Source organism: Capricornis sumatraensis, chromosome 1 (assembly GCF_032405125.1).
Source record: "Capricornis sumatraensis isolate serow.1 chromosome 1, serow.2, whole genome shotgun sequence".
NCBI classification, from domain to species: Eukaryota; Metazoa; Chordata; class Mammalia; order Artiodactyla; family Bovidae; genus Capricornis; species Capricornis sumatraensis.
The window spans coordinates 113,487,166-113,548,113 of NC_091069.1; the positions used below are offsets into that span (position 1 = coordinate 113,487,166).

At 40.0% G+C, this 60,948-nt stretch overlaps 2 protein-coding genes across 5 annotated transcripts; one reads left to right on the forward strand and one right to left on the reverse strand.

Annotated features, from left to right (window-relative positions):
- The first annotated feature begins 18,573 nt into the window (after nt 1-18,573).
- CCT8 (chaperonin containing TCP1 subunit 8) lies at nt 18,574-32,098 on the forward strand. Of its 2 annotated transcripts, XM_068963641.1 has the most exons (15): nt 18,574-18,696; nt 20,618-20,708; nt 21,383-21,462; nt 23,009-23,158; nt 23,624-23,804; nt 23,918-23,979; nt 24,887-25,024; nt 25,733-25,911; nt 26,866-26,932; nt 27,009-27,096; nt 27,188-27,303; nt 27,849-27,920; nt 28,001-28,165; nt 28,462-28,581; nt 31,904-32,098. In XM_068963641.1, the coding sequence occupies exons 1-15, from the start codon at nt 18,637-18,639 to the stop codon at nt 31,979-31,981; spliced, it is 1,647 nt and encodes a 548-aa protein (XP_068819742.1). In that variant the 5' UTR covers nt 18,574-18,636; the 3' UTR covers nt 31,982-32,098. The 2 variants fall into 2 exon arrangements, with proteins under 2 accessions (XP_068819742.1, XP_068819751.1); XM_068963650.1 differs by lacking the exons at nt 18,574-18,696; nt 21,383-21,462 and having other exon boundaries at nt 20,682-20,708.
- A 1,093-nt stretch (nt 32,099-33,191) lies between these two features.
- Nucleotides 33,192-60,610, reverse strand: USP16 (ubiquitin specific peptidase 16). 3 transcript variants are annotated; one of them, XM_068972551.1, is made up of 18 exons: nt 60,526-60,610; nt 57,382-57,483; nt 53,196-53,374; nt 50,165-50,268; nt 48,848-48,951; nt 47,494-47,678; nt 46,823-46,918; nt 46,131-46,261; nt 45,763-45,850; nt 44,357-44,435; nt 42,838-42,929; nt 42,444-42,500; nt 41,316-41,492; nt 38,309-38,972; nt 37,147-37,241; nt 34,056-34,142; nt 33,600-33,756; nt 33,192-33,488 (listed from the first exon to the last, which is right to left on the reverse strand). In XM_068972551.1, exons 2-18 carry the CDS (start codon nt 57,440-57,442, stop codon nt 33,364-33,366), a joined length of 2,481 nt encoding a protein of 826 aa, XP_068828652.1. In that variant the 5' UTR covers nt 57,443-57,483; nt 60,526-60,610; the 3' UTR covers nt 33,192-33,363. The 3 variants fall into 3 exon arrangements, with proteins under 3 accessions (XP_068828652.1, XP_068828646.1, XP_068828661.1); XM_068972545.1 differs by having other exon boundaries at nt 47,494-47,681; XM_068972560.1 differs by lacking the exon at nt 57,382-57,483 and having other exon boundaries at nt 47,494-47,681; nt 60,526-60,594.
- Nucleotides 60,611-60,948: the final 338 nt, after the last annotated feature.

Here is a 60,948-nt window from a genome sequence, read left to right on the forward strand (position 1 = left end):
AGGAAGCCTATTTACAGATGCTGGCATGAGCTATTACTTGGAAATAAAAGCTATCTGGGCATTATCATGAGCCTTAGGCAAGATGTCGGGGAGATTTGTACTCAAATCAGAGAAGGGAAGAAAAATAGCACGATTAACCAATCAAGAATAGTCTTTCTCCTCTAGACCACAGCCCCCCGACAGGAAAATGAAAGCGAATCAGAGGATGCTCAGAATACCAGAGAGCCTTCGACCTGCCGTGACCCAGGTCCCCACAGTATGAAGTGCTGAATGGCCGGCATCAGGCTCCCAGGGGGCAGGGTGCAGAAAGCCTGCAACACCCACAACTTCCAGAGAGAAGACGCAATCGTCCTGCAGAGGTGAGCTGGGGATTTCCACGGCACAGTAATAGACTTTGGCTTCTGAGGGAGCATCCCATCGCCAGCAGCCAGCTTGCTGACCTTTGGACGGTCCTCTGACATGGCCAAACTTGTCACTGAGCATAAAACTGAAGTGCTAAATAAAGACCAAGGCCAAATGAAAGTCACCATGAGACAAATGACCTCAAACAAACCTTCTGATGTCAGTTCTGTTTCATCCTGACAAGAATTTGAAACCTCTTGCCTCCTTTTGAGAGAGGATGGCTAATGGTCCTATAGACTAGGGTCTAACTCTAGAGATATTTTAATCTGAGGAAAGAGCATTGGGCTTGGAGTCAGAAAGCCTGGGTTCCAGACCTGAATAGTCAAAGGAGAAATGACTCAGTTTCCCTCAGCCTCAGGTTTGGGTTCTTGAGTATGTGTATATGTGTGTTTCCTATAAAACAGAAAACTGATTATAGGAACTCTAGGATTACTTCCATCTGTAGAATTCTACTCTTTATCAGCATCCTAATGTGTTAGTGACTCGGTCAAGTCTGGCTCTTTGCAACCCCATGGGCTATAGCCCGTCAGGCTCCTCTGTCCATGGAATTCTCCAGGCAAGAACACTGGAGTGAATTCTCCAGGCAAGAATACTGGAGCGGGTAGCCATTCCTTCCTCCAGAAGATCTTCCCAACCCAGGGATTGTACCCAGGTCTACCACACTGCGGGCAGATTCTTTACCGTTTGAGCCACATGGGAAGCCCTACCAACAACCTAAACTTGCAGTTAATATACTCACAACTCGGGAAATACCAAGCACAAAATTAAAGAAGCTGGGATCTGAAGGCCTGCAGATCCAGCATGAAATCCTTTCTCTGCTATGTCCTGGCTGGTCACATGGGATGACTCCCTAACCCTTCCTGTCCTTAGTCTCCTCATCTTTAAAATAGAAGTAATAATATTAATAATAGGAACTAACCCAAAGGGCTATTGTGACAATTACATGAACAATGGCACCCCACTCCAGTACTCTTGCCTGGAAAATCCCATGGATGGAGGAGCCTGGTAAGCTGCAGTCCATGGGGTCGTGAAGAGTCGGACCTGACCAAGTGACTTCACTTTCACTTTTCACTTTCATGCATTGGAGAAGGAAATGGCAACCCACTCCAGTGTTCTTGCCTGGAGAATCCCAGGGAGGGGGCAGTCTGGTGGGCTGCCGTCTATAGCGTCACACAGAGTTGGACACGACTGAAGCAACTTAGCCAGATAAATAATTTGCACCAAGTCCTTGGTATATGAGGGCCTCCCAGGTGACTCAGTGGTAAAGAATCCAATGCTGGAAAGGTGAGTTCGATCCCTGAGTCAGGAAGATCCCTGGGAGTAGAAAATGGCAACTCACTCCAGTATTTTTGCCTGGAAAATCCCATGGACAGAAGAGCCTGGTGGGCTACAATCCATGAGGTCACAAAGAGTCGGACACAACTGAGTGACTGAGCATGCACACTCTGGTTTATAGGTAGTATACAATAGATATGTGGTTATATATTTGAAAACAGACACTCAGGAAAATAAAACTGAAGAGTCTGAGTCAAATCTACACCTCCTATTGTGATAGAATTAGAGCCACTTAAAAAATGACAGGCTAGGAAATACTTACTTTCTATTTAAAGATCTCGGAATTCGTAAATGACAGTCACTCAAAGCAATGCAAGTCATTTGTCATGTTTCCTTCGTAGATAATTAGACATAAAGAGTCCCAGCAGACATAGCATCATTTTGTAATATACTGTTTCTACTAGTTTTGTTCAGTTCAGTTCAGTTGCTCAGTTGTGTCCGACTCTTTGCAACCCCATGAATCACAGCACGCCAGGCCTCCCTATCCATCACCAACTCCCGGAGTTCACTCAAACTCACATCCATCGAGTCAGTGATGCCATCCAGCCATCTCATCCTCTGTCCTCCCCTTCTCCTCTTGCCCTCAATCCCTCCCAGCATCAGGGTCTTTTCCAATGAGTCAACACTTCGCATGAGGTGGCCAATGTACTGGAGTTTCAGCTTTAGCATCATTCCTTCCAAAGAACACCCAGGACTGATCTCCTTTAGAATGAACTGGTTGGATCTCCTTGCAGTCCAAGGGACTCTCAAGAGTCTTCTCCAACACCACAGTTCAAAAGCATCAATTCTTCGGCGCTCAGCTTTGTTAGGGATAGGGAAATGATGAAAGAAACAGGGAAGGTATAGAGCTGGACTGTCCAATACTGTAACCATTGATCACATGTGACTATTGAGCAGTTGGAAGTGATAGGTCAAGTTGAATTGTGCCATAAGTGTAAAATACACACTGGATTTAAAAGACTCAGTACCAAAAAATAATAAAAAATGTCTTGTTAACGTTTTCATACTGTGGTTTAGTCGCTAAGTCACATCCAAGTCTTGCAACCCCGTGGACTGTAGCCTACCAGGCTCCTCCAACCATGGGATTTTCCAGGCAAGATTACTGGAGTGGGTTGCCATTTCCTTCTCCAGGGGATCTTCCCAACCCATGAACCAAACCCGGGTCTTCTGCATTCAAGGTGGATTCCTGCATTGCAGGAGGATTCTTTACTGACTGAACTACAAAGGAAGCCCCATTTTTTTAATAGCTACACATTAAAATGATAAAAACTGGATTTTTGTTGTTGTCTAGTTGCTAAGTCATGTTTGACTCTTTTGTGACCCCATGGTCATAAAGCTCTTTCTGTCCATGGGATTTCCCAGGCAAGAATACTGGAATAGGTTGCCATTTCCTTCTCCAGGGGATCAACCCAGGGATTGAACCCATCTCTGGAAAAGGAAATGGCAACCCATTCCAGTATTCTTGCCTGGAGAATCCCATGGACTGAGGAGCTTGGTGGGCTACAGTCCACGGGTTGCAAAGAGTCGGACACGACTGAGCGACTTTGCTTTTCACTTTCACTTGCATTGGCAGGCAGATTCTTTACCTCTAAGCCACCAGGGAAGACCTAAAACTGGATACAATGGAATAAACAAAATATACTTAAAAATTAACTTCACCTGTTTCATTTTACTTCTCTAATGTGACTATGGAAAACTTTTTAAATTATGCATGCAGATTATATTTTATCTCTATTGGACAGTAATGGTATAGGAAGGAGGGAAGAATACACACACACAGGTTGAGGAAACAGGAAGCTCCCAGGATGCAGCAAATTGAAAAATCATCTGTTTACAAGAGAGGAACAGGCTTGATAATCCTAGCTCCACTGAAGAACAGAAACCATCAAGATTAGATTTTTCTGTTAGCAAAAAAGCTAAAACAGACTGCACTTCCCATGCGTTTTTATATATCCCATCTTGTAACATTTGGAAGAGGAAAGAAAAGAGAGGTTGTAGGTCCTTCACCTCTTTTCACTAAAGGACAGTTTTTGGTCTTAAAAAGCAATACCTCACTTTTAGGTTAAGTCCTCCTTGGAAAAATTTAAATTAGGGAAAGAGCACCCTCTGCTGGCTACTTAGTAATGTTTTAAGAAAAACAGGCACAGAGGAGTCTAAAAATAACAATGAATGAATGAGTTACATTTCATATTATTGCACGTACAACTTGCACCATGGATTAAGTGAGGATGGAAATTAGGGTAAGGGAACAGGTTTAATAATATGAAAGCTATTTTTAGGTCATGTCAACTCTTTCTTTTCTTCCCTCCGGCATTTTCTTCCTTCCTTCCTTCCTTCCATCCTTCCCTCCATCTTTTTTTCTTTCACCCTTTCAATAGCTCAGAAACACCCTTTTTATAAATCTTATGTAAAGACAGCACAAGGTGAGATTCAACTTAGAGATCTATGCTGTTTGTTTCAGTACAATTTCTTTATGAGGTTCATGTGTCTAAGACCAACCTAGCAGATGAGGTCAAGAACTTTTAAGACTACAAATGTTCATCAGCTAGAAACTTAATGGTGTCAAGTTCAGAACGATAAGCAGCTGTTGACTTAGGAACGGGTTATCTTCCCAGAGGCAGTTGTATGTTGGTTGTTTAGAATTAGACATCTTTTCTCATTTGTTCCTGGACCGGCTTGCAACTATACAAATATGCATTAACCTAAAATGGATTTGAGATAGACTACTAACAATATAATTATTTCTACTCTATCAAAATAATATGTAATAGTATTTTTATAGGAAAAGGCCCGTAATACTTCCAACTTGGAATCTCAGCAGCCCACCTCATTTTCCCCAACAAGAATAAGCAGCCTTCCTCAACTTCTTCATTTAGGGAGAAGAGGTTCCTCTGGGATACCCAGGCCCAGTATTCCCAGCACCAGTATCTTATTAGTTCTCTCTGTTGCAAAAAAGAAAAAGAAACACGTAACTGACTCACTGGTACAATCAGTCACACCCCAAGATTCCAAACTAAAGAAAAAGGAAACAAAGGAAAGTTCACGTCATAATGAGATCAGAGAAAGCAGGATCACAAAAGGTGGACTGGCCCTGCCTTCTTCAACACACATACACACATGCACTTTCCCTTGGGCCCCCAAAACTCCTTTCCTAAATTGATCAACTGTAGCCTAAGATTGCCTGTAACGATAGTAGTAACTGGACTTCAGTAGCCTCAAGAAATATAGCATTAGTGTTATGGAATACATTTCCTATTAGCATTTTTATTATTTGCAGCATGATTTATCTTAAAACCAATTTCATTCCTTTTAGACTATCAAATAAAACTAATGTGCTTAAATTAAACTTTGCAGGATGTGAAATAACTTAAGGAGAGCTTATGAGAAGAGCTTACAAGAACCCAGAAATTATATTTATCCTTACACATAATTCAAAATATGATGAAAATATAATGCAAGCCTGCAAACTTGTGTGCTTTTTGTGAAAATGGATTACATATTTTAAAATAAACACTTGCAGGAGAGCATAACAAAAAGTGATAGTATTTATTTGATATTTTTGCTTATGCTTAACTTTCTTAATCAAGCATATTTAGAACAGCCTGAGTTGTTTGTCTATTTAAATTTCACTTTTCATAGTTAAACTGCTGAAAAAATAAAAGCATCTATCTTGATCAAAACTATTAGAACAAAATTGAAGTATTTTTCCCACTTTGCTCTCTCCTGAGTGCAGTCTTGAAATTCAGCACTTTTTGAGAAATATGGACACTATTTAATGCATAGTGGTTCAATAAAGTGGTTCAATAGAGTGGTTCAATAAGTTAACAAATTAACTTAGATAGTAGATTAAACACAACCGGAATCCCTCTCCTGGGCATCTCAGTTTAGTCTTCAGCTCTTACCTCTACATGAGTCCAGGTTTTCTGTAAAGAGATCTCTTAATCAGTGTCTTAAAGCGGGGTGGTTTTTAAAAAATTGGCTTTGGAATTAAGCCTGAATAGATACTGCACAAGACTTTAGGAGCTGTGTGGCATAAAACAGATAACTTAACCTCTTTGTGCTTCAGCTTCCTCATCCAAAATTTGGAGTTCATTCATTGATTGAATCCCTACCATGTGCTAAACACTGTTCTAAGATCTGGAAATATAATAATAAAGAACATGCTTGGTCCAAATCCTCAGGAAGATTACATTACATGATGTTGAAACTGAAGCTCCAGTACTTTGGCCACCTGATATGAAGAACTGACTCATTGGAAAAGACCCTGATTCTGGGAAAGATAGAGGGCAGGAGGAGAAGGGGATGACAGAAGATGAGGTGGTTGGATGGCATCACCAACTCAATGGACATGAGTTTGAGCAAGCTCCAGGAGTTGGTGATGGACAGGGAGGCCTGGCATGCTGCAGTCCATGGGGCTGCAAAGAGTCGGACACAACTGAGCAACTGAACAGCAACAATTCTCATATTACATTGTTGGAGAAAGTTTTAATTAATTAACACAAACATTTTCAGGGAATATTAGATGTCATGATAATAAAACAGTGTGATGTGAAAGAGGTATTGAGTAGATGCTTCAGATGGAGTTGTCAAAGAAACCTTTCCTGGGAGGTGAGATTTAATCCAGGACCTGAATGACAAGAGGAGCCACCCATGCTGACGTCTAGAAGAGCCGTCCAGGCAGAGGAAACAGCTAGTGGAAAGGTGAGAGTGAGCTTGCGTGTTCCAAGAACAAAACAGAGCCCTGTGTGACTGTGGCAGAGTGAGTGAAAAGGAAGCAGGACAGGGACTTCCCTGGTGGCCTGGTGGTTAAGACTCTGCACTGTCAAAGTAGGGGGTGTGTGTTTGATCCCTGGTTAGGGAACTAGGATCCCCCATGCTGCATGGGAGGCCGAAAATTTGAATGAATGAATAAATAAATGATACATTTAAAAAGCAGAGCAGGACAAGCAGTAGATAGGAACTAGATCATGCTGAGCCTTTGAGGCCCCGAAATAGAGCCTCGTTTTTATTTTAAGTCCAATGTGAAGGCATTAGAGGCTTTCCATTAGGCTGGCTATGACGATTAAATGAGATAAAAATGTGAAGGGCTCAGTACCAGGAAGACATGGCCCGGAGTAAACACTCAGCAAGAGGTGACAATGTCATCCTTAAACCCAGGTGTATAATATTGGGAGGTCCAAAATGTTCCTTCTTATAAGATTCAGGGTCAAGATTATTGTAGAAAGAACAAGGCCCAACCAGGGCACAAGGCTCAATTGTCAATCACCATAAAGCCAAATTCTCATCACCGTGGGGCATGATTTACTGTGATATCTTCCTTATTATCATTATCATCAACTAAAACTGAAATCAAATCTTAGGCCACCCCTATCCACCTTTCTTGATTTTTCCCATCTGCCTATGGCAAAGTGAATTTGAAAGGGCAATCCCAAGCTCCATGATCACAAATGACATAGACATTTCATACTTTCTCCCAGCGCATCTTTGGGAAAGTGGATTCCCTATTTCCCACACCTGCTGAGACTCTCTCCACCTACTTCCCAAAGCAGGTGGGCAGCAAACACTGAGGTAGGAACATGGAGAAATCCATTTAGGTTGGAACTCACATGGGTGCATCAAGGATTTTTTTTTCCTGGCCACACTCATCGTCTGTGCACTTCATTTCTGGGAGAACGCCGTATAAAGCAATCCTTACTCCGAGGATCATTTCGTTTACTAAATCATGGTTTATTTTTTCCTCTGGATATCACATGCTATTTTCGAGTCCATTTTCAAAAGGTCTTAAATGGCTTGGCTCAAAACTGGCTTTGTATTAAGGGATAGAACCAGTGTCCCAAAGTTTCAATCAGCACCTCGACAAATAGGCAACTGACCTGCCCCGGAGTGCTTGGAGGTTGCCAATGGCAATAGCTGGGGCAGAGATTTCCAAAGGTTCATTTCTCTCTACTGCTCTTCTACATTTTCCCTACCCTATTTTTGTTGAAATACAGGACCACAGTTGTAGGTCTTATGGGAAGAGGTTGGAGGAGGGCACGGTGTAATATCTGCCACCACATCCCATGTAACTACTGAAGGTTCAGTTATCTGCACTGTCTAGTCGCCTTGCGTTGAAAGAATTTAACTACTTTAGTTGTCTTTCACATAGAGTGATAAAGAGTTATGAGCCTGCATCACAGCTGTCACAACATTGCTTCAAGCAACACACTAACCGTGTCATTTGTTGTTGCTGTTATTCAGTATGGTAAGTTGTGTTCAACTCTTTGCAACCCCATGAACTGTAGCCTGCCATGCTCCTCTGTCCATGGGATTTCCCAGCCAAGAATACTAGAGTGGGTTGCCATTTCCTCCTCCAGGGGATCTTCCCAACCCAGGGATCTAACCTGTGTTTCCTGTGTCTCCTTCATTGGCAGGCGAATTCTTTACCTCTGAGCCACCAGGGAAGCCTGACCATGTCATTAGCATTTAATTAATGGATGGAGGAGCCTGGTGGGCTACAGTCCAGGGGGTCCTCAAAGGGTTAGGCACGACTGAGCTACTCAGCACACATACACACACATACAATGTTAAATATAATGGCCTTTCAGTCATATATAATATGAGAGGAATGAGGTTGTTTTTACAAATGAATTTTCCAGACATGTGAAGCTTCGCCATCAAGAACCAAAATCAGAAAATGTTTCAAAATTTGCCATTGTTTTTGACAAAACTTAAATGTATTTCATATATCAATGACCACTTAAAGAAATGCAAGAATCATTATTTTCTTTATTTATAGCCAATGATCACTTTAAAACACTGATATATGCAATGGCTTCACTAAATAGCATCAATTATGTTTCTCTAGTTTTTCAAATTTCCTTTAAGTATGTCGTGTCCTTGTCTGTCTGGCTATTATCTGTCACTTGGTCTGATTGTTCTTGGCTTGCGCTTGCCCACACCTGCTGGCATTTGATCTGTCTGAGAAACCACAAGATAAAGCTTCTAGGAATGAGCTGCATTATTTCACAATTCTCAGTCCAAAGGCCCCAAGCAAAGGCCTAAGAGTCATTCCAGATTTCAAGTAAGAAGAAAGTGCATAGGCTTGGAGACACATATTTTCCTTGCTATTTTTTTTTTCCTTTTTCCTTTGTAATTTTTGCGAAGTATGAGAATCATCTTGAGTGACTGCGTGTCTTTACATGCTCTAAACCTTGCCTTGAATGTTCTAACACATATTGCTTTCTAGGCTTTCTAAGTACATTTCCTTATTCATCTCAGGAAGTTAATTTCTAACTATTGTTAAACTGTTTTCTTAAGTTGTCAAAGATCCCTGAGATGATGTCGTAGGGGGACCAAAAAAAAATATATATATATATATACATATATATATGTATAGGAAGGGATTTTTGGTAACCTGTCTCCTTCTTCTTCATCAAGATACCTGAAGCAATTTAACTTCTGTCTTGGCAGTGCAGCTTGGAATAGATTCAGAAGAGTGAATGTCTGTTAAGGAAGAGAAAACAGCTCCGTCAGATAGCAATGAGAAAATGTAGCTGCTTTACCCAACCATTTCATAAATAGACACATAGATCCTTCTTAATTTTATTCCCCTGAGACTAATGACTGATCCTAATGAAAATCCCAGTAGAAATCATTGTAACAAAAATAGCCAAAACATCAAGAATAGGACCAGTGAGAATGATGATGGCCGACAAGCATCTGAAATATCAAGCAACCTTGCTAATCCAGCCACAGAAATAAGTACTAGTTCATGCGCTAAATAACTAAACAAAATTGGGAACTGTTTTACATGAATTAATGAATGTGTGTATCTTAAAAAAATTCTACAGTCATCCTTGATTCATTTTACTATTTTTTTTTTTTTGGCCGCGCCCCATGTCATGTGGGACCTTAATTCCCTGAACAGGGATGGAACCTGCACCTTCCTAAGTGGAAGCAAGAAGTTTTAACCACTGGACCACCAAGGAAGTCCCAGCCCCTCGTTGTTTTCAATGGAATTAATGTATGGTTATGTAAAAAGGTCTCAAGCTTGTTTTACACTTTGGTTTTGTGTTACTTATAGTGTGGTAGCGTTTCTAGCAAAACTGTCAATTTCTCTATTTAAATTAGTAAGAAAAGAAACGAAGGAAGAAAGAAAGGGAAAAGGTCATTCTGCGATAAAGCCTCTAACTCCTTTAAGCATCCCTAATGTATCTGTAAACCCATAAACTAACACTTAAAAAAATACTCAGCTCATACCATTAAGGATTTGCTGTGACTTATAAAAATAAATAACATTGATAAATATTTTTTTTTAAGTTGAGATGGTCTGGGCAAAAGAAGAAAGAAGAAGCAAGAAAACAATAAAACTAACTAGTGAATAGTCTACAGAAACGTCACACCATACAGTTGGTAGAGCTGTGCTACACACTGGCTCGGTTTCTAGTAATTTAACAGAGAAATGAGGAAGTTGTAAGACTCATTGGGATCATAAGATAAAAACAATGGTTGAATGATTAATTTTCCCCACAGGTCATATAAAAAGGGCTTCCCAGGTGACTCAGTAGTAAAGAATTCACCTGCCAGTGCAGGAGCTGTAGGAGCCATGGGTTCAATCCCTGGATTGGAAAGATCCCCTGGAGGAGGAAATGGCAATCCACTCTAGTATTCCTGCCTGGAAAATCCCATGGACAGAGAAGCCTGGTGGGCTACAGTCCATAGGGCCAAAAGAAGTCAGACACGACTAAACACGCAGGTATATGAAAAGGATATTGTGTAACGAAATGCTTGACATCCACAAAAAGCATGCCCAGAATAAAGTTAAGAGGCTGTTACAACTGGCTGTGCCTTTCCTATTCTTTATTCCTTTGCTACTCCATGATAACATTGTGGAAAGAAACCTAACGAAATTTTTGGCCAACTCATATAAGATAATGGTATGATACCAAAAATGCATTTTGTCAGACTCAGTCCTCCAAAGAACTAGAATGTTGATGCTCTGGCTTGATCCCAGGGCAAAACTTATTACCTAAATGGAATTTCCCTCAATGTTAATTTTTACAACTAGGCTTTTGATAAGAACTTGATAAAAGATGGTTAAAACTTATATTCTCAAACAAGAATCCGGGGTACAGATAGTCTGTGTAGTAAAGTAAAAGCTGAGAAAGTTGAGGAACTAACCAAGGCAACCATCTCAATATCTTCAGGAAGCACCAATATCATGCCTTCTTAAAAGTTCTGTATCTCTTTCAAAATATAAATAAAGGAAAAAGTAAGACTCAAACTACCACACAATTGCACTCATCTCACACGCTAGTAAAGTAATGCTCAAAATTCTCCAAGCCAGGCTTCAGCAGTACATGAACCGTTAACTTCCAGATGTTCAAGCTGGTTTTAGAAAAGGCAGAGGAACCAGAGATCAAATTGCCAACATCCGCTGGATCATCCAAAAAGCAAGAGAGTTCCGGAAAAACATCTATTTCTGCTTTATTGACTATGCCAAAGCCTTTGACTGTGTGGATCACAATAAACTATGGAAAATTCTTCAAGAGATGGGAATACCAGACCACCTGACCTGCCTCTTGAGAAACCTATATGCAGGTCAGGAAGCAACAGTTAGAACTGGACATAGAACAACAGACTGGTTCCAAATAGGAAAAGGAGTATGTCAAGGCTGTATATTGTCACCCTGCTTATTTAACTTATATGCAGAGTATATCATGAGAAACACTGGGCTGGAAGAAGCACAAGCTGGAATCAAGATTGCCAGGAGAAATATCAATAACCTCAGGTATGCAGATGACACCACCCTTATGGCAGAAAGTGAAGAGGAACTAAAAAGCCTCTTGATGAAAGTGAAAGAGGAGAGTGAAAAAGTTGGCTTAAAGCTCAACATTCAGAAAACGAAGATCATAGCATCTGGTCTCATCACTTCATGGGAAATAGATGGGGAAACAGTGGAAACAGTGTCAGACTTTAATTTTGGGGCTCCAAAATCACTGCAGATGGTGATTGCAGCCATAAAATTAAAAGACGCTTACTCCTTGGAAGGAGATAGCTTAATCAAAAGCAGAGACATTCCTTTGCCAACACAGATCCATCTAGTCGAGGCTATGGTTTTTCCTGTGGTCATGTATGGATGTGAGAGTTGGACTGTGAAGAAAGCTGAGGGCCCAAGAATTGATGCTTTTGAACTGTGGTGTTGGAGAAGACTCTTGAGAGTCCCTTGGACTGCAAGGAGATCCAACAAGTCCATTCTGAAGGAGATCAGCCCTGGGTGTTCTTTGGAAGGAATGATGCTAAAGCTGAAACTCCAGTACTTTGTCCACCTCATGTGAAGAGTTGACTCATTGGAAAAGACTCTGATGCTTGGAGGGATTAGGGGCAGGAGGAGAAGGGGACGACCGAGGATGAGATGGCTGGATGGCATCACTGACTCAATGGACATGAATTTGGGTAAACTTCAGGAGTTGGTGATGGGCAGGGAGGCCTGGCGTGCTGCAATTCATGGGGTCGCAGAGTCGGACACGACTGAGTGACTGAACTGAACTGAACTAAGACACCAAAGTTCTACAGTGCAAAGAACTACCATGCTAATTTTCAGCCTGAATCTTTTCAATATAGATGTTATCAGCCATTCACTGCGGCTCAAGGAAACAAAAAAATATCAGTCGTGCACTAAAAGAAAATTTTAATTTAAGCAATGCTACTTTCCAGTGAATCCTACACGGTAAATCGGTTCCTTTGGTATATTGACTGCACGCTTGTCCTCAGTTATCATGCTTCCTTCTGTCTACACCCTTTGAGGCTGCCCTCCTACACTGACCCTGGGCGTGGACCTACTTTGGCCAATGTGATAGCATCAGATTTGACATGGCACTTGCCCATTTCTGCTTGCTTTCTTGGAACTCTCATTTCCAAAAATATGAATCCAGATAGCCTCTTGGAGAATAATAATTGTCTCAGTTGAGGATTCCTAACCTATCAGCCATCAGCCCACCCACTATCACAAACACAGCAATTGCTTCCATCTGCATTCCATGTAGGAAACAGAAACCACTCTAGGTATCAGAGACAGAAAAGGTTTTCATACAAGGAATCAGATGCTTCAGAAGTCCACCATGGACGAATGGAGAAGCAAGTTTTCAGGTGGGCCTCCAGGAATAAGTCTTAGCTAGGTGTCTCAGAACTGACCCAACTTGGGAGCTTATATTTCCTGTATGATCAGAAAGGTTGGAATCAGGACTCACCACTGGACAGCCTGAGATCAAGAACACACCACTGCAGCTGTGATGCAAAGAGCAGGGAGCCAGGATAAGAAACCTTCGCCATCACCACAGCTGACACCGCACGCAGAGTAACTAGTGGACCAGTAATGCCAAAACAGCATCGTCTCATGACTCTACTTGTTGGAAGAACAAAGCAGCATGAAAATAGACTCTGTCTCCCCACCACCTTCCAGCCCTCACATAAGGTCTCTGACTGGTGGAGACTTATTTATATCCTGAAGCATAACTGCAAGTTGTTGTTGTTCAGTCACTCAGGCTTCCCTGTCCTTCACTATCTCCCAGAGTTCGCTCCAACTCATGTTCTTTGAGTCGGTGATGCCATCCAACCATCTCATCCTCTGGTGCCCCCTTCTCCACCTGCCCTCTATCTTTCCCAGCATCAGGGGCTTTTCTAGTGAGTCAGCTCTTCTTATCAGGTGGCCAAAGTACTGGAGCTTCAGCTTCAGCATCAGTCCTTCCAATGAATATTCAGAATTGATTTCATTTAGGATGGACTGGTTGGATCTCCTTGCAGTCCAAGGGACTCTCAAGAGTCTTCTCCAACACCACAGTTCAAAAGCATCAGTTCTTCAGTGCTCAGCCTTCTCTATGGTCCAGCTCTCACATCCGTATATAACTGCAAGGAAACCTGGACACACAGTTTCAGCTCTCTGGTCTGAGAACCACATCAGTGTGCCAATCTAGCAGAACTAAGGCAGTAACTTTTAATTTTACTAAGAGAGGGACTGATAAACATAGTTTTAGTTTATCAACAATCCATTCACAACAGCTGAAGGGGAACTTCTCTCTCAAGTAATCTAAGAGATTTCATCAATCTCTAGAGATCTAAGGCCCCAGAATAGAATTTAAATACATTGTTTCACTCCATTTCACCTTCCTCATCTCTGTAACTGAACCAGTTCAATTATAAAGTCATGGGACAGCTAAGCCACTGTTTACAGTTGAGGGGGAAACGATCACTTTCATCCAGTCCACGATCTCCATTCTCAGAATGGTAATAACCAAGAAGTGATCCACTGTGTGTTGTGCTGTGTGTGCTGTGTGTCCAACTCTTTGCAGTCCCATGGACTGTAACCCGCCAGGCTCCTCTGTCCATGGCATTTTCCAGGCAAGAATACTGCAGTGGGTTGCCATTTCCTCCTCCAGGGGATCTTCCCAACCCAGGGATTGAACCCTTGTCTCTTGACTCTTCTGGATTGGCAGGTGGATTCTTTACCACTAGCACCAGCTGGGAAGCCTACAATTAAATATACATTTCTTTTTACTTTGCCTGGATCCAGAAAGGCTTTAAGGGAGATGCTAACTACAGCCTAGTCTTGGACAGACTGACTGGACTACTGATGAAACTCTGAATGTCAGGCGCATGCAGAGCTCATTTTCACAGAAAACAGCTGCAAAGCTTTCTTTATACTAAAGTCACAGGTGATCCTAGTCCACTGGTCACCAGGGAGTCTTGTTTCAGCCTAGGCAGCCACAGAAGCTTGTAGTATCCTTGATGAGAATTCAGTCAAACCTGGGGTGGGGGCAGAGTTGTTAGATAGCAATATATTGAATGAAACAGACCCTTTTTTGGGGATGTTTAACAATGAAACACACAGAGACCCATCTGAAGGGGGTGGAAAACTAAAAGAAATAGAGAAAAGGATGCCAGCCAAAGCTAAGATGTAGAAAGAAGAAAAATCAGCTGAAAGAGATAAAGAGAATCAAATGCCAGCTTGATGGAATGCATAGAAACAGAGATAAACTAAGATATGAAATTGGTAACTCAGAGATACCCTATCTGTATACATGAAAAGTCATCTCGCTCTAAGATATTTGTGCGATTTCTTACATTTTTGTGATTCTTTATAACCAACCCCCCCAAGTAATCTCAGCATTTTGTTTCCTTGCAACCTCAGAGAGCCTAACTCATAGACCACTACTCTCAGAATGGAGGGAAGTGACTTCTCCAGGTTTACCCCACGTGAAAAAGCAGCCTCTAGATGCAAATCAAGTTGGTGACAAATTTACCATTCAGCGTGCCCCCATAAAAGTGGCTCCTGGTGACTTGAGGCTTAAGCAATGTCTTCATTTGTTCTTTAACAGACCAGATGTTTAAACAGTTATTCCTACTATAGGATCCACAGAATAAATGCCTCAAATGACAGAAAGGTGGTCCAACACCTAAGCTGACGGGGTAATCCGATAAGGACAATACATTCATCAAGGCAAATCTCATCTGATTTATCAGCTAAAGTAATCAGGACAAAAATGTTCCTATGAGCACAGAGAATGCTAGGGACTGAACTGTGTCTCCCTGGTCTTTGCAAGCTCCTGAGCAAACCCTCTTGATTGCTTTGTGTTGTTTTCTGGTTTCACAGCATGTAAAGAGACGACTAGAAACCTCACCTCCCAATTCTTTGGTCTTCTCTTCATAGAATGGAGCAGGACGTGGTGGGCCTTCCCTGTCCCACCCCCTGTGTCCTCAGCCTGCTTTTTGTTTGTGGAAAACTTTAGTCAAGGCATAAGTTTAATCAGAGAAATGAGAACATGTGAAAACAGGAAAACAGTCAAAGGAGAACAAATAATAATAATACACTCATTAAGCATAGTCAAGGACCTTTAGTTCTTTCTCGAGTGCTGTAGAGAACATTCTGAGCCATATCTTGCGAACTGTCTATTACAGATTCTGAAACCCCTACCAGGTGGAGAAGTTAATTACCTGATGACCAGACTGTAGCCATAACATGGGCTGCCACAATTCCGAGAATTGGCCTCAACACAGTGGAAACAAATCCGCCCTAGAACTGAATATTAATTGCACCTAAAACAACCAAGATGACCCAGGTCAGACCACTGCTGACCAGCTTGAAGATGACTGTCAGAGCTGACTGTGATGTTTCTGCACGTAGCCCTCTTCTCCTGTCTATAAAAGCTCTCGCCCCACTGGCTGCCAGCAGGGTGAGTCGGCCTTGGGATAGAGGTCCACCCTCCTGCCCAGCTGTCAGCATCCGAAATAAAGCAAACTTTCCTTTCCACCAACCTGGCCTGTTTATTGGCTTTTGAGCAGTGAGCAGCCAGACCCCACACCTTTCAGTAACACTCAGACGCCCATTTAGCCATCCGTTAAGTCTCTGCTTCATGCAACGTCCAGTGATATATGCTGGCAATACAGTGCCTGCCTACCAGTTGGGAAAGACTGCAACAAATTTTGTCATAACCAGGATAAGTGCTCTGAAGGAGAAGCACAGAAGCTGTGAGAAGGACTCACAGGGAATGTCTTGGGAGTCATCAAAGGCTTTCCAACGTCAGCGTTTGTTTACTGAAGTAGAACTAACTCAGCCAAAGGGGAGCAGATGAGGATTCTAGGTAGAGGAGAGCAGAGGCTGAGACCTTGAAGCAGCCGAGGTAAAGCAGACAGGATGAACTGTTCAGGCTTCTGTGGCCAGAAGACGGAGAGGAAGGCCAACAGGGCAAAGATACAGGTGCCGCAAGCAGGGACCAGGACCCGGGCCCCGAGCCATACTGAGTGTGTTTACTTTTTAGTCTGGGTGAGGAATATTTGGCCAACTATTTGGATCCAGTGGAAATTTTGCCCTTGAGCTTTTAATTCCACAATTATGAATACATCATCTACTCCAAGTAATACAAAATGAATTTTTATCTAAAAAGCATTCTTCTTAGCAATTAAATCAATTTAATTCTTGATCAATTACCATACAGATTTTAACTGATTTAATCCCCATTTCCTTTTTAATTTACTAAAATTAATATCAATTCTCCAACTGTTATTATTATGGTTACTTTTATTATTATTTTTGGCAGTTTTGCTAAGGAATGTAGGTTCTTAGTTCCCTAACAGGAATCAAACCCACGGCCCCTGCAGTCAAAGTGGAGTCTTAATCACTGGACTGACAGGGAAGTCCCCAGATCAATTTTTTATTAAAACTTTCCATGGAAATTTGATTCATCAATAGTTTTATCCTCAAATTATCGACCATGGTCTCTACCAAGACTTGATACCTTAATTATTATTAAAATTTTACCGTGTCATCTTTAATCTCTTTCAGTTTTGTTGTTGTTGCTGGTTATGTTTATAAGCAATGCTCTCTTTGAGTTAGATGATTTCTTGGCTTGGAGAAGGAAATGGCAACCCACTCCAGTACTCTTGCCTGGAGAATCCCATGGAGGGAGGAGCCTACTAGGCTACAGTCCATGGGATCACAAAGAGTCTGACATGACTGAGTGATTTCACTTTCACTTATTTCTTGGCTAAACCATAAGGAAACCTCCTGTTGTCCTTGGACCACCCTTTGAGGATCGCTGAATGTTTCCCAAAAGGTGGTTCACATACCAGTTGGTTTGAGATGACTCACAAAAATATTTTTTAATAATTATGCACTTAAGTGCTAATTAGAAAAAGTTATAGTACATGTAACACATTTGACTATTTCTTAAGACACACTAAATCTGTCCCGATTTAAGGAAAATAAATCATTTGCAAGTGTGTGACCAGAGAACAAAAGACAAGCCAAACGTTCTACTCAGTTGTCTACATTTTCTACTAGGAGAGTGGATTACTTTCACTGTGTGCAATTATTCTTTGAAGTATTCTGTCATCATTCAGTCTTTTGAAATCAGTCATGTGCTGATGTGGGATGACACAGAGGTCAGGTTTTAAAGGACTGTGGGAAAGTAAAAGGGGTTTATATTTCCAAGAAAAAGCAGGAAAGGGATTTTCCAGGTGTTCCAGTGGTTAAGATATCATGCTTCCACTGCAGGGGGGCGGGGTTTCACTCCTGGGGGGGGGGGGGGACTAAGATCTCACATGCCCTTGGGGCGGCCACAAAACAAGAAAAAAAAAGGAGGAAAGAGGAATACAGTTGCCTAACAACGTGCATTTTGCAATCTAATCTGGGTAGAAATCCTAGTTTTAACACTACTAGCGCTGTGATCTTGTACAAACTACCTTTTGTAAATTGCAAAAGTAATTAATACAAGATTGACCACTAGCTAAGATACCGCACACAAAGCAAATAACGGGGCCTGGCACATATGAGCACTCAGTACGTAGTTTTCCTTTCAGATTTTCATTTATCACCTTCAAGTCCCCAGAGCTGCTACAGGGCCCAAGTCTGAGCGCAAGTTCAACCACAGATTTGGAGGATGAAGGCAGATCCTCGGCCTCGGGAAAAAAGGGGTGCCCACCTGGCTGATATCGTGGGAAGCTCTGGAAGATTTACACGGAAGCTACTCTTGGAAGGAGTGGCAAAACTCAAGGACAAAACTGACAAAACTCAAAAGTCCCCAGTACAAAGCCTGAGAGTCTAAGCGAAGGGAACAACCTCCGGGAGCGAGCCACATCCGCCAGGCAGCCTACGCGTGCGTCGGCAAGAAGACAGAAGGCCCAGCCCGATCGAGCCGCCCCATCGATCGACCAGATCGAGAATCGTCAACTCAGTTCTGGCGGCGCGAACTGCTCCTTCTCGCGAGGCTTCACAGACTAGGCCGCCGGGGGAAAGGGCGGGCCCGGCTGAAGAGAGAGGAGGGGCGTGAGCCGGCTGCACGCTACGTTCCCAGGAAGCTGTGCGCGCCTCTCGCTTCTTCCAGGATCTTCTGAGAGGGCGCGTGAACGGCACCTTGCAGACTGGTCATGGCGCTCCACGTCCCCAAGGCCCCGGGCTTTGCCCAGATGCTCAAGGAGGGAGCGAAGGTAAGAAAAGGAAGAAGAGGGAGTGAGGTGGGAGAGCCGCGGCGGCCGCAGCCAAGAAGAAAGCCTACCAACGGGCCCGGCGTGCCCACCCGACATAGCGGTCGGAGGGAAAGAAGATTCCAGAAAGGGAGGTGTTCTTTGGAGAGCTTGGCCGCGGAGGGCCGCGGGCATTTCGAGTTTTCTTTTTTTATGAACCCAGGAGAGGGGGGCAAGCGGCCAGAAACGGCGAGTGGACGACGAGGCCGCAGGCGGCGCGTTTTTTGCTTTGTAGCCTTACAGGGTGTGAAGGCCGCTCTTTGCATTTTTCCTCCGTCAGTAAAACGGGAGTGAGGAGGCTCTCCTTTGAGGGGCGCGAAGTAGGTGAAATAACGTAGGTGAGGTTGCTTTGAGTACTGCGAAACGGCTCCAGGAGTGGGTGGTCCAGGGAGGAGAGGGACGAGGCAACTCTTGCAAATGAGAAACGGCGAGCTCCCCATTTAGTTCGCAGAAATAGTGCATTATAGGATAAATCTTAGTTAAAATCCCAATGGGCTCTGTTCTGAACTTAGCCAGCTTGAGGTAAAACTTAATCCTCTGGGTCTTACTTTCCTCATCTTTCAGTTGGGGAGATTGGACGGAAATAGTTGTAACCAACAGAGTAAAGCTTTTGTTTTATGGCGAGATCTTGAAAGTAATTTCAACAGCATGGTTTTTTGTTTGTTTGTTTTTAATGTCTTAGACACACTACTGTAAGTGTGTCTCTTATGTTCAAATAGTTGCTTTCCCTTACTGTCCCCCAGACTTGCTGTGCTTAAAGGAATGTAGATAGTGTGGTTCCATTTGTGGTAACAGTTTGAGGGTACTAGGTTTCTTGTTGGCGAGGATGCACTTTGGGGATAACGTGACTCTAGTAGGTAAGGAGGTTTACTGTAAGTATTGGTGAAAGAGCTTTGCTGAAAATGACATGAACTAATTTTTTTAAAAAGGTTGGGAAGTGGCCGTATTTTTTTTATTCTTCTGAGGCAGAAATAAGTGACCAAATAAGCAGAAGGATAATTTCAAATAATGATAAAGGAAATTGAAAGTGCGCCTCTAAAAAAAAATTATGAAGGAAAGTTTGGGGTAGAACAGTAAATGTTAAGGAAAGAACTCTCAGCTCTGTGCTTAGTGGCCAAGATTAAAGGCAGAAATGTTTCAGGCTAAGGGACCAGTAAGGGACCAAACTCACTGAGGATGAAGTGAGTTTGACTTGTTAAAACAGTAAGAAAAAAGATGTTCACATGAACAGTAGGCTCTTGAAATTTATCTGAGACTCACAAGTAAATCCCATGTCTAAAAGAAGTTCATTGTAAAACTTGAAAATTTGAGTACTGTGAGCAGTTCAGTTTTCAGTGTATACACGTTGGAATTAATGTGTACAAATGAGCAATTTGTTTCAGTTCAAACGAGAATTCAAAATCTGTATGCTTTAGTTCTAAAAATGTATAAGGCAAATATGTTAATTCCCTTTGAGCATAGACCTGTTGACTCTACAGTGCTCAGGTTTTATCACATTCATACCACTTTTCAGCTTTTAGAAAGAATTGGTAGACTTTGGAAAGGGATTTTTATAATCTGCAATGGTTCATATGGTTTCTCTAATCAGGCTTAGCACTCTTCTCTGCACTTTTCACTAAACTAAAAAAAATTAAGCTTTATGTTTTGATGTGTAAGTAGGTACTCATGGTCCCTAAAAATGTCATGCCTTATTCATTCAATTTGTGGACAAATCTGTGGATTAGGATGGTATCTGTGGTATCATAGGAACACCAAACACCATGCTTTACATACATAAATCTCATTTGATAGTATCAACAGTCTTTTGAGACAGGTACTATTATTTTACAGATGAAGAAATTATTGAGATTCATTGTCCTGCCTAATCAGAAATTTTCTTCTACAGCATTTTTCAGGATTAGAAGAGGCTGTGTACAGGAACATACAGGCTTGCAAGGAGCTGGCCCAAACAACTCGTACAGCATATGGACCAAATGGTAATTTCTAAATTCATGTTTTATAAAAAATACAGTACTATAATAGAATTTTGTGTAGTAGTTCTTTGAAACTTGTTTGAGGATATTATATGTAAATTGAGAGTTTTAGTCATAATACACTATGGCGTTGAAAATTTTTTCACAGTTCAGTAACTCCTGTACAGTTTTCCTAATCTTTAATCAGCTGTTCGGATCTTTTTAGAAAAGTTGTAATCAAAATGTTACTTTTTGTCCTATTGAGAGGATAGAAAAGTTATGGTGCTTTCACGTTTGAGGTAGTACCATGGTTACAGCTGTGGAACAGTTCTCTTACGTAAAATGACATAATTTAAGGGAGAAAAATTCTCTCTTGCTTCCCATCAACTGAATTAATTGATACAAATTTATGGAATAAGCAAAACAAACACACTTTCAAGTAAATAATTTTAGTCCTTGTACATGTCAATATAATTTAAGTTGATTGAAAAAATATGAAATTGGCAGGAAAGAAATACAGGTGTGCAGGCAGGGGAAGCCATTGAGCTGTGGCTTTAAGAATAGGTAGTATGTTTTGAGTTCTTACAAAGTTATTTCAAGGAATGGATAGCAAATTTTTGTTTCTTCACTGGATTTTCTTTGGTGTCTGGAGAAGGGTTTTGAGTGATGATGGATTTCTTTTTCTAACTATTTTTGAGGAATGAACAAAATGGTTATCAACCATCTGGAGAAGTTGTTTGTGACAAATGATGCAGCGACTATTTTAAGAGAGCTAGAAGTAAGTTATTTCTTTTAAAAACCCAAGAAATGTTTTGGTGATGTCAAAAATTCAGTGTATTCTAATATCAAATAACCTTTATTTCATTCACGTTGGATAATAAGGGGTTTTTTTAATTCCCAACTTGAGAATTCATGCTATAGATAATCCTAATTATTATAGAGAATCCTCTTTATGTTTCACATCTTTGCTCCTGTTAAAATCTCCTGTTATTTATGGAGAGGTTGGTTGTGATAAAATATACATATATATTTGCCGATAATATAAAATTGAATGTTGTCTTCTTTAGAGCGTGACACTAAAGTGAATTATTCTATAATGTAGAAACAGCTGATATTTAAAATGGGTTTGTTTTAATTGTGTTCGTGAAATTAAATCAGTTGGTGGAATTTTGTTCACCTACAGTTTTGATGGTATAGAGTCGGGTTTATGAGGACAGTCTGGCGCCTGATCACACATGGAAAACCACTCCTCAGCCAGCTGCTAATTGAAGGATATGTTCAGTCTCAGGGAATTTTTCTTAAAGCACCAGGATTAATTCTTTAGTCAGAACTCCATAGATAAGTTAACTTTTCTCCATCTTCTTAAGTAATGATATGAGAGTGTCACTTACTCAGTTGTATCCGACTCTTTGTGACCCCATGGACTATAGCCCACCAGGCTCCTCTGTCCATGGGATTCTTCAGGAGGGAATACTGGAGTGAGTTGCCGTGCCCTTCCCCAAGGGATCTTCCCAACCCAGAGATCGAACCTGGGTCTCCCACATGGCAGGCAGATTCTTTACCATCTGAGCCACAAGGGAAGCCCAAATAATGATATAGTGTTAAAGTAATAATATTGAACAGAACAGATCAACGAGATATTTGTGGAGGGACTTGTCATTATGAAGGTTAAACATTGTACTCTGTGATGTTCCCAGGAGTTATTTAAGTATGGTGGGGATATTGTCTTCGTAATAAACCAGTGTCGGCTATTTAGTTTTCTCAGTGCTGTCAGTTGTCACTCCTTGCTTATTTCTTTAAAAGCATCTTAAATTCTAGGGAAGGACCACTTCAAATTTTGATACACTTTAAGAAATATTTTATATTTTTGTTTTTTTAGACCATAATTGATAACCCCTTTCAATGAGGATATACATAAGTATTGAGACTTATCACTAAGCTAAATGACATCTACTTTAGCACCTCTGAAGCCTTTTTTTAAAAGTGCTTTAGGTTGGAATTACTTTGTTTTTTAATTTAGTGAACCTGTAATCGTGTTAGGAACCTTATGTATACAGTGTACATACTGAGTGACTGACCTCAGTCAGTTGAAAGAAAGTGCCCTGTGAAGTTACTGTCATTTATGGTGGTGCATTCGTGCTGATGGGTATAAGGGTACCTGGATTGTCTTCTTGTGACCACACTATAGGTGAGATCAGAAGAGTTACTTCACCCATAGGAGATTGGAGTCTGTTAATTTAAGAAGAAATGGAAAGGAAATTTTTCATACTGCTTTAAGGGTCAAATGTTTAACTTGCTATTTAAATTCAAACCCCTTCTACCAGGTACAGCATCCTGCTGCAAAAATGATTGTAATGGCCTCTCACATGCAAGAGCAAGAGGTTGGAGATGGCACAAACTTTGTTCTGGTTTTTGCTGGAGCTCTTCTGGAATTAGCTGAAGAGCTTCTCAGACTTGGCCTGTCAGTTTCAGAGGTGAGTGTCCATTTTATAACCTACCCCTGTTTAAAATTTGCTTATGTATGTATACCTATTGTTTCAAACTTAAGATAGTACTATAGTAATAGCTAGTACTGTGCACTTTTCTCTGTGTCAGGGTTTGTAGTACATGTGCTTCCCATGCAGTGTCTCATTCTGTCCTTACAAGAACCCTGTGAGTGGGGCCTATTAAAAGTAATCGCAATTTGTTTCAGATAAGGAAAGTGAGCCTTAAGTTAGAAAAACCTTGTTCGAGTAGCTAGTAATGGCAGTTGGGGTTCAAATGTGGGCTGTCAAAGCCTGTGCTCTTAAATAGTAGATTTTGCTGTGGATGTTACTCTGGGAGTGTGTTTTGTCTTTTTCTATTGAAAATACCATATCTGTTGGGTTACCAAAATGAGATACTTAAGACACGTCAAAATTATGTCCTTTGAGGAAGTATTTTTGCTCTTTACATTTAAGGTCATAGAAGGTTATGAAATAGCCTGCAAAAAAGCTCATGAGATTCTTCCTGACTTGGTATGTTGTTCTGCAAAAAATCTACGGGATGTTGATGAAGTGTCATCTCTACTTCATACCTCTGTAATGAGTAAACAATATGGTAATGAAGTGTTTTTGGCCAAGCTTATAGCTCAGGCATGTGGTGAGTATATACCAGTAAATGAAAAAATCCAAAATTAAAATGTCTTCATGTGGCTAAGATATTTTCTCTGTTTTCCCAATTTATCTTTTGATATGTCTTTGTTTTCTTAACAGTATCCATTTTTCCTGACTCTGGCCATTTCAATGTTGATAACATCAGAGTTTGTAAGATTCTGGTAAGTTTAGAAATGCATCAGTGTTATCTAGATAGGTCTTTTTTTCTCCCCCCACCACTCCCCCCAAAAATCTCTTAATCTAAATTTTACCTTATAAGTTTTAGACACTTAAGACTTCCTGCCTTCATTTAAGATTTTGATATTGCTAAATTGTAATACTTTTACTTTGAATTTAAAAAGATATCAACATATTCTTGTCATCACTTTTCCATAACAGTTGGAAGGTTTAGTACATAAACAAAATACTAATTATTTGCGTTCTTCATATATGCTGACTTATAATAATGAGCTTAGAAGGAAATTTTGAATGTGGTTCAAGTTTTTCTGTTGCTCTATAATAAAATTCATACTTTTAATATCTAAAGGGTATATACTTGATAGAAAATTGTGATTGGTACAGTAAAACCTGTAACTATTGGTTTTACACATAGACATGTGATCGTTAACGTAGTCAAATTTAACTTACATAAGTACGTGCGCTAGCTGTGTGTGTGATATACATGCCATGTGTTCTGACCATCCATATAGTGCCTCCCCTACTCCGTTACCTGGTTTGTGTGTGTGAAATCAGAAACTTGGCGTTGATCCCTGTTCTGTCCCTGTCGCTGACAGTCCAGTCTGGTACATTGGTGCTGAGTGAATGAATGGCTTAGAGCAGTTCTTTGATTTTTCCCCGAGTATACTGCAGTATCCCAGTCCGTAACTGTGGCTCATTGCCAAAGTGATCCCTGCAGTGAACAGACTGCTGTGCTTTACTGTCCGTCACTGTATCATCATCCCCAAGAGTCCCTGCCTTGCTGTAGTACATTATTTAGTAATGAATATTTTTGGTACATGTAGAAGCAGTCAATTAGCCCTGATGTTATTTTCATGAAATCATTGAAGATTTTGGTATCCAACTCCTCAGGGCTCTGGTGTGCATTCCTCCTCAGTACTGCATGGTATGGTTTTTAAGAAGGAAACTGAAGGCGATGTGACATCTGTCAAAGATGCAAAAATAGCAGTGTACTCTTGTCCGTTTGATGGCATGATAACAGAAACTAAGGTATGTAGATTTCAGAATCTTGAAGGTAAAAACTTGGGCTTCCTTTTCAGTAACATTTTGAGGTGGAGTTTGCTCTTAATCTAGTGAATATGGCATTCACCAGGTTAAATGTTCCATGAAAAAAATGAGTATTTGTGTGCTGTTCATTGCAATTTTTTAAATAACATTGAAGTTCTGTAGCATCCTGAAACAAAAATGGGCTGACATAGTTTGAAGTTAGTAACAGTTATAATTGGAAGTTTGTATTGAAAATACATAGTAAGTCTGAAGTTTATAAGTCACTGTTGATTTCATCCCTGGAATTCTTGAGATCTTGAGCGGTTGATATCTTTTAAAATTACACAGGTTTGGGGATGGATGGGCCTGGTCATTTAGTCCACATTTTAGAGGAAGTTTGAGAACCACAGTGTTATTTCAGTACACTAGTTGACATTAGAAGACAGATGTCAGGACATCTGCCTGACCTCTCATAGTATAGAGTTTCTCTAATTTTTCCACAAAAAGTGCCTGTCAAAGAGCAAATATATTAGTGCTGAGTGTGGCGGAGGGAGAGGTTGTTGGTCTAGGAGCAAGCTGCATTTCTGTTAGTTTCGTACAGATTTTGTATTCTGTTATATGTGCATGTTTAAATTGTTTAATGTTATTCTGTGACTTTGAACACCAAAGTGATTAAATGGTTTTAAAGAAAATCTTTGCTTATTTTGCTAGGGAACGGTGTTGATAAAGAGTGCTGAAGAATTGATGAATTTTAGTAAGGGAGAAGAAAATCTCATGGATGCGCAAGTCAAAGCTATTGCTGATACTGGTGCAAATGTTGTAGTAACAGGTGGCAGAGTGGCAGACATGGCTCTTCACTATGCAAACAAATACAATATCATGTTGGTGAGGTAAGAGAGGACTGCATTCTGTTACTCCAGATTGTAAATGACTTTGGGCGGTGAAACAGTGAACAAATAAATTCAGCACACCATGAAGACTGTTGAGCGTGTTAAAAGTGGGGAGTATGAGGTATTAGGGAGAAGGCGATGGCACCACACTCCAGTCCTCTTGCCTGGAAAATCCTATGGACGGAGGAGCCGGGTGGGCTGCAGTCCATGGGGTCGCTAAAGAGTCGGATACAACTGAGCAATTTCCCTTTCACTTTTCACTTTCTTGCATTGGAGAAGGAAATGGCAGCCTACTCCATGTTCTTGCCTGGAGAATCCCAGGGGTGGGGGAGCCTGGTGGGCTGCCGTCTATGGGGTCACACAGAGTCGGACACAACTGAAGTGACTTAGCAGCAGCAGCAGCATGAGGTATTAGACAGTGTAGCAAGTGGACTTCACTTGGTCTAGGGGAACAGGAAATATCTGAGAAAACCTACCTTTAGACTGAGAGCTGCAGGACCAGTTAACAGATGTTAATTGAAGAGAGAGAGGGAAGAGTGTTCCAGACCAGAGGAAGAGCTTAAGAGACCAGACACAAATCTGGTACACACTGTTAGCTAGAGTGTGGGGTTAGGAACATAACTTTGTTTATGGATTACGCTGGACAACTTAACCGTTCCCACCTTTCTTAATATAATGGGCAGAGGAAATCACTGTTCTCTTTCTCACGGAACATTCAGTTGCCCAGAGTAAAGCAAAAGTTTTCTATGTGCCAGGGCTTCCTTTGTGTTTTACAACTACAAACCCTTGACATCCTAAGGAGACTTGAAAATGTTAATTCTAGAATAATTCCATAAACATAAGTGGCTGAATTGCACAGTGCAGTCCAGACCTATTCTGAGCTTGAACCTTGAGGCCCTATGATATTTAATCTCATGTGTTTTACTGTTAAGGCGTTTGATTTGTTTTTTAAAGGCTGAACTCAAAATGGGATCTCAGAAGATTATGCAAAACAGTTGGTGCTACAGCTCTTCCTAGATTGGTATGTATTTTGGGCACTATTAAAAGATAGTTGAACCTATTCAGATTATTTTATTACAAGAATCGTTTTCTCACAGAATCCTCCTGTCCTTGAAGAAATGGGGCATTGTGACAGTGTTTACCTGTCAGAGGTGGGAGATACACAAGTGGTTGTGTTTAAGCATGGTGAGTAATCATGGTAAAATGTACATATTTGATGTGTAGGGAGTTCATTTTCTTTTACTAATCTCCTAATATATATTTAATTTATTGACAGAAAAGGAAGATGGTGCCATTTCTACCATAGTGCTTCGAGGCTCTACAGACAACCTGATGGATGATATAGAGAGGGCAGTAGATGATGGTGTTAATACTTTCAAAGTTCTCACAAGGGTCAGTATTAACATTCATCGTAACTTAGTAATTTTAAGTCCTCAAAAACACAGTTGGCAGACTCCTAAATATCCTGAGAACTTCAAAATGAAAAACACGAGTGGCTTTTGTAAAGCACAGCACCTTTTCCCGTAAGACTCCGTTTAAGTGTTTGTTGCTAATGAGTTTTCTAAAATGAAATATGAAAAGGAGCAGCTAATCAAGGCTTCCTTTTTTGACTGTCTTAAAGAGTTTATGGTGGTTTTTCTTCTGTTGCACTTCAGTTTATCCAGTAAATTCTTGTTGCTGGATTTGTGAAAAGTAAGTAACTGCACAGTGTTGTTCCCATTCTTCACTTTGATTCTTCTTTTTCATATACCAGACCTTATGGTGAGGTAAGATAGCTTGTCCAGATCACTCCATTTTTTAATTGGAATTCAAGTTTTACAAAATTTGTAACTGAATCAGATTTAACCCTCTAAGACTGGTGGAGTGCTGGAATCTGAAAAGATTTAGGAAACTGGACATTGCTTCTTGGTAACTTTTTTTTTAACGATACGTTATAGGATAAACGTCTTGTACCTGGAGGTGGAGCCACAGAAATTGAATTAGCCAAACAGATCACATCGTATGGAGAGGTACATGGCTTTCTGTGTATAAACTGACTTTCTTGTTTTTGTTTGAATAAAATTGAGTAATGAGCACGTTTTTGTTTTAGACGTGTCCTGGACTTGAACAGTATGCCATTAAGAAGTTTGCAGAGGCATTTGAAGCTATTCCCCGGGCACTGGCAGAAAACTCTGGAGTTAAGGCCAATGAAGTAATCTCTAAACTCTATGCAGTACATCAAGAAGGAAATAAAAACGTTGGATTAGATATTGAGGTATTTGGGAGGGAAAAAAAGTGAACTTTATTTTGTGAATGTACAATGTAAAAATAGACAGTAAAAGGAAAATCAGAAAATGTTCTGATTTGTGAGCACAGGATTTTCTTAATAGCTTTTTCATTTTGTCTGATAGAGAATTTAGTTATCCTTCTGCTTTATTGTGTATATAGGGTTGTACTTGGCCTAGCTACTTATTCTAGTTTTATTCAAGTAGCCATGTTTCTATTATTGAGTATAAATATTTTCACGTAAACCTTTAGAATGAAAGCATAAAAACAGTTCTCTGTTGACAGGCTGAAGTTCCTGCTGTAAAGGACATGTTGGAAGCTGGTGTTCTAGATACTTACCTGGGAAAATACTGGGCTATTAAACTGGCTACTAATGCTGCCGTCACTGTTCTCAGAGTGGATCAGGTGAGTGAGAAATGAAATATTGATCTTTAAAAATACTAATTTTTATGTAGTTCAAAGTACATTTTCATGGGACTAAAACACAGTTCTCTTTCTATTCAAAGTAAAGTACTCCTCCTCCCCCCCCCCCAAAAAGTTCTCTTTTTCTGTTATAGTTACACGTTGTGTTGAAAGTATCGATTCAACTAATTTAAAATTATTTTTCCAATGAAAGACTCCTTTGCCACTTGGGAACTGAAATGGGTAAAATAAATCTCATTTAGATTCATAGTTTTAAAAACCCTTCTTAAAGGAGGAAGTTCCATATGGAATATGGAAGGGTCATAAAACCCTGAAGCAGACATTACAGACTACAGTATTCTCTCCCTTGTTTGCAGTTTTGCTTTCTGTGGTTTCATTTTACCCACAATTCATCTATTATACCAGACTACTATATGGAAAATTCTCATATTTTTCAGATTGCACACTGTTATCAGTAGCATGATGAAATCTCATGCTGTCCTGCTCCAGGACATGAACTGTCCCTTCATCCAGCATATCCACGCTGTGTACATTGTCTCTTAGCCATTTCAGTGATCAGATCAACATATTTTACTTCTGGTCCCAAAGTTGGAGAAGGAAATGGCAACACACTCCAGTATTCTTGCCTGGAGAATCCCATGGACAGAAGAGCCTGGTGGACTACAGTCCATGGGGTCGCAGAGTCAGACATGACTGAAGTGATTTAGCACACAGTCCCAAAGTACAGGAGTTAGTGATGCTGCCAACTTGAATACACTCTTATTGTACCTGATTGATAGACTTGTACGGGTGAGAAAAAACAGTGTTGTTATATATAGAGAGTTCTTACTGTGCTGTTTCAGGCATCCACTCAGGTTCTTGGAAGGCATCTGAGGGGTAATGTTTGGACGACAATCTGTACCACCATCAAGGAAGTGTGGAGATGACAGGGCCGGCCTGGTGGTTAAGAGCATTCTTCTGTGACAGATCTTGTCTTGGGGGTTTTAAGGTCCTCAGGTGTTAAAATTATAGTATTTCTGCTAATATATTTGAGGAATTAGGCAAAAGTGGTGAAGACTATTTCAAATTGAGTTAAATCAGAAATCACAATTTTTCAAAAGTGTTTTCTAGTAAACTTAATGAAATCTATTTTCTTACAGAATTCTAGGAGTGATTATTAACCAATGAATAATTTTTAAATATTGAGTAGAAAATTTTAATTGCTAGAGCCATAGTGTAAATCCATTAAATGAAAATCATGCCAAATTAATCTTGGGAGAAGCAAATTTTAGGTAGAAATGGAAAAGAGATAAGAGTTTTACATAGAAATGGAAAGGAGATTGGACTTACTCTAAGCAAGGACCAGGTGGTTGTAATGACAGCAAAAACAGGTTTCACTTCGTTAAATAACTCTTTTCTATGTAAGATGCCCAGAAATGGAACTGGATATCCATGGACTGGATTTAGTAATTGTGCATTCTTATGTCAGTGCATCATACAGTTTTGAGAAAAAAATGGTTTTGGAGTTTGTAAGCAGAGATAATGGGGGCCCCAAGAAAAAGTAGAAGGGGACAGGAGCAGCTAAATAGACTGAAGCATGAGATAAGCAGAAAGTCTCACAGTAGAAGTTTCTAAGGAATATTTTGCATGCCAGTTAGCCAATAACAAGTGCCTTTCTCACACAGGTACTTCTTAACCTAGGAAGGCTTGTTATGTTTTACCCTAAGGGAGGATGTTCATTGTTTTTGCTGTTAGCACTGTGTACATACCTGTCTTGAACCCATCCAACTGTAACGAGCTTGTACTCTTCAGTATAGTGAAAGTGAAGTCGCTCAGTCATGTCCAACTCTTTGCAGCCCCATGGACTGTAGCCTACCAGGCTCCTCCCTTCATGGGATTCTCCAGGTAAGAATACTGGAGTGGGTTGCACCATTTCCTTCTCCAGGGGATCTTCCCGACCCTGGGATCAAACCTGGGTCTCCTGAATTCCAGGCAGACGCTTTAACCTGAGCAGTTGTACCTAATTTTGCATAGTATGGATTTTAGAAAAAGACTTGAAAAGTTTTCAGCATTGAACAGTGTAGTAGGGCCGGATTAGTGTTTGTTCAGGTGTTTAATTCACTAGTTCTCAAACTGTTCCCTAATCCATAGCATCCTCGTCATCTAACAACTTGTTAAAAATACAAATTCCCAGATCCACTGAATCAGAAACTCGAAAGAGGCCCATCAGTCTGCTTTCTTAATTGAAGTATACTTAGGTTCTACAGTTATACTTGCTGCTTTTAATACAATCTGAATTTATCCCTAGTTGGTACAAGGGCTTCCCTTGTAGCTAAGTTGGTAAAGAATCTGCCTGCAATGCAGAAGACCCAGGTTCGATCCCTGGGTTGGGAAGATCCCCTGGAGAAGAAAATGGCAACCCACTCCAGTATCCTTGCCTGGAAAATCTCATGGATAGAGGAGCCTGATGGGCTGCAGTCCATGGGGTCACAGAGTTGGACGTTACTGAGCAACTAACACTTAACTCACTGGTAAAATGTTATTGCAGGAATTTAAATTTCTTTATGAAAGCTTCTAAAAAGGGGTGGGGACTCCTTATTAGGGTTTATGTATAGGGTTTTAAGAGTTCTACTCTGTGGAAAGCCAACTAACTTTAACTTCTCCCAAATTCCTTTGACCCCAAAGCTGCAACCACGTTTTTCTGCCCAAACATAAATCCTTTAAAAATGCTAGATGGTTATACTTATAAAATGGTGGGTTAGTGCATTCTCAATAAATGAGGCTTCTGGCATGTAAGTTTCCAGGCAGCTAGGTGCTAGGACTTCTGTTTATAAACACAATTCTTGTACTTGAAGAACACTAGGAAATATCATTGTTGAACTTTAATATATTTTACCTATTGACCACTTTAGATTATAATGGCAAAACTGGCAGGTGGACCTAAAGCTCCTAAACCACAAGGAAATTGGGATAAAGATGGTTGGCAAGACGAATCTCATATATAAATAGCAAATCAGGTGCCAAACTGATTGATGGCAGTGGTGCATGCAGATGTTTCTCACATTCCGCACATTGTTGTTGAAATGCATGTCTTAGAAGGCCTCCCACTAATGAATGTGAATTTTGTTGATGTTAATGTCCAGAAAACGGAAAGCTCACCTGCTGGATGATAACCAACATCGCGCTGGTGTTCCATATGCAGTGTAATAACAGATTGCTCATTGGTGATGATTGTTTAATAACAAAGCAGGCTCAGAAAAATATTCTTTCTCTTCATTCTAAAGTTTGAGTTTGTAAGTGTACTCTTGTGAATTTTGTTTTGCAGATCATCATGGCAAAACCAGCGGGTGGGCCCAAGCCTCCAAGTGGGAAGAAAGACTGGGATGAAGACCAAAATGACTGAATGGTTTCATTTTTACTGTAGGTGAAGGTTGTATTTGTAGTAGTACTATAGGAATTGCCTGATATTTTCATGTTCTCCTTAAATTAAGAAGTGTTTTGTGTTTGTATCTTGTATCCTTGAATGGATGATGCAATAAACGTTATTATCAAAGCCTCTTTGAGGATCACTGTTCTTGGATCTTGATGACCTGCTTTGTCTCACCTTTGTTCATGAAAAACTGTGGCACTTAAGTGAAGTCACCCAAGTTATCAGGGGGTCTGTTTGCAGTATAAATCTGGCTTGCTGTTTGTACATAAGTTTTATTGGAACACAGATGTGATCAGGTATTTACATCCTGTCTGACTGCTTTCTACAAGGGAAAGGCAGAGTTGGAGACTTATGACAGAGACGAAGTGGCTTGCAAGGCCTCTGAGACATTTACTAATTATAGGAAGTGCTCTGTAGGAAGTCTGTCATTCCCTGGACTAGATTTTTAGTATTTTTTCACAGCTCTGAAAATCCCTGACAGGTGACTTGTTTCACTAGCACTGAATGATGTGTTGAATGGATGACTTTAAATACATATATTTTAGCAGCAGAGAACAAAAGATACTTACAATGCAACTGAAAAAATGCCTCAACGTATAAATTTTTATACCGTGGAGGTTTGAAAAAAGCAAAGAACACTAAAAAGTAAACTTACTTTACAGAACATATGCTACTATGTGTTGGTTATATGAGGTCACTGAATAACACTTTTATACGGTTTTTGGCATTTCAAAGGAATTCAGATGCAGTATGGCTGACTGGGCCTTATATAAACTCATCAAAAGAAATTCTAATAGAGAAGCTTACAGGAAGTTTAGACAGTTTTGGTATTCTTAAGGCCCTTAGAGTTGTATGTGCCTTGGAAACACTGGCTTGAGTTCAACCAACACCCCAGCGTATGCAGGCTGCTTGGCAGCAGCAGAACTACATGTATGTTACTGCCAAATCAAATACCCTATGGTTATAAAATTAATACTTTCATTTTAACTAACACTTCAAGTTTTGTTAGGCAGTCTGAAACTTTCTTTAATGTTTTCTGGTAGTGTATGTCAGTACAACTTACTGATAAAGCAAATTTTGGGGGTAATTAATTTTATTGATGTGTTGCAAACCACCACACCGACATATTATTGAGAACTTAATTCAGAATCCTTTCCAGAAATTGGAAGCAGGGATAACCACTGTGACAATACAAAACCACTGTAAATTTTTAGATATTTTCCCTTCAGTATTTCAGTAAACATGATTTCTTCTGGCATGTATTTAAGTGAACACTATTTACAGTTAGTCTTTACTTTTTTATTATAGCCATTATAAAAGCCATAAACGTTTCCAGAGAAAGCACTTTGAAATTGTTACAGTATTCTCTCATAAAATAGGAGGTAAGCCTGTGAATTTAGTACTTTAGTTATAGGCACAGCTTGCACGTGAGTGTCGCTGATGTGAAACCACTGTCCTTTGGTTGATTCCATTTCAAAATCTGTCAGAAAGAAAATGTAAAATTAAATAGGAATGGAAAAATTCAAGTTCAGCTTTTTTTGTTTTTGCCATAAATATCTGCTGAATACTAGAATTCTGTAAAACCTTTTACCTTGTGGAATATCACCGTGGAGAACAAGGTTAGAGAGATGAGTGTTCGCAGTTCTTGTCTTTGCGTAGGCAGTATAATGCCCTGACCTCATGGTACCACTGTGTTCAACGACTCCATATAAGGAATACAGTACCCGAGTATGTTCTTCAGCAACATTCTTTAAAGGTGAATAGAATTCAAAAAAGTTATTTCTAGGCAAGATAACTGTAAACTATGCCAAAGGTCTCTAACCTTTGAGAATGCAGAAATCATGAATCTGAACTGGAATTTTCTCCCTTTTCTATGTTGCAGATGATTGATCACAGATCTTGAAATTACAAAGGTACAAAGATCAAAAGACTTAGTGTACTCAGCAGCTCTTAATCAACGTCATACTTCTGTGAGTTGCTGTTGGAGCATTTGGTAATAAGCTGATTCCCTCTAAAAGATTTCCCCAAAAAGGCAAGTTTCACCTACCTTACACTTAAGGGTACAAAAAGGAGCCAAATCTAAGATTTCTGGAAATTTTATGTGTTTGTTAACTTTGCGTAGGTTAAAACCAGCCTGAAAAAGAAGGATAGTAGATTTAAGTTCTTTTCCTGAAAAAACTGCACATGGTAAGAGAACTGTTGACCCACCACAATGCCCAGAAGAACAATAACCCAGTCCCAGTTCAGTTGTCTCCGAAGACTCTGGGCTCCCTCACTGCTAACTTCCAGTTGATTGGTTTTTGCTAAGTGTACCTACACACAGTCCAGACCTACACACAGTCCAGACCCACACACAGTCCAGATTGAGTAAGCTGTTCCTATAAGAACATTCTCAATGTTTCTGCTTTAACCATCCAGAAAAGCCAAATTAGACAAGAGACTCTTGAGTGCTTAAAACTCAGCATTAGCAGAATTCTGTGAAGCACCCTCCTTGGCCTCACTCTAACCAAGCCTGGCAAACTTCGTAAAGATGCACCCAGGTAAGTCAAGCTCACACCAAGCACAGGAGAGAAAATGCTCTAAAAATACTTTCGGAATCTAGAACTGAATTTACAACTGGTACTGCTCATGCTAAAAGTCTTTCAGAAAAGATGGAATCACCAAAAAGATGAAAATCCAAGGTACTAATGCCTTATTATTAAGGGTCAGTAAAAATAAGATACTACACACACACTGAAAATGCTAAATTTGCCAAGTATAACTACTAAAATGGTCTTTTTTCATTAAATCTGAAATTAGGGTTAGAGTAAGATGCTAATATAATAAAGGACACAGACTGTATGGACCTAACAGAAGCAGAAGATACTAGCAAGAAGTGGCAAAACCACAAAAGAATGATACAAAAAAGATGCTTAATGACCCAGATAACCAGGATAGTGTGATATCCACCTAGAGCCAGACATCCTAGAATGCAAAGTCAAGTGGGTCTTAGGAAGCATCACTAGGAACAAAGCTAGTGGAGGTGATGGAATTCCAACTGAACTATTTCAAATCCTGAAAGATGCTGTGCAAGTGCTGCACTCAATATGCCAGCAAATTTGCAAAAGTCAGCAGTGGCCACAGGACTGGAAAAGGTCAGTTTTTATTCCAATCCCAAAGAAAGGCAATGCCAAAGAATGCTCAAACTACCATACAACTGCACTCATCTCACATACTAGTGGACTTCCCTGGTGGCTCAGACGGTAAAGTGTCTGCCTACAATGCGTGAGACCCAGGTTCAATCCCTGGGTCAGGAAGATCCCCTGGAGAAGGAAATGGCAACCGGCTCCAGTATTCTTGCCTGGAAAGTCCCATGGACGGAGGAGCCTGAGAGGCTACAGTCAGTCTGTGGGGTCACAAAGAATTGGACACAACTGAGCGACTTCACTTTACTTTCACACACTAGCAAAGTCATGCTCAAAATTATCCAAGCATGAACTGAGAACTTCCAGATGTTCAAGCAGGATTTAGAAAAAACCCAAGAAGAACCCGAAAGGAACCCAAAATCAAATTGCCAGCATCCGTTGGATCATAGCAAAAGCAAGGGAGTTCCAGAAAAACATCTACTTCTGCTTTATTGACTACAACAAAACCTTTATGTGGATGACAACAAACTGGAAAATTCTTCAAGAGATGGGAATACCAGACCACCTTACCTCTCTCCTGAGAAATCTGTATGCAGGTCAAGAAGCAAATGGACATGGAACAATGGACTGGTTCAAAACTGGGAAAGGAGTATATCAAGACTGTATACTGTCACCCTGCTTATTTAACATATATACAGAGTATGTCATGTGAAATGCCAGGCTAGATGAAGCACAAGCTGGAATCAAGATTGCTGGGAAAAATATCAATAACCTCAGGTAAGCAGATGACACCACCCTTATGGCAGAAAGTGAAGAACTAAACAGCCTCTTGATGAAAGTGAAAGGAGAGCGAAAAAGCTGGCTTAAAACTCAACATTCAGAAAACTAAGATCATGGCATCCGGTCCCATCACTTCATGGTAAACAGATGGGGAAACAGTGGAAACAGTGGCTGACTTTATTTTGGGGGCTCCAAAATCACTGCAGAGGGTGACTGGAGCCATGAAATTGAGACAGTTGCTCCTTGGAAGAAAAGCTATGACCAACCTAGACAGCATATTAAAAAGCAGACATTACTTTGCCAACAAAGGTCCATGTAGTCCAAGCTATGGTTTTTCCAGTAGTCATGTATGGATGTGAGAGTTTGACCATAAAGAAAGCTGAGCACTGAAGAACTGATGCTTTTGAACTGTGGTGTTGGAGAAGACTTGAAAGGCCCTTGGGCTGCAAGGAGATCCAACCAGTCCATCCTAAAGAGATGAGACCTGAGTGTTCATTGGAAGGAGTGATGCTGAAGAGGAAGCTCCAATACTTTGGCCACTTGATGCAAAGAACTGACTCAATGGAAAAGACCCTGATGCTGGGAAAGATTGAAGGCAGGAGAAGGGGCTGACAGGATAAGATGGTTGGATGGCATCACGGACTCAATGGGCATGAGTCTGAGCAAACTCCAGGAGCTGGTGATGGACAGGGAGGCCTGGTGTGCTGCAGTCCGTGGGGTCGCAAGGAGTCGGACACAACTGAGCGACTGAACTGATATCTAAAAAGAGCAACATATAGTAAGACTAAGGAGGGACTGTGCCTAAATTTCTCTTCCAACTTGACATTATCTTCATCAAACCCTTTTGTGTTACCCATATGTATACTGTTTTGACTTCCCAGGTGGCTCAGTGGTAAACAATCCACCTGCTAATGTAGGAGACTCAGGTTTAACCCCTGGGGTGGGAGGATGCCCTGGAGGAGGAAATGGCAACCTCCAGTATTCTTGCCAGAATAAGCCCATGGACAGAGGACCCTGATGGGCTACAGTCTATGGGGTCACAAAAAGTGAGACAAGACTGAGCAATTGAGCGCACACAGGTAAGTACTGTTTTACTTTCCTACCTCTATGAAGTCAGAACTAAGAAGTAACAGAAAACAAAAACCACACACACACTTAATGTGTAGAGACAGTAACAAATAAAGCAGGTGTTACATATCTGAAACAAAGTTTTGGTAAGAAAACAAGGGGTACCTGCTGAAATCTCTTGAAATGAAGAGTGAGAACTGGAGGAGCAAGAGAAATTAGCATCTGCTTCTTAGCATTGGTGTAAACATGCTTCCTTTCGCCTACAGAAAGAACCAAATGTTAGCAGTGTGAGCATCATTTTAGACTTCTTCAGCTTTCACACCTGCTATAAAATCATTTCAAAACATCTAAGTCAAAGATTAGTGAACTTTCTGGAATGAACCAAATAATAAATATTTTAGGTTTCTGGACCAAGAGGCAAAAATCAAGGCTATTTTATATGTATTAATACACGAGAGAAAATTTCCACAAATTTTTACTATTATAAAATAATTGAGTATAATTGCAGTTTACTGAAAAGAAGAATAGAATTGTTTGGAGAGGTAATTAATCGGGGTTCAAAGTTAATGTTTTCTATCATAAAATCATTTTCAAATGTTCATCTATAAAAAATATTTTTAGCTCAGAGATGACAATAAAAACAAGAGGTGGGCCAAGTTTAGAATACAAACCATAGTCCACTGACACCGGCACTAAAGCAAACAGAAATGCTATAAAATCAACATGATTCACTGTCTGTAAATAAATAAAACAGAAATAACAGAGAGAAAGACTTATCAAGTGTTTCAACAATTCAAGTGAGAATCCTTAGGGAATCTATGGTCCCTCCCTATCCAATTTAACCCAGTCTATAAAAATAAAAAGGTGGGGGCTAGGGGTAGGAGAGGAATTAGTAATATCTTTCTGTCTGTATCTGGAGAAGCCTGTAAGGAAGCACTGTGCTCCCAGGACCTTGCACTGGGATGTCACCACACTGAAGAGTTCAAGCGTGTTTTCCTGGATGCGGGGGGATGAGGGCCATCACAAGTGAGAGGAAACCAAGGACACACAGAAACAGCCTCTGTCTGTGAGGAGCCTGTGGAGACAACAGCTCAGCGGGACGACTTCCTCATGGGAGCGGTTGCTAGCAGAGCGCGAGCTGCCCCACCCAACTACTGGGACGCCAGTGAACTCTGCTTACCCACCCTTCTGTGAAAATGTTTACACAGAAAAGGACTTAGTGACTCCATCCAAATCCTGGCACAATTAAAACAGTTAACAGTCTATTTACGCAGTGCAAACTGTTCTACTGAACATTAACTTTACTTTCTGTGAAGCATCTAAATACCTTTCATATTTGCCTTTGGTCCACTGTATTGTCTGCGCGTGCACACTTCACAAAGCAGTTTATTAGCATCCCGAAGTTTCTCATTTCGAGTGAACTGATACAAACAGTGTTGGACTGAACACTCATCGGTGTTGAAAGCCTCCCTATTTGCGAGTGTACAGAAAGCAGTCTCTGGATCTTCGTTTACAACCTCATATACCTTCGTCCCGGGAGTAGGATCGTCATCCAGAATCTCTATATTTATTTCGTCAGGTTGCAGAGCAGCATTCAAGTTAAGGTTCTCAAAACCACTGGAAATGTCCACTTCTCCATTGCTCCCTTCCTTCAGGTAGCCACCGTTTAAATTCCTAGGACATTCAGTGGCAGATGATGCCAAAACCTCCAGATCATTATCCACACTGACATTTTTCATAGCTGCTTTCTCTGTGGATTTTTGATTGTCAGTTATACTTTCTATCATTTTTTCATGGCCGTTCAAATCTTTCTGATTAACACAATATTCTTTAGGTGCAACTTCCTCTTGTGAGATATGGTTGGATTTAATATCTGCTTCTCCCTGAAGTGACATTTCAACTTCACATTCATTATCTTCAGGATGATCAATGGCATAGACATCATTTAAATGAAGAACTTTCCCTTGAATTTTCTGTTGTCTTCGTTGGTTCTGTGTAAAAAGTACAAAATGTTAAAAAAGAGAGGGAGAGAAAAAGCATACATGTACCACATTAGATTTTCTTATTTATCAATCAAAAATAAATAAGGAAGAGTTCACTCCCAGAAAAGTTCCTTTACTGTCAAAGAGATTAAATAATTATAAAGAAAAGTTCTGTGAAAAGAGGGGTAAACCATCACGAATATTCAAACAACCGTCACACGGGGGCAAATACAAATGGGCACGATTTAGACAGAGCAGTCTAGATCTAGACAGGGCAGCGAGGCTGCTGAACCCAAGCAGCCATGTGTGAAGGCGGGGGACGAGCGATGACACATACATCAGGAAGGGATGTATCCATGTGAGTTATAACTACACGATCAAGGCTTCACTTAAGAGAGAAAAAAACAAACCGAAAACTCAAGGACAAGCAGAGGGATGGAGGATAAAATTCCAGGAAACAAACAGCCCCAAATCAGAGAAGCAGCAAGGAAGCCACATGTACAGAGGACACTTAAATCACTAGCCACTTAAACCACCTTCTTTGCTGTTTCCTGCCTCTGTCCCAGCATGGGGGTGTGGGGTTGGTGTGGGCAGGGTTTCACGGAGATTCCTGTTACTGGAATGGCTGAAGACTCAAAGGGTTAGCACTTGAGCTGTCATAAAAGGACAGCCCCATGAGGCTAATTTGTAATACCAGAAAGTTGAAGGGCCACATACAGGGTCCTGGACACAAATATTTTCTGAGACACTTCAGTTAAAAATAGTTACACATGAAAGAAAAATGAAGGAGATGAGCAAATACTTCAAAGGAAACACAAATGGCCCTTAAACATAAAAATATGCTTAACTTCACTTTCATATGTTGCTGATGGGAACATAAATTGGTATAGCTTTTGTGGGGGGCAATTATTTTAGCAAAACTACAAATACAATCCCTCTTCTCAAAATATACGCTACAGATGACATATGTATAGGGTTCTTCACAGAAGCACTGGCCATTACAGCAGAAGAGCATAGGTGTTTGTACATCTAAATCAATAAAGAAATGGTTAGATGAACTACAGCACATCTATATTTTGTAGAAGGCTGAGTGCTGAAGAACTGATGCTTTTGAACTGTGGTGTTGGAGAAGACTCTTGAGAGTCCCTTGGACAGCAAGGAGATCCAACCAGTCAATCCTAAAGGATATCAACCCTGAATATTCACTGGAAAGACTGATGCTGATGCTAAAGCTCTAGCACTTTGGCTACCTGATGCGAACAGCAATTCACTGGAAAAGACCCTATGCTGGAAAGATTGAGGGTGGGAGAAGGGGATGGCAGAGGATGAGATGGTTGGATGGCATCACTGATTCAATGGACTTTGAGTAAACTCCAGGAGATAGTGAAGGACAGGGAAGCCTTGCGTGCTGTAGTCCATGGGGTCGCAGAGTTGGACATGACTGAGTGACTGAACAACATTTACTACTAAAACAGAATTCTATGTAACTTTTTAAAAAGAAATTTTGGGGGTATAGTAGCTTTATAATGTTGGGTTAGTTTTAATTGTACCACAAATTGAATCAGCTTTTTTCTGGATTTCCTTCCTATTTAGGTCACCACAAAGCACCAAGTAGAGTTTCTTTACATGATTGTTAAAAAAAAGAATCTTTGCGTCCTGAAACATGAAGAAACGTAAAGATCTCCAAGAATCTAACTAAGTAGAAAAAAACAAGGACCAGAACAGTGTGCATAATTTTTAAAACCAGGAAAACACAAGACCACATATTTGTACTTGATTGTATTTTCCCAAAATATATCCAGCACAAATAAGACACTAATGAGAGTTAATATATCATACAAGGAGGAAGACTTTTATTGTACACCTTTTATATTTTTAAATGTTAATCTATTAGAAACTTAAAAAATTCTTGAAAATAAATTTTTAAAAAAATTCTTGACAAGTAATGCAGTTTTTTTTTTTAAAGAACAACATTTTCTTCACATATTCTCAAAGAAATTTCACTGCAGAGAATACCACATGAGCTAATTCTATAACTGCCAAATCGAGTAAAAGTGAAAGTCACGTTGTGTCTGACTGTTTGTGATCCCGTGGACTGCAGCCTGCCAGGCTCCTCTGTCCATGGGACTCTCCAGGCCAGAATACTGGAGTGGGTGGCCATGCCCTCCTCCAGAGGATCTTCCCAAACCAGGTTCCCGAATTGCAGGCAGATTCTGAGCCAACAAGGAAGCCTGTCAAATTAAAGTGCTGTATATAAAATAACAGACATGTCTACCAGTGTCATTCAGACTTCAAACTCAATAGTCTAAAAGTTAAAATTAGACAAGTACAGTTTTCCTCCTAATTACCCACCTTGGCTTGCTTCCTGGCTTGCCTCTTTGCTTTTTTCTGTAAGTGCTTACTTGTTCCTGAAGGAATATCGTTTCTCTCCTTTAGGTAACTGTCATTATCTTTTTCTTCCTCGCTATCTTTATCTTCATCTTCCATTGTCTTTTTCAGATTTTTATCATTTATACTTTTCTTGCCACTCTTAAAATATGGAGAGAATATGAACCAAAAATAAAACTTTATTACTGCTTGTAAAGAGATTTCATGTTACCTAAACAGTTTTCTATTCCTAATTTACACCAGATTTATTTTTCATACTGTTTGGAAACATATCCAGGACAAAATTAATTCATCTGAGACACTAGAAAACAATCTTCACATACTGAGAAAACAAGCAAACAAACAAAACAGTAAAAAAAAAAAAAGGCAATTTAACATGTGAGTGTAACAGAAAGGACTATAGTGAGTTGTAATAGATACATGCTGTACCATGCTGTAATTACATCTATTTCTAAATGCACTTTCTGTTGATAAGTGATTTACATGTCCAACTACAGGTATTCCTTTTTATTCTTTTCTTCTCATGCAAGCGACAGTTTTAAAGAAAAGAAAAAATAACAGTATGTTTGGTAAGACATAGTAACTTTGGTAATCACTTAGTGATTTAAAGGGACCCCCCCCCCAATTCATATTAAGTTGAATAATGATTTATCCAATACTCATAATGTTATTTTTTTTCCTAATATTACTTGATAAGAACTAAATTTATATGGCTTACTCTCTGTTAATATTTATGAACTTAAACTTTAGGGATTTCTGGTTAAATAACGAAAATAATAATGACTTATATGAAGTAAATACTTCCCTATATGTAAATTAACCAAGTTAGTCATCCATAACCAATTCAAAACATAGTCTTTAAAATGCATAGATATACACACACATAAAAATATATATATACACGAATACATATATTTAATCATTCTCTTTTCAAATCTTTAAAACTCTTCTATCTCACATATATTAAGAAAACTTTTTCCATGCAAGGCCTAGTAAAGTACAAACTTGGAAACGGTAACAAGCCCTCCCTCACAAAATTTAGCACAGGAAAGAAAACAATCTACTTACATAAAATAAACTCAATAATCTTACCTGATCATCTAAAACCGGTAGAGACAAATCAAGGAAAGATTCATGAACCAAGGAGACCTTAACCAACCAAAAAAGACGATGAGAAAAGGAGGAAAAGATTCACTTTAAACATCATATAGTAAAATCTTGGGGAGGGGGGCTAAATTTTAAAATAAAGGCTTAAGAATATGAAAAACTACACAGTGTTGAGGACTTTGGGTTAGGTATAAGAAATTAAAATATTATACTTCTTCCTGATATAAGGAATGTTCATAGTTCTAGCAAAACCTATGCATACTTAGTTCAAAAAGAGTATCTTACAAAACTAACCAGATGTTTCTGTTTCCAAAAGAAACAACTCATGAACTATCCTCTATTAATATGCATAAATCCAGTCTGCACTGCATCTACTTACAGTTCTGCATTCATCACACATGATTGTACTAGTCAGCTCACCACCAAATATTCGGTCCACAAAACTTGGTACTGATTTTTTCTTTTCATACTCTATAAGGGGAAAAAAGGCTATCGATTACCTGTACACAATTAATGAAGTAAGATGAAACTACTTACTTACCTATCTAACCCTGAAATTTTATTTTTAATTTCCTATTGACTTGTTTTTCTCTACTCATAATTACCATAATTTTATTTTTATACTACAGTCAGCAGAATGTACTCCAGCATTCTAAGCAGGATACAATTTAACACATCTTGCACACACACACACAAATTCTTATCTAGGGTCTAGTCAGTGCAAAATGAATTGTGCCAAGTCAGTGAGACTTTCTGTGCATCAATATTTTAACTATCAAAAGTAAAATGAGCAGACTGGGCTACGCAGGATGATAATTTAGCTCACTTCTAGCTCTAGTATTCAGACACCGGCAGCAAATTTGAGAGTAACTTGCTTTGTGAACTCCATTCAAAATCAAAACAAAAACAAAAAGCCCTTAGGAAAGTATTTCAGACAAAATCCTCCTTTTCTTTCTCTATGTCCCCAGAAACAACCTTGGTAAGCTTAGCATAAGGTGGTGGAATTTTACTACCTAGTCATGCAATTTTCTAACTACATGAAATGTGTAAGTCTTGTTCAAATGACACGTGTCATTTATACAGAAACACATTTTGTGACAGACAGTTGAGCAGGCTAGATTCTCTCCATTAATGGCCAGGCCAGCACCAAGGGCACTGAGGAGGCAAACAGTTGCTCTGTGTAGATTCCAAGCTGTGCTTCATAATTCAGTAGTTGCTAGTCACTGGAGCCATTTAAAATGGTTAAAATCATATGAAAATAAAAATTCAGCTCCTTTTGCACCAGTCACATTTCAAGGGCTCAATTGCCACATATGGCTGCTGTATCAGACAGCAGAAATACTGAAGTAATCCATCATCACAGACAGTTCTACTCAACATACCTTTCCTAAATCATTAAATGTTACACAACGATAAGAATAAAGTCAGCTCCATGATTAATAAACTAGCTGATAACTAGCAAAGACAAGTGTAAATCACTAACAATTTAAAGTCTAAGCTTTTGAGGCAATTCTCTGGCACTCCAGTGGTTAGGACTTGGACCTCTGGCTTTCACTGCTGAGGCCTGGGTTCAGTTCCTGGTTGGAGAACTAAGACCCCTTGAGCCACGTGGCAGGGCCAAATAAATAAAGTCTAAGCTTTTAAAAAATAAAATTGGGATGTCATCTTAGCTCTATGTTTATAAATTTTACCATAATACTACATAAAAAGAATACACCTAGGTTAAATTTTCCTAAAGTATTTACCCTTGGAGTACTGAATAATTTTTTTAAATCAACAGAGATAAAGAGAAATTATATACTAATAACTGTGGATTTAAAATACATGTGCCAGCAGTCCTGTTTTAATGTACATAGGATTTCAACTATACTGTTTTAGTTCAAGAAGTCAGACATTACCTTTAACTTTACTTTTCAGTTCTTCATCCACTTTTTCAGTAGAATTACCAAATGCTTTAAGAATTCCTTTACTCACTCTCTAAAAGTAATAAAATAAATATATATACTATTAAATATATAGTTGTCTTCCTTAGAAAATATGTAATCAAGTAAAGAAAATGATCAAATATTAGTACCTCAAAATTACCAAATAAAAATCAGTATTTTTAAAATCACATTTTCAAAATTAATTCCAGGAGCTAAAAAGAAATATACTTTAAAAAACAATAACTAACCCTTGAGCAAAGGCACTGTATTAGCATTTCAAGATTTTAACCTACTCGAACTAAAGTTTCTCAGAACATGCCCACCTCCTTTGAAAAAGACCACTGAAATATCATGTTCTAGAAGCAGAGTGCGCGTGTGCTCAGTTGCTAAGCCACGTCTGACTCTTTGTGAATCCAAGGATTACAGACTGCCAGACTCCTCTGTCCATGTCATTTCCCATGCTAGAATACTTGCAGAAAATTCCCATGCAAAATTTTGCCATTTCCTCCTCCAGGGGATCTTCCAGACCCAGGGATCAAACCTGCATCTCTTGCCTCTCCTGCATTGGCAGGCAGATTCCTGAGCCACCTGAAATCCCAGAAGCAGAGAACTATAGGGACAGACTCCAGTGCTCAAAGCCCAGCTCCATCACTACTGGGTGACCCTGAACCAGGCAATGAACTTCTGGATATCCTAGCTTCATTATCTATGGAGTGAGAAAAATGACAGTAGCATGTACCTCACAGAATGGTTGTAAGGACTGATAAGGTAATTCATAAAATACTGAGAACAGTGCTTGACAAAAAATAAAAGCAAAATAAGTATCGTTATCAGTGTGTTATTACTATTACTAATTATATCTACACACACCCTCCCCAAAATTACATCCTGGCAATTAACAAAAATTTTACAATGCAACAAATGCTCCCTGACTCTTGCAAAATAAAAATACTTCCCAGATTAAAAAGAGTGTTAAATCACACTCAGAGTAAGAGTAAGGCTGCACTGCAACTGGGAATCGTCTGGGGAGGAATATTTTCCATACCTCTATCTCTCCTGACATAGGCTACAATGTCAACCCTTAGCGAACAATAATGACGCAAACAGCGAGCAAAGTAAAGCATCCTGAAAAGAATCATTTTTAATTCCCTTCATTCATTTAATAATTAAAATATACTAGCCAAGAAAAAGAAAAGAAGAAAAATAAATATATAAAAAAGGAAAGAAAATACACTGGTTGAAAAGGCTGGTGAAGAAAAAAATTTTAATATAATGGCCTCAATAACTAGTTTTCATTGCTCTAATAACCCTTAATAACATCAAATGAGAAAAGTTAATGAAGATAAGATTATAAAATACACTGGTCAAAATATGCTAACCTGATGTTCTTCTGCTCTCATTCCATCCAATAAATAGCGAAGCAGCTCCTGACTGTCCTGTTGCTGGTAGCCTTTAAATCGCACTGCTCTACAGGGAAGAAAGAAAAACTATGGTGAGTCCACTAAAATGAAACTATTTTTTATAAAATCTTAGGATCATATCCCAAATTTTGCCATGTTCCAATTTCTCAAAATCTTTGTTTAGTCCAACAACACTCTTGGCAGATTTAATTTTCACACAAGGTATATGTGTTTTTAAACCATGCTTTAATATTATCTGCTGCATTAACTCTACTCCTATTAGTTTTTCATTGTGTTTCCCAGCATCTTATTGCAGCGCTGAAAGCACAGTCAATACGGATACTCACTTTTTACAGACCTGAGAAAAGAGCTCTCTGGGTGTCACGACTCCCTTTTTGGTCTCTTGCATCTCGTTGAGAAACTGGCTCATGGCTAGCGTAAGAGGGCCTGGTGGCTCAAGATTTATTTCTAAGGGTTCCTGAATATGGGAATAAAAATTACTTTCTTCAGTCAAATTTTAGAATTGTTTATCAAAATGCAACTCGTCAACCTATATTCCTATGTTCCTGATAGAGATGTTCCAATTAAAAGTTCAAAATGTACATCAAAAGATGGAGAAAGTTTTTAGTCCTAAACTATTTTGATAAAGAATTCAGTTTTATTGTTTCATCTTATCAGGAACTTACTGCCTAGGAACTGAAAGAGCTAAATCGAAATGTAGATAATAAAAATGGAGAAGGTAAAACTCATTTCGCTACACAGCATATCAGTCACTTTAAAAGAAGTTCAAACTGATAATGAGTGCTCAGAGCTTCATAAGCAGCATTCCCCAGAAGGAAGCCAAACACTCAGCACAGCAGAAGGGCTTTCAGGAGCAAACATACACAAAGGCCCCTCATAAATATCCATTAGCCTGAAAATTTAACTTGGTAGCTTAAAACAAATAAAAAAGGTGAAAATGAGCACCAGTTCTTAAAAATAATTTAAAATGCTGCTACTCAGAGAGGAAAAGAAAAGAAGAAAAATTTAAAGTACATACTGTTAGTGCCAAATCAGGTGGTTCAATTTTTACAATTGTTCCAGACATTTTTACTTCTTTTAGTAGTTCTCTAAGCACTGGTGTTTGTGACAAATTCTGGAATGCAGGATGGAAAAGAAAGGAAAAATTATTTACAGGCAAACCAATTCAGTCAAATACTTTAAGTGTCTATTCTTCCAAAACAGAAAAACACCATCAACACTGCAACTTTTATTGTGTCTGTTACACACCAAGTAACATCATGCTCTTCCCCCCACCCCAACTGGTTCATAAATACTTCCGTCCCGAGTTTAGTCATCACCTCAGGTCTTTCTCCCAACCACCTACTATGAAGTAGCTACCCTACCCCTACCACCACCACACCACCACCACCACACTCAGCCAGGAATTTATTTCTGTACTTGGTTCCCTTGTGCTTCTAACACCCAAGTGACAGTTCTGTGACGGCACAGGCCACGGTTGTTTTGAACCCTTTGGCATGCCAGTGCTTAGCACAGGGTTTTACTGTCATGTAAAGTAAACATTCCCTTGAATTTTCTTTGAAAACACAGGAAGAAACTACGTGTAAGGGAAAAGCTCAATATTATCCGTAGCAAATATGCAAAAACATCCTAGCATTATGAGGAAAATACTAAGATCTTTTTAAAGGGGGGAAATATTAACACTGGCACCTGCATAACTGCATTGAAGAAACATGTATTTCCCAAATTACTGAGTCCTTTCACAGTTATTTGGGAAGTAGAATTCATGGAAGGATTTTCTCTCGCCATGTTTTCCTTTTTTTCTCTCTCTTGCTCATTTTTACTCTCCTTTTCTAGCTTTTTATTTTCAAGTTCAATATTACCATTATCTTTTGCTGCTTAAAAAAAAAAAAGAAGAAAAAGAAATGATTTAGCAAAATGTGCAAGACATCCATACCAAATGCAAAGATATACTCGGGACCAGAATTTGTGAATTTTACCTAATAACATGATTTGCCACCTGTTTGATTATAAATGTTTCATTATAAATAAATTACCATCAAGAGAGAAAAACCAATAAACCAAAAATATTCAGAACTGACACAGGCAAACCAAACAGTATTCAGTATAAATCCCCTTTTAACTGAACAAATGTTTTTTACAAATGAGCAACCTTACCCTGTGAAATCAGAGTATAAAGCAATCAAACAAAGAACATGGACATGAAGTAAATTTTTAAATGAAGCCTGAGAGTGGAAAACTAACCCTGGAGACTTCCCTGGTGGTTTGTTGGTTAAGAGTCTGCACTCCCAATACAGGGGCCTGGGTTCAATCCCTGGTCAGGAAACTAGATCCCATATGCCGGAACTAAAAGTTCCAGCATAGTGCAACCAAGATCAAAGATGCCATATGCCACAACTAAGACCTGGTGCAGCCAATCACATTAACTAAAAAAAAAAAAAAAAAAAAAACTAATCTTGAAGTTAGGAACAAACAATTCTGGCTCCACAAAAGATACCTCTGGGACTGTAAAAATCTAAAAGAGTTTTTAAAGCAGATGATGAAAATCAACCCTATTAACTTAATAATGAATGAAAAATACCCGAGAAGTATCTGGCCTTTTGAAGGAATCATAGGCACTTTACTTTCACATCATCCAAACAGTGTTCAGTTCAGTTCAATCAGTCCAGTCCTACTCTTCACCACCCCATGGACTGCAGCATGCCAGGCCTCCCTGTCCATCACCAACTTTCACATCATCCAATCCATTATAAGGCAGGTCTGCCTTAAGCCCTGTGCCAGGCTATGGGAGTATGGAGTTACTGCTCATCGCTAACCCAGATTCTTCATCATACATGACTATATTATTTCTCAGATTCCCTTCTAACTCCTTATAATTATCTATGTTCTTACTGTTTTACATTCTTAACCAAAGATAGTTTCATAGTTTGAAATCATTAATAATGTTATTCAGCTATATGCAATGATACAGTATGTGAAACTAAATACCCACAGATAATATATATCAATGTTACAGTCTATATTAAGAAACAAATGATTTTACCTGATTTTGGAGTTGTATTACCAGCCTGCTTTCTAACATAATCAACCACCTGACCCAATCGGTTTGAATTACAATACTGGACTTCATCGTCACATAGGTAACACCTGTGTCCCAAAAGATCCCAGAGAAGAAAAGTCACAAACTGACAACCACAAAAGGAGACTAATTTTAATTCAGGGGACCCAAAGTGTGCAACCCTCAAACTATTCCAGTAAAGAAACTGAAAATAAAAATGCTATGTTTTCTTGAAAAAGACTATACCTATTAACTCTGCTGTACCGTTTAAGTTAGCCTGAATTACAGCTACATATAAATACTGTGAAAATGCTCCAAACATGTTACAGAAATGATTGTTTACAATGTGAAAGTTTTTTCTAATCATATGTTAAATTACAGACCTACATTATCAAAATTAACAAATTTTACAACTGACAAATGCTGTTCAGTGAATGGGCTTCCCAGGGGGCGCTAGTGGTAAAGAACCTGCCTGCCAATGCAGGAGACATGAGAGACGCTTGATCCCTGGATGGGGATGATCTCCTGGAGGAGGGCAAGGCAACCCAGGCCAGTATTCCTGCCTGGAGAATCCCATGGGCAGAAGAGCCTGGTGGGCTGCAGTCCACAGGGTCACAAAGAGGTGAACACAACTGAAGTGACAGCACACGTGCACGTTCAGTGAGCAGTGCTATGTGAATGGTTGTTACAGATACAAAATTTTAATGATGTTAAAAGACAAAAAATGCCAGCCTAACATTTTCATGCAGATTCATTGCCAAAATTTATTATCTGTTTATCTGGAATTTGTTCTGAGTGTCCCAACTCTACCATATGCTTTGTAATATCACGAGAGAAAAACGAAAGGTAAAAATTTCTATGTCTTCTACATGCTATAATTGTTGTGTTTGTACAATACTAAGCAAAAGCTTCTCATAACATTACACTCTCTAGCCTTCTGAAAGTGATGTGTGCGTGTAAGCTCAGTAGCTCAGTTGTGTCGCTCTTTGTGCTCCCGTGGACTGCAGCCTGCCAGGCTCCTCTGTCTGTGGGATTTTCCAGGCCAGCATGCTGGAATGGGTTGCCAACTCCTCCTCCAGGGGATTTTTCCCAACCCAAGGATCAAACCCAAGTCTCCTGCATCTCCTGGGTTGCAGGCAGATTCTTTACCACTAAGCCAATGGTTGGAAGCCTGAAAGTGACGGTATGTAAACAAATACTTAAAAAATTTAAACTTTCTTGCTCTTTAAAACGGTTCAAACACCTCCATTCTCCAACATTTCAAATAATTTCCAGCAAACGGGCACAGGAGTTGAAACTCACCATACGCTCCAGTTGTCCAAACTAAGAACCAGGCAATGAGGTTCAGATCTTGGTTTCATGTAGTGCTTCAAAGCATGTTGCTCCTGAGAATTTCTGCCACAGCCCTAGAGAACCATAATCATAAAACTCAAAGCCACAAAAACTCACCAGGAGAGAATTCACAATCTACAGTGAATAAGGAAGTGGATCAAGAAATCCTGACATTCTTACAATTTTAAAATTAAAACTTGAGACTCTAGCGGAGTCCAGATTTCGTTAGAACTTAAACACGAAGAGGCACCTGAGGACATTTAAGGAACAAGGTACTTAGAAAAGCACACACTAGAAGTACTCTTTTGCTCCAGCTCGCCCTTTCCAGTCCTAGCTAAACCATGCTAGTGCAATCATTCACGACTTCTAGTTTAGACTCCTTAACATCTTCCTCAGTATTTTCCTAACTTCAATCTTTCTTCACATACTTATTTTTTCAGTTTAACAGTCCTAAAAGCTCTGTTCATATACTCAATTCAAAAGTGATGAACTGCTCTCAGCAAACCTACTCAACAAACTTGATACCTTCGGACCCCAATCCACCTTTCCAGGGTTAGCGCCCATATTCTATTTGAGTATCACCTACTAGCTAAAACCACCTCACTTCCACAATACAGTTTCGTTCACATTATTTCATCTGTCTTGAAATTCTTTACCATTACTGCCATGGATCAAATCCCACTTGGTCTTCAGGATCTTGCTCAGAGGCCACTTCCTCTTAGAAGCCTATGCCCAGCTTCCCAGATGAGGAAACACTGTTCCTCCTATAGACAAACTCCCACAAAACATGGTGTACATTCCTGAGGGCATGCCTTATTTTCTACCTTACAGTAAAGCTGTTAATGTTGCTATCCTTTCTTCCCTTTCACACCCCTTCTGCAGGAGTGTAAATACTGAAGGCATGAAAAACAGAATTAATCTATTACCAAAGATTAGCAAAATGAGGGAGGTCAATAAGCATTAATTGAACAAGGTAAGCGGGAGACTTCCACCACCTACATCTGCATAGGCATATTCACAAGAGAACATGACCAGATTGTTCACCTCCAGCTGATCAGCCACAGCTAAGAAGCACATCTTCCCTGTGCGTCTATGTGAACCAGCCCTTCAACTCTCCGACGACACTACCATAAGTGGTCCTGTCTCTACTGCAGTTCTTAAAAAATATTACTTTGGGGGTGAAATATCCATCAATGGCTTCTAACCCTTTAACTATGATATCAAACCTACTGATTGAATTTATCCCATTCAACATTTAGTTCTAAAATAAATGAACTGCAGTTTGGTATTGATTTTGAAAATTCTAACACCAATTGAGGCTATTTGAAATAAACATGAGATACCTTAATAACTGAGAATCCTGTACTAACACTGTAAAACGTAACTACTGGGATGAAAGTGAACAGTTAATACTGATACTGTCTTACCCCAAGGAATTAAAAAACTAGCAAAATAAATAAACTTTATAATAGGAAATGCATTATGGAAAATTTGTAGTAGTAAAATATATTCATGCTCATCATATGTATCTAACAGGTTAAATGACAACTTTTCTAATACAAATAAATAAAAATGCTAACATAAAGTTTTGTAACTGTCTGGCCACAGTGAGATCTTACCTCTCAGAATGAAGTGACAGCACATGTGTACTGTGACAATACTAAATGCTGGCAAGGAGGGAGCGAGTGGATCACTCAAACACTACTGGGAGGAATATAAAAGGGGACAGCCATTCTGGAAACGCTTGGGAGTATCTTAAAAACTGAACATTTAATTATCATATTACCCAGCAATTGCACTCTTGGACATTTTCCCCAGAGAAATGAAATCTTAAATTAAATTCGCACAAAAATGTGTACACAAATGTTCATAGCAGCTTTACTCATGATCACCACAAACTGAGATCAGCCCAGATGTCCTTCAATGGGTGAACAAACCGTGGTACGCCTCTACCATGGAATACAACTTAGCAATAAAAAAGAAGCAACCACTGAGACACAGGACTTGGGAAAACCTTCAGAAGTGTGTAAAAAAAGTCAGTCCCAAAACGTTGTGTATCACATGATCCCACTTATGCAGCATTTTGAAATGACAAAATTTTAGGAGCAGCGAACAGACTAGATGTTGTGAGGGGCTGGGAGGAAGGGTGGCAGTCCAGAGGTGGGTATGATTTTTAAAAGGCAATATAAGAGCTCCATGTGATGTCAGAACTTTTCAATACCCTGATTGTGGTGATGGATACAAATCTACACAGCTGCCGAACCAAACAGCACTTAATACATACACAACACACATACACCCTCACACGAACTAAGAGAAGTAACGCTGGGGAGACCTGATGAGGACTGTTGGATTGTATCAATGTTAATATCCTGGTTGTGATACTACACTGTAGTTTTAGAAAATGTTACCACCGCTCAGTCCAGTTTCCTAACAGGTAAACTCACCACCACCAAGGTTGGTTAAGAGGCCCTCCTGACCTTTAGTATCATGATCCCTGTGACCGTTCTGCCAACCAGATACCACCAGACCCAAGGTATTCATTCCCCAGAGGCCAGTAATGTGGCCTGGGGACAGGTCACAGCTCAGTCTGTCCATCCCCAAGAATTATCCTCAGTGGAACGAAGCTGCCTTCCTTACCATCAGTTCCATTCCCCAGAAGCAACCAACATCCAATGACTGGTCTAGGCACAAGGACAGAGACTTGGGCCCATGCCGCAGTTCAGGATTTCCCTGATGACCAGACTCCACTGTGGGTTCAGCTGAGGCCCTGGAGCACTGCCTCCGCCTAAGCTTGCTTCTCTCCCTGCTTTCCTAGTACAGTACCCGAGAATACTCCCCAATAAACGCCCTACACACAAGTCTCAGAACCTATTCCCCAGGGAACACAAACTACGCCAACACACATTCTGGTCACCCATACCATGCTTTTAGGTAATATCTTCTAAAATAAGTTCAGAGAGTTTAATACAATCCCGAATCGATCAGAATCTAAGCATACCTGATGGCCACATTTAAGACACAGCCAAACTGAAGGATTTTCTTCTGTTTCTTCTTCAGATTTATCTTTTACTTTATTGTCCGTCTTACAATCTTGGCAAATATTCCATTCCGCATTCACTAAAGCTTTTTTCAAATTACCTTGTTCCAATCCTTTTCTAATGTGTCTGCACATAGGTTCTATTAAAACAAATAATAAATATGAGGTAGAATATGACTTTCTTCACTTAATCTCAAAACTTACACCTGATTTCAACTTCAAAAATGAATTTACTCTATAAACTAATTGTTAGACAACCTAAACACTTAAATTTTTGTCTGATATTTGATCATGAGATGATTATGTAAGAAAGATCTTATACAAGCTTTGAAGTTCTAGGTATAACCACCACCACCCTAAATTCACTTCAATTTATTAATTGGATCTATTATCCTGTTCATTTTATAAGTTTGCAGAGAAGCTCCCTCATTCAGTCAACAATACAACTGCTGCATGTCTGGCACTGTAATAGACAATATAACCGAAAAACTGACCAACTCACAGCTCTTTCTATGCGCAGCTCACATTATTGCAGGAGAAGCAAATAAGTGAATGCACAAGAATCTCTAGGCATGCTATATACATCCGCGTGGGTGCTTAGTCGCTCAGTCATGTCCAACTCTTTTCGACCCCATGAACTGTAGCCCGTCACGATCCTCTGTCCATGGGATTCTCCAGGCAAGAATACTGGAGTAGGCTGCCATTTCCTTCTCCAGGGGATCTTCCCAACCCAGGGATTGAACACCCATCTCCTGTGTCTCCTGGATTGGCAGGTGAATTCTTTAACACCGCACCACCCAGGGAGCAGTGCTACAGACGACAGCAGCACAAGAAGAGAAGGCTGAAGTCAACCAAAGTTGACCGAAGACGTAACGCCTGTACAATCTTGGGAGATACGCATAATCATAAACATTCCTCATACTGATTAAGCACTTACTATGAGCATGACAGGGATCAAGACCATCCCCATGGAAAAGAAATGCAAAAAAGCAAAATGGCTGCCTGGGGAGGCCTTACAAACAGCTGTCAAAAGAAGAGAAGCGAAAAGCAAAGGAGAAAAGGAAAGATATAAGCATCTGAATGCAGAGTTCCAAAGAATAGCAAGAAGAGGTAAGAAAGCCTTCTTCAGCGATCAATGCAAAGAAATAGAGGAAAACAACAGAATGCGAAAGACTAGAGATCTCTTCAAGAAAATTAGAGATAACTAGGGAACATCTCATGCAAAGATGGGCTCGATAAAGGACAAAAATGGTATGGACCTAACAGAAGCAGAAGGTATTAAGAAGAGGTGACAAGAATACACAGAAGAACTGTACAAAACAGATCTTCACAACCCGGATAATCACGATGGTGTGATCACTCATCTAGAGCCAGACATCCTGGAATGTGAAGTCAAGTGGGCCTTAGAAAGCATCACTATGAACAAAGCTAGAGGAGGTGATGGAATTCCAGTGGAGCTATTTCAAATCCTGAAAGATGATGCTGTGAAAGTGCTGCACTCAATATGCCGGCAAATTTGGAAAACTCAGCAGTGGCCACAGCACTGGAAAAGGTCAGTTTTCATTCCAATCCCAAAGAAAGGCAATGCCAAAGAATGCTCAAACTACCGAACAATTGCACTCATCTCACACACTAGTAAAGTACTGCTCAAAATTCTCCAAGCCAGGCTTCAACAATATGTGAACCGTGAACTCCCTGATGTTCAAGCTGGTTTTAGAAAAGGCAGAGGAACCAGAGATCAAATTGCCAACATCCTCTGGATCATGGAAAAAGCAAGAGAGTTCCAGAAAAACATCTATTTCTGCTTTATTGACTATGCCAAAGCCTTTGACTGTGTCGATCACAATAAACTGTGGAAAATTCTGAAAGAGATGGGAATACCAGGCCACCTGACCTGCCTCTTGAGAAATCTGTATGCAGGTCAGCAAGCGACAGTTAGAACTGGACATGGAACAACAGACTGGTTCCAAATACGAAAAGGAGTGCATCAAGGCTGGATATTGTCACCCTGCTTATTAAACTTCTATGCAGAGTACATCATGAGAAACACTGGACTGGAAGAAACACAAGCTGGAATCAAGATTGCCGGGAGAAATATCAATAACCTCAGATATGCAGATGACACCACCCTTATGGGAGAAAGTGAAGAGGAGCTAAAAAGCCTCTTGATGAAAGTCAAAGGGAGAGCGAAATAGTTGGCTTGAAGCTCAACATTCAGAAAACAAAGATCATGGCATCCGGTTGCATCACTTCATGGGAAATAGATGGGGAAACAGTAGAAACAGTGTCAGACTTTATTTTGGGGGGCTCCAAAATCACTGCAGATGGTGACTGCAGCCATGAAATTAAAAGACGCTTACTCCTTGGAAGAAAAGTTATGAACAACCTAGATATCATATTCAAAAGAAAAAAAAAAAAGCAGAGACATTACTTTGCCGACTAAGGTCCATCTAGTCAAGGCTATGGTTTTTCCAGTGGTCATGTATGGATGTGAGAGTTGGACTGTGAAGAAGGCTGAGTGCTGAAGAATTGATGCTTTTGAACTGTGGTGTTGGAGAAGACTCTTGCGAGTCCCTTGGACTGCAAGGAGATCCAACCAGTCCATTCTGAAGATCAGCCCTGGGATTTCTTTGGAAGGAATGATGCTAAAGCTGAAACTCTAGTACTTTGGCCACCACATGCAAAGAGTTGACTCACTGGATAAGACTCTGATGCTGGGAGGGATTGGGGGCAGGAGGAGAAGGGGACGACCGAGGATGAGATGGCTGGATGGCATCACGGACTCAATGGACGTGAGTCTGAGTGAACTCCGGGAGATGGTGATGGACAGGGAGTCCTGGTGTGCTGCAATTCATGGGGTCACAAAGAGTTGGACATGACTGAGCAACTGAACTGAACTGATGAGCATGACACTGTGCTAACTGTTTACACACATCATCTCATTTAATCTACAGAACCACCACGAAAAGCAGACTGTACTACCCCCAATGACAGATGAGAAACCTCAAAGTTAGTGCCCAAGGTCACATAACTACTGAGTGGCTATACTAGAATTTGGATTTAAGTCTTTTTAATTTCAAGCTCATAGTTTATACTATGATTTCACGGAGTAAACAATCTGAAAAGGCCTTGTGCTTAGTTGCTCAGTTGTGTCTAACTCTTTGTGACCCCATAGACGGTAGCCCATTAGGCTCCTGTGTCCATGGGATTCTCCAGGCAAGAATACTGGAGTGCATTACTATTTCCTCTTCCAGGGGATCATCCTGACCCAGAAAAGGCCACATCCCATTAACAAAGGGATGGAGGTATAAAATGTAAAAGTGCATGCTCTCTTCTCAGAATGGCAGTCACAAGTTAAATAAGGAGCAGCACGACCTGAGACTGAAAACCCCGCTGGGGCCAGATCAGTAACAGGCTATGCAAGCCACTCTAAAGGGCTTCAGTTCTTTCATGGCTCCTGGAGGTTTAGAAACTCATCAAGTGGTACAATTAGCTTTATGTCCAATGAATATGCACCAAGAGAATACAAACGCAAATGAGACCACGTTAAAAAACTACTAAACCCCAGTAAGCTGTCAAAAACAACACAAACTGAAAAAAGAGAATATTCTTTTGCAACTAGCAAATCAGCAAAGATTTTTACAAACAATAGCAACCTGTATCATTAAAGGTTCAGAGAAATGTGTACTCTGTTATGCTGCTAGGGGGCCCCTACATTAGTAATACATCTCTGAATGGCAACAGATCCAAAAGAATCTTGAAAATATTTATATCTCAGTTCAGCAATTCTAATTTTAGCATCTGTACCAAGAAGATAACCAGATGTGCACAGTTTGAGCTACAAAAATATTTACTATCACTCCATTCATAACACTGAAAAGTTACAGATTACCTACATTTGTAACAGTGGAGGATTACCCAAATAAATCATGAAATAAGCACCCATAGTCTTCTATATCAACGGAATAAATATCACGCCATTAAAAATGTGCAGACTATTAAATTACATGTCTATACAAACATTAAGTTAAAATGCAAATTACAAAATAACATAATCAAAACACTTTGATCCCATTTTTACATATTAAAATAGATGTCCATTTAGGGATACAAACATTACTTTAAAGATTTAATTGGTGAAATATACCTAAAGATTCAGAAGAATCATCAATTGGAACAGTTTTTCCCTTTGTCCGTTTCTTTCCCATGTTGGCACTTTAGGGGTTACTTACTGACACAAAATAACAATCTAGAAAACAAGACAAAGTTAGCTTGACCAAAAAAAAAAAAAGTTTACAGTTCTCTAGGATACAGTAATGGAACTAAACCACATCATTTTGTGTATCTATCATACTTTATAAGTTACAAAGACCATGCACATGTATCATTGTTTTCAATAAGAACCCCCAAAGCAGAGTATTACCTCTGTTTTTCATAGCTTAGGAAACTGATTCTTAGTAATGTTAAGAGGTTTTCAATAAATGTAAAGGTCTGGAGAGAATTTGTATCTTCTTACACAGATCTTGAAGTCTTAACACTTTACGCTATTAGGAACTCAACTTCTCACTACATAAATGTGGAATGGTGGTAGCACTTTGAAACTTAATCTCCCTTTCTTCAAAGCTATCTTTCTTAGTTCTTGCAGGCAATGCAATTAGATTTATAATTTCTCAAAGAAAATTAAAATAATTCTGAAAACAATCTCCTAGAGGGAGTTAGAAAATCTGCAAAATAGTTTCAAAGCCAAACATATAGTATGATACACTGTTCTGCATCTTCCCATACCAGGACTTCCTATGGATGTTACCTGAAAACTGACTGCATCTGTATTCTCGGCCACCTACATTATTATATTCTTGACAAAATCAGTTTGAAATAATATGACAAATCTGAAGTGAAGTGAAGTCACTCGGTCGTGTGACCCCATGGACTGTAGCCTGCCAGGCTCCTTCATCCATGGAATTTTTCCAGGCAAGAATGACAAATCTAGCTACCATCAAATCACCTCTTCAGTCAACAATTAAAAATCAGAACACATGAAAAATACTGAAAGTACATACAGGTCTACCTAATAATGATGTTGAAAAGTTGTAGTTTACATACATTAGAATAACTTAGTGTCAAAATTACTTAAATGACTATAATATTTATTTTACCTGGGATGCTTATGAAAATTCTGATTCCATAAGTGAAAAGTAGAGCATGGGACATATATTTTTAAAACACTTCCCAATTAATTCTGAAAGGTAGCTGTCATCTTGGTCTGGTTTACAGTCTCAAAAATATTCCTCCTTTAGTTCTTAACATGTGAGGGTAATTCACAGTAATCCCACAAGGTTTGTAAGAAAAATGAGTGCCAAATCATTAACTGTTACCCTTTTCAAAGATAAAACATTAACAAAGTTTCATTTATACAAAACCAATGTATTTATTAACAGAACACAACTATACGGTTTTATACAAAATGAGGGTATATTCTGATTTGGCAGAGGTGGTGGGGAGGAACAGCACCCAAGTTCTTGCCTCCCTCCAATCCAACTCCCTCTAATCTGTGCTGCATTCTAGTACAATGTCTTCCAATGATGCCATTTGCATCAAATCACTCTCCTGATTCAAAGTACTTGACAGTTTTTCGACCCACTCTCCTGTGCTGTGCACTCATGGTCCCTTATAAATTGTTCTCAACACCCTCCTAACCCTGACTCTCATTACTTCTCAGAAAAGAACCACTAATGTTTAGTCATACAGTGCTTCGGATTTTCAAAGCCTTTTCATAAATATTATCTCATTTGATTTTCACAAAAGCCTTTAAATGGAGCATTGTGCTAAAGAAGTAAACTCAAAATGATGAAAGATCACAGGGTGGCAGAAATGGAACTTAAATCATAGATCTTTTGGTTCCAAGGCAGATTCCCACAGACTCTTCTGAACCCTCCACTCCAAAACACCTTGCCTTCCACCTCTAAGCCTTTACTCTCTAGCTGGGAGTTCGCTCCATCTATCCAAATCTTCCCCGTTCCTCCAAGATTTTCATTTCAATGGAGCCTTAGGCAACCAGTTGACTTTAAATAAACCACTCAACTCTGCTTTCCCAGGGTTCAGTGTGCGCTATTCATCTTGTACCCTAATCAGATACCTAAGTGAGATGCTTCTTAAATCTTTTACCTGGACATGTGTCATTTCTCTATTTGGAATCTAAAGTTCTAAGAGCAAGAAAGTGTTTTAGGCCTTACTTCTGAATCACCTACAGCATCAGAATAGTGTTAACATATAGCAGATCCAGAAATACTACTTGCATTGAAACAGAAAAAGAGAATAGTACCTGTGGCATTAAGGATGATTATAAGGTGCAAAGGTAGGTGTACAAGAATGAAGCACACAAATTCCGGTGAGAAAGAAAAAGGTAAAGAAGGAAGAACTCTGCAGCAGTGAAGACAGCACTAGCAAATCTGGTTTGGGACCTGCTAGTCGCTCAGACGCCAAAGGAAAACTTGAAAGACGAACTGTAATTGCTGCAGGCAGAGGACAGTAGGGGGACTGCTTCAATGTGGGAAAAAAAAGAGCTCCCAATGAATTTCTGACAACTATAAAGGGCATCTAATGAGTTGTGAAAACAGTACTGAGTATTATTATCTATAAAACATCCATAAATCTACTCAATTTTTCAGGCGAGTCTTCAGATGAGCGTTGCCTTCTGGGCCAAATTACTCTTTGCAGGGCTCCACGCAAAAGTAGCTGGTCTTGCCGGCTCTCATATTAACCCAGTTCCCTTCCCTCTCCGCCCTTCCAGTATTTCCCACGCCTGCCTGGGATCCATTAAACATGCATGCGTTTGGAAAACTTCTGTCAGCGGGGCTAAAACAGGGCTTTCAAGTTTCGCCAAGTCCTACCCTGGGAGCACTGAATCGTCTAGACGACAGCTCCTGCCTATCCTAATAACCAACAAGCGAACACGGCGGCAAACTCAGCGCCAACTCGTAAGAAGAGTCCTCGGCCGCACGAAGTCCGCCACACCTCCCCTTCCCTTCCAACTGCTCCGCACCCACGGGGGGAACCTCGGGGTCCACTGGGTCGAGGAGGGCGCCAGCACCGACAACTCATTGGTCAGCTCCTGGAACTGACAGGACGTGAGGCCAATGAGAACGCGGTACTGGGCCGAGGCCAGGTAACGTGCTTAAAGGCAGAGGGGCCTTCGAGGAGAGAACGAGGTCGGGGCAGGAAAATTCGGGCTCCCGGGTACGGAGGAAGTCATGCGAGTGGTGACTGCGAAGGCAGTGGGAGCGGAACTCACCCACGGCGACAGCGCCCATTGCTGCATCCCCTAGTGGGCCCTCGGGCCGGGAAGCCTGCTCCGTCTTCCTCCCCGGTGACGAATTGAAAGCGACAGAGCAGAAGCCAGCGTGACCCCTGGAAAGCAACAACTTCCGGTACGCGGCATTATGGGAAGCGGCTGTGCCCCTTGGGCCCGGCGGCACTGACGCTAGTTAATCGGCGCCTGCGCGGGACTCGCGCCGGAAGTCTGGACGCGGTGGCTTGCGACTGACCTGGCTGTCAATGATTTTTATTCCCCGCCCCCCCGCCCCTGGCGCTTCCGGTAATTAGGTACATGTGCGCTCAGTCCTGGGGACTCTTTGCGACTCCTTGGACTGCAGTTCATCAGGTTCCTTTCGTCCATAAAATTTTCCAGGCAAGAATACCTGGGTTCGATCCCTGG

Coding starts and splice junctions, on each gene's coding strand:
- CCT8 (XM_068963641.1), top strand. CDS start 18,637: ATGGCGCTCCACGTCCCCAAGGCCCCGGGCTTTGCCCAGATGCTCAAG. Junction 18,697..20,617: donor TGCTCAAGGAGGGAGCGAAG/GTAAGAAAAGGA, acceptor TTTCTTCTACAG/CATTTTTCAGGATTAGAAGA. Junction 28,166..28,461: donor ACGTTGGATTAGATATTGAG/GTATTTGGGAGG, acceptor CTCTGTTGACAG/GCTGAAGTTCCTGCTGTAAA.
- USP16 (XM_068972545.1), bottom strand. CDS start 57,442: ATGGGAAAGAAACGGACAAAGGGAAAAACTGTTCCAATTGATGATTCT. Junction 41,493..42,443: donor TACCGGTTTTAGATGATCAG/GTAAGATTATTG, acceptor CCATATTTTAAG/AGTGGCAAGAAAAGTATAAA. Junction 34,143..37,146: donor ATTTCAAGAGATTTCAGCAG/GTACCCCTTGTT, acceptor CTTCTTTTTCAG/GCTGGTTTTAACCTACGCAA.